Source organism: Lactuca sativa, chromosome 6, assembly GCF_002870075.4.
Source record: "Lactuca sativa cultivar Salinas chromosome 6, Lsat_Salinas_v11, whole genome shotgun sequence".
NCBI classification, from domain to species: domain Eukaryota; kingdom Viridiplantae; phylum Streptophyta; class Magnoliopsida; order Asterales; family Asteraceae; genus Lactuca; species Lactuca sativa.
In genome coordinates, this window is record NC_056628.2 from 94253502 (window position 1) to 94325590 (window position 72089).

The following is a 72089-nucleotide window of genomic DNA, read 5'->3' on the forward strand; positions in this document are numbered from 1 at the left end:
TAGCTCCTGGGACTAAGTCGATTCTGAACTCGACTTGTCGTTGCGGAGGTAATCCGGGTAGTTCTTCTGGGAAAATGTCGGGGAAGTCGCTCACTACTGGGAGGTTCTTTAGTTCTTTCGTTTCTAGGTTCGTGTCGACGACGTGAGCAAGGAATGCGTGGTATTCCTTACGCAGGTATTTCTGTGCTTGAATACTTGATATGATGCGAAGACTTGCACCGGGTTTGTCGCCATAGACTATAAGAGTTTCGTTAGACGGGAGGTTTAGACGGACTGCTTTCTCGAAGCACATGATGTCGGCACGATGGAGGCTTAACCAGTCCATGCCAATGATGACGTCGAAACTTTTTATTGAGACTGGCATGAGGTCGATTGGAAATGAATGGTTGTCTAGGGTTAGGGTACAACCTAAGTATATGCTACTCGTGTTTTCAGTTTTTCCATTAGCCATTTCTACTGTAAATAGTTCTTTGAGTGCGTGCGGTGGTTGATTAAGCATGCGAGCAAATTTATGGTTTACGAAGCTTCGCTCCGCTCCACTATCGAATAGAATGCATGCATAGGAGTTATCGAGGAGGAACGTACCGGTTACTACTGTCGGGTCAGCAACTGCTTCCCCGTGGCCTATAGCCAGTACCCTCCCTGCTCCTCCAGCATTCCTCGCTTTGGGGCAGTCCCTCTTAAAGTGGCCTGCTTCGCCACATCCATAGCAGGTTGGGCTCGCGCCAGAGCCAGGGACTTGGTTGATAGGTTGTGCCGGGAACTTACAGAATCGGACGGTGTGTCCTTTCCTGTTGCAGTTAGAGCACTGCAATTCACGGCAGGGGCCGTTGTGGTGGTAGTTGCATTTGGTGCACTTGGGCGAACTTCCAGCATACCGACTAACCGGGGCAGTAGTAGCAGTAGGGGTCACTGCGGCATGAATTGCCACCAGTTGCTGCTTTTTGGCAGCCTGCTGCTTCTTCCTTTCATCCCAGAATTTCCGCTTAGTATCGGCGGGTTTGGAGGGTTCCGGGATGGCTAGGGTGGTTGTGGTTGCAGAGGTTTTGACTCCATGGTCAATGAGTCGTTGTGCCAATCGTTTGGCACTGTCGAAGGTAGCGGGGTTTGACGCTAGCACATTCCCCTGATACGGAGGCACTAGTCCCCATATGTACCTCTCGATCTTCTTCCCCTCGGTGGGAACCATATTGGGGCAGAGGGCCACCAGCTCGCTGAATCGGGCAGTATAAGCGACCACATTGGTGCCCTTCATTGACAGGTTCCAGAGTTCCTGTTCCAGTTTCTGGATCTCGCCCCTCGGGCAGTATTCCTCAGTCATGAGGTCCTTCATTGTTTCCCAGCCCATGTCGTTGGCTACGACGAGAGTTAGTGCTTTGACGTGGCCGTTCCACCACGTTAGGGCTTTACCCTCAAAGGTGCATGCGGCATATTTCACCTTGCACGCAGCAGGGCATGAACAGATTTCGAAGACTGATTCAGTCTTCTCGAACCACTGCGAGAGAGCAATGACTCCGCCGGTGCCATAGAAAGGCTTCGGCTTGCAGTTTGTAAAATCCTTGTAAGAGCACTCCCTTGAGCGCACAGGGATTTCGACCGGAATAGATTCCACAGGGGTTCCACCTCTGCTGGCATCAGAAGAGTGATACTGAGCCATGGCAGTTGCCACTGCTGCAGCTACGACAACATTCAGGGCTACAGTATCGATGACCGGAGGCGGAGGAGGTGGTGGAGGTGCAGGATTATTCCTATTCCTGGGAGACTTGCGAGGAGGCATCCTTCAGCTGAAAGTTTAAAAAGATAAGAAAGATGGTAAGAATCAATTTGTAAGCAACGCGAGAGTGACACATGGACTAACTAAACATAGTCCAACAGTTGAAAGGGTGCTTGAAACCACAACAAGCATTATTAGCGGGAAAGCACAAGTGTATAGATTTTTCCCCAGATAGATAGATCTTAAAAAAATTTACTGGTATTACTGATGTAATAAGTTCAGGGAAAATCGACCTAACAGTAGGTCATACATCATACCATAAAGAAAAGTTTGACAGCCCTTAGATTTCAAATTTGAGTACGGAAGTTAGAAACATTTTACACACTAGCGCTACTTGGAGCACAGATGTTAAAGGCTATACTTTAATTAAAAGACGGAGCTGTACTAGACATCAACCAACGGCGATGGGAAAATCCCGGGCGAGTACTGCGGTCGGATACTTGACGAAACACCTCTTGAATGGGTCGATCCTGAGTCCTCTGACAAGCTCGAAGTTCCAATATTTCAGCTCGTGAGGCAGCCAACTGCTACAGCAGGGTTTTATTTGTCCTCCGGGTCCGTTCCATGTCTTCTTCAAGACGGCGGATACTGACTGTGTTGACACCTGAGTCGGCATCAATCTCTATGACCCGGTCGACGGCTGCTCTACCTTGCTCGACAATACGAGCTATTCTGCGGATAATGACACGCAGAGCTCGGTCAGTAGAGCCACCATCGCTGACGTTGTAAAAGGTTCGGTCCCCAAAGTATGGTAAGGGTTGACCCTGATCATCACTCCAGCGGTTCAGGTTGTTTGCCCACATGGGTGTAGGACCTGGAAACGCTGGTCGAGGGTTGTTGTTCGGGGCTTGACCTACAATCGGTAGGTTGTTGACTTCAGGCTCGGAGTCAGACCCATCTGAAAAAGCCTTCTGCGAGGTGATCATTCAAAGGGATTGGATGATCAACTTCGGGCTCTTCATCGATCCACCCGGCATTGCCTTCATTGGGAAAGTACGGGTCGCCATGATGGATATCTAGCCATCAAGATCTACGCGAGAATAGAGGTATAAGAATATAGTATACGTGTAACTAGTAGCGCAAAATACTCCTATAGTATTTTAAGTTTAAGTTCTATTGATCTTCTTGTGGTATTGTTGGTAAGTTCTTAGACTTGCTAACCTATCACAACCATTCTAAGGCATGTGCTAATCACTCCTAGGATCAGCATAGTTGATCAGGCTATGCCATTCCCAGGACTGACCATACATCCCCGAGCTCACTTGTGATATTTAACAATCGTAATACTTTCGTTCTTGTCATTGTGACACTTATTTTAGTATGAATGCAGACTAGTATACTTAGTTAAATATTTTATTATTTAAAGTATAGACTCTTGGTCAGAGTTTAATCCCTAATGGGTTTATAGTTTAGTATATCTTTTATGGGTTGATATACTCAATTCACTATAAACAATGCTCTGATACCAATCTGTCACACCCCAAAACCAAGAACGGCGGAAACGTTCTGGGGCGGAGGACGTCATGTAAGGTAATCACAACACAGTAAATGTAAATAGGCAAACAACATCATCCATTGCATTAAATATATAAATTTAATACATGCGTGTTCTGTACAGTTTTAGACACCAAAAATATAACGTAAATCAAAATAATAAAATGATGAGTCTTGAGTACGCTCCATCATCTCAAAAGCTGGCATCGGTACCTGTCTACTGATGACCTGAGAATACAAGTTATTTTGAAAGAGTTTATCAGCATTAAGCTGGTGAGTTCATAAGTATTTTAGTGTCAATGATCATTGTCAAAAACGTTTGAACTTGTCCCAATGTATAAGTTTGTAAAAATGTAAATAAATGTTTAAAAGTATTTGCAAAAGTTTGAATCTCTCAGAAAATCCTATATTTTCTATAAAAGTAACCTTCTACCAAGGCTTAACTGTTTTGCTAACTCGTCTGTTGTAAAAGTGTGTGATTACCCAAGTATAATTATCATTTGAGAAAAATATAGTGTGTACATTAATGCTTAAGTGAGATTATCACCAAAATATGTAATGGGTAAATCATTGTAGTACTGTAGTTTTGTATAATAAGAACTACTGTTGTACTAATTACTACTACCTTAAACCGGATTTATATTAAGGTATAATGTGATAATTGCACCATACTATCGACTGATAACAACGACATAAAGAGCGGTCGTAATAACGGAATGACGTTTGGCACCCGCAGACCTGCAGGTCCGGCTGTAGCTAGCAGCAAGGTGTAGGATAGTCAATCCAGTATAGATCTATACGCAAACTCAACGCTCTCCCTCCAAGAGAATTCTGGCTACAACTCGGGCCATGACATTTAAGGCATGCTCCGATACAGTGGATCACATTTGTTATCGTATTCTTGCATGTGTGATGAAATGTTTCTTGTTCTAGTATAGTTGTATATGTTCTCGTAGTATAGTTGTATATATTCTCTTCCTAGTATAGACTCATGAATGAACTGACTCATTGATCTAGCAGTTGTAATAGTTTGATTCTGTGTTACCCCGATGGTAACTTGTTAACAGTGCGATTAGTACATATGATTATGGAAGTACTTTCATGTCTATATATGTATATTTGATATATAATTAATATGGAAACGACCTTCGGATGGTCACCCAAAATCCTATCAGACCACATCCAAATCGAGGAAAAGGAAACAAGGTGGATAGCCTTCCTAAGTCCTTTAAACATTATTTATACGTCTATACATATATGGGCATGCAATTTGTAATATAAAAGCATAAATAAGTATTTATAAGGCATTTGAAACATAAGTATTATTTTTAAAGAAAGATTGACTTGATGTCAATCTATAAAACCATTTGAAGGTGTAGATTTGATTAAAACAGTTTAAGTATAAGGAACATTTGCTTAAATCACAGTTGCAGTGTAAATTCGAAAAGTAAATGGGTTTGGAAAACATTTAGAAGTAAAACAGTTTGATAGATAGTTTGAATAGTGATAAAACCACTGATTTCCCTAGTTATTAATCACATGTGATTAGTACAATCACAGGTGATTGAAACAATAACTATAAGTATTTAACTTGCATTCCCCCCCTTTTGAAAGCATATAAAAGCATTTAGAATATTTAACAGGTTGATTAAGGGGTATGAAACTCACTTGATTGATTGAAGAAAGCGAGATGGAAAACCGGGCAGAGTTTCGTCTCAGGAAACGGATTTTTCTCGGGATTCTCGGGAATCTCGGGAGTAAAATCGACCCTCGGGACTTGAGCAAAAAGACCAGAGCTTCGGGTTATAACGGGCACGGAAAACGAGACAAAGTTGTGAGAGAGAGGAGAGAAATGAGCAACATTTTCGGAAAGCCTCGCATCCTATTTATAGGAAGGCTGAACCGCCTCCGAACGCGGGGCGTACGCTCGTACGCAGCGCGTACGCGTACGTCATGCATGACCGAAGCCTCGACTGCCTCGGTTCGGATGGGACGGGTTGCTGGGTACGCGGGTCGGATGGGACGGCGGGTCGGACGGGACAGCGGGTCGGACGGGTCGGAGCTTCGGACGGGTCGGACGGTTTAGAACTCTTCGGATAGTGCGACGTGGACGATCCGAGACCCTCGATCTCAGTACGCGGGGCGTACGAAGGTACGCTGGGCGTACCTCGGTCCAATCCGATGACTCCTCTTCGGATATTACCGGGAATTTATAATTAAATTCTTATTTATTTTAAATAAACTTCAAAAATTCATATCTCTTTCATACGAACTCCGTTTTTGACGTTCTTTATATCCACGCGAAGGTGAGACCATGATCTACAACTTTCGTTTAGATTCCGCTGGCAAATTCCGAAATCATTTTTATTATTTATTTATTAAAATGACGTGATTAAGGAATTTCTTCAAAAAAATTCATAACTTCCTCGTCCGAGGTCAGATTTGGACGTTCTTTTTATGTACGCAAACCTTGATATGATTCCTATTACTTTATTTAATCCGAATAAGATTTTAGGAAGGTTACATTTTGACCTAAATTTGATCGGTTTTACATTACATTGACTCGAAATATCGGGTTGTCACAGGTACACGGTTCTTACACCTAGTAATATAATATCTAATCAACGACTCTTAGTTTATAATATGGTACATCCCATGAACATTGTCACCCACTCAATATGGGATAAAATGCGAGCATAAGTAAGTTTTGTTAGTCATATTTACTTTATATTCTTTTTTCCTTTACATTTACTTATCCCCCGATCGATGTGGGTGATTTTTTTGTAGTGCCTAATATAATAAAGGGGAAAATAACTTAGGAGGGTAACAACATTTTATTCGTGTTCACATATTGGCAACTTTTTTTTGTACATAAGAACGCAACTAACTTGTTTTAAATGTTTAAATTATACCAATATTACCGGCTAACCTCCATTTTAACTGGTAAATCAAATTAACTCATTTAAATGAAAGGGAAAAGAAATTAGGTGGCATAAAAAGATTATATGTGGCATCCAAGTGGCATATTACACGTCACCTTATTATATAAAGGGTGTTTGTCGTTAAAGCCCTAGATCGACAATGGCTTCTTCTTCTGCTTCATCTGCTTCTTCCAAACGCAATGTCGAATTGCAAGCTGACCATCCATGTAAGTGCGACATGCCATCGCGTGTGAAGATTTCAAGAACACCCGACAATCCAGGAAAAAATTTTCGAGTTTATCAAAACTCTCTGGTAAATATGTTTTTTTAACCATCCATAGTTGAATCTTCTTCTTCATCTTCTCTTCAATTTAATTTATTTTTATCCTTTCCTTAAGAGTGCAAGAACTCCAAGATGTGATTTCTGGGAATGGTTGGAAGAGGATGAATACGAAGTAGAGAAGAACAATGATTTGGGAAAAATTTACAACCTAACATTCAAGCTTGGAAATTTGGAAAACGAAATAAGTATATGCAGAAAGAAGAGAAGAACTTGTTAGATTAGTGTCTAAGTCCATAACTATTTTGGTATGTACTTGACCCGATGGTGCATGGTCCTTTTGGGTTGCCTTCACCAAAGCAACTTGATAGGATGAATTATGGAGAGAAAGGATTAAATATGATTTATTAATATATTATGGGAATAATATATTAAAGGAGAAATAATATTGTTTAATTAATATTAGTCAATAATTAATTGGTAATTAGTTTTATGACTAAAAGAGATTAATTAAACTTAAGGGACTGGAATTGAATTATAAGATAATTGCAATTTGGGCTGTGGATTGCCTTATATTGAGGAGTGGACGAATTCTATGGGTAAACCCATAAGAAATCGTCCAAGGCCTTAATTAAAGGAGTCCATGGGTTGCTTCGGGCTTAAGCATCCAAATTAGGGTTTCCTTGTTAGATAACCCTAATAGCCTCCTATATATATGACCCTTGTGACCCAAAAACGTGGAAAAGCATCCTTCAAGGGTTAGAACATGTTTTTGGCAGCCTCCATCCTCTCTCCTTCTCATCCTCTTGCTCTTGGTGTTTGTGAACCATTAGAGGAGTGATATTTGTGACTCTAAGCTTTCTAAAGTCAATACAAAAAGGATTTGGGATTGTTTTTGCTACATAACAATCAAGGTAATATCTTAAACCTATTCTCATGTTAATATGATTACTTGAATGCTAGAATTAGGGTTTATAGTCTTGGATAACTTGCATGTACAATAGAGAAACCTAGATCCAAGCATTAGGGTTTGTATGAGCACATAGGATGTTCTTATGACCAAAACCCATCAGTGGTATCAGAGCCTAGATTGGTTTCTATTGTATTGATGCCTTGTATGTTGAAAAAATTTGATTTTTGAGGTTCTGCATGATGGAATCGGTGAGTCACACTGTGGACTTGGCGAGTTGCCCCCTACTCGGCGAGTCCATGGGGGTACTCGGCGAGTTCGAGCGTCAGATGGAGCTATTTTCGGGATTTCTTGCTATTTATCTTTGAGATACTTGCCTTTATCATATTAGATCAATATAAATCCGATTTTATGATATATATGAGTATATTCTTGATCTAATTGAAGATATTTATTAATTAATAAAATATTTATTTCCTTATATGATAATTGATTAATTATTTTGATTAAATTGGTAAATTGTTTTGCAAGAAATGTTAATTAAGATTATTTGTTATTTGATCCTAGTGTTATGAAATGTTTCATATTTTCCCCTTTAGGTTTTATAGTTTAAATTTGAACTCAAAAGTTTTGTTGTTTTGTAATTTAAATAGTTGAAACCCTAATGTTTTGAAAAATGTTTCAAAACTTGCCCTCAAGTTTTGGAATTTAAATTTTGATTAATAGTTTAATTTTGATGTATATTTAAATTCTAAACCCTAATGTTTTGAAATGTTTCAAAACTTACCCTCAAGTTTTGGAATTTAAAAGTTGATTAAAAGTTTAATTAGGAATGTTAAATTCTAAAACCCTAGTATTGTTTTGAAAAAGGTTCAAATCACACCCTTATGGTTTTATTAATTAATTAAGGTGTATAATTAAAAGAGGTTTAATAAATCCATAAAAGTTTAGGTTTACAATTTAATTGAATTAAAAGTATAATTGTTAAATTTGACCACCTAGTATTTTAAAAGTTGTAAAATACACCCTATACTATAAATAACATTAAAAGTCTAACATTATATATATGTATGAGTAAAAGTCAGTCTTACCGTTAGTAGGCCTCATTCACGAAGCTAGTCTATAAGGGGTGTTTAAGGAAATTGTCTATAAAATGGCGATTGAATGGGTATCCACTCTTACCCACCGCACTCTTGACTAGTGGAGGGTCGTTAGCCGAACGGGTAGGATAGGACGAAACCTTCCATTATAAGTATAATGAAGTACAAAAGTAACTAAATGTTTTACAAATTCCCAATCTTAGTTACTTAGGCAAAGTGAATTGATGCAATTCCATGAAATTACACTTTGTGCCCTTGCGAAGATGTTAGTGGAGCGTGTGTGGTTTACCGACACACTAAATGGTTCTAAGCAAAGGTAGCAAAGGGTGACTCAATGTTTGTCATAGTTCGGTGGAGCGTGTGTGGTTTACCGGCACATCGAATAGGTGACTGTAACATGTGAGGGCACCATGTAAGTTTGCATGTTTATTCACACCCGCTTTGTGATCCTCGACATCCCAGTCACAAACTAGAGGGGCATATCGAGATTTAAACATGCCATTGAAATGTTCAATGAATCTCAAAGGATCTAGGAGTTTTCATAGATTTAAAACTTAAATTTCTTTTTCGTTTTTCATGGTGGAAATTAGTGAATCGTCATTCACTTACCTTCAAATGTTCTGCAATTTGGGTTACGGCATCCCTCCCCCGAGTTGTAGAATATTGTGTTGGGTCCTAGCCTTAGTATCTCATTTGGGTGATTTACTAAGGACTCAATCAATCAACTAACTTGAATTTGTTTCTCCCGTTTTGTAGATGTCAAAGTTCGACAACTATGGTCTTCCCAAATCCCGTGGAACAAGCATTCCACATGAAAATGGTATTCCACGATTCGATCGAGGAACAAGAAATCATGCTTCACTTCCTCCACATCCTCCAATTGTTCTCCCTAACCCACAAGATCGAAGAATTGAAAGGTTCAGTATCACTAAAGCCCTATTGGAAATGGAACATGAAGATGGTAAATCTGTGTGTGTCCACGTTCTAGGAATGAAATCACACATCGATAGGTTGATTATGTTGGGTGTGTCATTCCCCGATGAGTTGGATGTGAACCGGGTTCTGCAGTCACTCCCTGAATCATATAATGAGTTCAAAAGAAAGTATTATATGATGGATCATGACGATAACCTCATTGACCTAACTTACATGCTCATTGGTGCTGAATCAGAAATGATTTGGCAAAGCAATGGAGCGTATTTCTTGGGAAAGTCAACCGACCATGCTTCCGATGATGTTCTAGGAGAATCGACCTGTGTTTGCTGCCAAGAGAAAGGGCGTTGGATAGAAGTCTGCCCTAAGAGCCTGAAGATTCCAGAAGATGGGAGAGTCAAACAGTATGGCTATGCTTCAGGTAAAATCCACTATCTAACTCCATTAAGTTCCTATTCGTTGATTCTTAATACATGATGTGATAAGATTGCATTTGAATGTTTTGCAGGATCGGTGAAAAGAAAGGAAGCTTGATGAAAGAGCAAGATGAATCTAATCACAAAGAAATGGATCTCGATCGCATGGACTTGAAGATTAGATTTTGAGCTTAGATAGTTATGATAGAGTTGTTAGAAATTTTCTTTTTGAAATACATAGTTTTCAATGGATTTTGCATTGTAAGGACAAATGTTTTCCGCTGCTTTTATGAATAAAATAAATTTTGTTTTGACTTATTTATTTATTTGTCTATTCCTTGCAATAAAATCGTTATGAAAAATTGATGTTTGCATATTTCTACAACGAGTGGATATGATTCTTGTTTATGATGTTTATGGAGAAGTCGAGAATTTACCAAATAGGGAGAGCTTCTCATCGCCCAAGTTTCAATTGGACAGAAACTTGGAATCATGCAACTTGGTTGCATGATGAATGAGAAATTTCATATTCGGAAATTAGACTAATTCATTGACAAAGTGTCAAGTGAAGGACTAGGAGATCAGGTACACAAAGTTATGTTTTGATCAAAGTCCACCATAAGATTAACAAAGATATTCGTCATGATTTACTAAAGGTTTAGTAAATATGATTATACTTATAAGATTAAGTGTAATACTGAATTTATTGAAAAGGTTTAAATCAATAGCAGAACGAATAAGAAGAATCAAGTAGGCAGAAAGATAAAAGTTTCTCCATTCTAAGAAGAAGGGAGAGTACCTTTTATGCTTTATGATAAGTCTTAATGATTAAGAACCATATCTCAGTTGATCCTCTAAGTGAATCTTAGTATAATTGTATGTCTAAGAAGAGGAATCAAGAATTGAAGAAATGGTTAAATCAAGAAGTCAATCATACTTCGTTCCAAAACAAGTCTTAGAGTTAAGATTGTGACATTGAGAGAATAAGTATTAAGAAGGTTTATCACATTCATCAAATATGGAAAGTTGTGATGTCTTGGATAAGACAAAGACCAACTAGGACCAATTTATGAAGTGTTTTGATAAAAGCTACACTAACTCTTGAATATTTGCTTGTCAAGAAATGGTGATTAACAAGAGAATCTTATATGTCAAGGAGTCAGTGGGAGTCTTAATGGTCTTGAAAGGTTTCAAGAACAAATTAAATAAACCTTATCGGTCATCACTAGCACACGAGTTGAGGTTTACAACCTATCGTGTTGACACTATTTTGTTTCTGTGCCATTCCAATTGAATTAATCATGCATGTGAGTCCTACGAGCTCTCATTTGAATGCATAAAAGGCAAGCACCTTGATCAATGAAAGTACATTGATAGGAAAGGGTGAGCTGCTTAACTGCTTGGAAGACATGGTGGGCAGCGGTGCTACCATAAGGCAAGAAATCAAGATTAAGAAAGTTCGGTCCATATGAGCTTGATTTTGTCGTAAACTTTGGTTTTGACAAATTCACATGGATAGGAACACATACACCATTAAAATCTAAGTTTCATAAGATTCCCTCCTTCATGAAAATGACTGTGAGGAAATGCTTTCACTAAGAAAGATTTTAAGAAGATAGTGATTGTGAAAATTGTATTCTCGAATTCGATTATGGTTACGGTATCCCTTTCCAAAATTTGAATTGTGAGGTTTGGCAATTAGTCCGAATTGTTTAGACACACATATGAGCCATCTAAGGCAAAGGTGTATAAGTTTAAGAAGCCTTGATAAAAGATTATCAAAGCATTAAGTATTAGAAACATGAACTTAAGAGATTCAATAAGTATTGTTTTTCTGAAAGTTAAGCTGTTTCTGAATACATGTCAAAGCTAGTGGGAGCATAAGTGTTATGTTTATAATAATCATCATGATAGTGGGAGCATAAATGTTATGATTGTATGATTATTATGGAAAGTATTGCAAGTTAGCAATATTAATTATAGAAAAACAAGAGTTACACCTTGCAAAGTCGTAAAAGTTGTAAAGTTGTTTTGCTATAATTAAGGGAGAGAATATTATGCTTCATTTCAAATCTAAAGGCTTAGGTTGTGGAATGTTAATATTTTAGTCAAAGGTACATAATGTGTTCTTAAAATTCAATTATGATTACGTCATTCCTCTTCCCAATTCGAATTTTGAGAACATAGCAAATAAAATACTATGGCAAAAGATTGATAAAGTATCAAATCTTTATGTAAGACATTATGCATCGTGTCCCATACGCTTCGGGTATAGGATCGATTGCAAATGCTATAATATTTGACCATTCTAAAATTTTCCAAATGTCTAGCGCATTTAGAGGGAAAAAGGACAAGAATCGGTTTTGACTAAGATAATTAAACAACTATCAAAGGACAATCCAAAGTTCGCCGAGGATTGGTCACTTGTGAGTAGTTGGAAGTATAGTATTGGATGGACCATATCGACATTATTATGAATAGAAAAGATTCTATTAAGAATGAGTTGTCATATGGTAAATATGGAAACGTTTCCATATTGGGAATTGAATATTGAAAACCTATGACTAGATTAGAAACTTTTATGCAAAAGGATGTTCAAAGGAATATTATTTGAGTGAGAGACATCATATCTAAGGAATTGTATTGTAACAATCTCCGATAGAGGATTTTGTAATATCATTGGCAATAGTCATTGTGACTTTGGTGCAGTGACATTACAAAAGGATCATTGCATAAAATGCTAGAATCTAGCATATTCTATAAGTAACAAGAATTTGAGATTCTTTCACTTATGGAAAAGGATTTGGAGTTGTAAAATGAGTATGATTGGAAATGTGTTCAATGTGATCTAAAGTAAGAACCATAGGTAAACATTGTATGCATGCTGAGAGCATGGGACAAGTGTAATAATTCAAGTAAGAAGTTGATTACCCGAAATGACAAAATAATGAGTAATCGATATGGTGATAAATAAAAGGTGTTTTATTTATGCTCAAAGGTTTGAGGCCATATGAGATTAGTATTATCCTTGTGTTTCACTTTGCATGTTTTGACTTCCTGAATAATTTAATTGGTTTAGAACAGTCAAATTATTCGAACGGGCCACAGTCGTTCATATGTTGGAAGTAAGTATGAGTAAAGACTGTCGTGAATTGGTGTGTGGATTGTCTAAAGAGTATTAGACATAAGCAAATGTTTGCTGTAACGTTCATGAGTGCTTATGAATATGATTTGAGCATTGGATTAAACCCACGCTCACTTGGATCACTCCATGGATTTTATCGCGAGTGATTGGTGAGACGATAACATCTTATATTCTTGAAACCGAGATGTGTGAGTTGTATCTTGCAAATCGGTTGCACATTGATAATATGTAAACGCACCAGTAACTTGGTGTCATAAAACATATTGTTGTGTGTGATTCAGTGAGTAAGTGCAAGCAAGCATTGTATCAAACTTTATCCGTTCCTTTTATCCAAAGTAGGATAAAAGCGATATCTTTGGGCCCCTCGATGATTTAGTGATGACAAACGTAAATGCTCGGCCGGGCTAGGGCTAATTTGATTTGTTCAATTAGTCAGTCTTCATAAATCGGAAGTCGAGAAATAGTACAAAGAGAATGATTTGAAATCATGTCTCATATGACATCTAGAATGTAGGAATATATGATCCCTTATCTAAAGGACACGCGTATCCGATAGGATCAGAGTTGACAAGCGGCTTTGGAAAGCTACGATTGCAGATCAGGATCTGAAGTCATACACATAATAGTTATTAGACTTCTCCAAGTAGGAGACTGTTAGATTAGTGTCTAAGTCCATAACTATTTTGGTATGTACTTGACCAGATGGTGCATGGTCCTTTTGGGTTGCCTTCACCAAAGCAACTTGATAGGATGAACTATGGAGAGAAAGGATTAAATATGATTTATTAATATATTATGGGAATAATATATTAAAGGAGAAATAATATTGTTTAATTAATATTAGTCAATAATTAATTGGTAATTAGTTTTATGACTAAAAGAGATTAATTAAACTTAAGGGACTGGAATTGAATTATAAGATAATTGCAATTTGGGTTGTGGATTGCCTTATATTGAGGAGTGGACGAATTCTATGGGTAAACCCATAAGAAATCGTCCGAGGCCTTAATTAAAGGAGTCCATGGGTTGCTTCGGGCTTAAGCATCCAAATTAGGGTTTCCTTGTTAGATAACCCCAATAGCCTCCTATATATATATATATATATATATATATATATATATATATATATATATATATATATATATATATATGACCCTTATGACCCAAAAATGTGGAAAAACATCCTTCAAGGGTTAGAACACGTTTTCGGCAGCCTCCATCCTCTCTCCTTCTCATCCTCTTGCTCTTGGTGTTTGTGAACCATTAGAGGAGTGACATTTGTGACTCTAAGCTTTCTAAAGTCAATACAAAAAGGGTTTGGGATTGTTTTTGCTACATAACAATCAAGGTAATATCTTAAACCTATTCTCATGTTAATATGATTACTTGAATGCTAGAATTAGGGTTTATAGTCTTGGATAACTTGCATGTACAATAGAGAAACCTAGATCCAAGCATTAGGGTTTGTATGAGGACATAGGATGTTCTTATGACCAAAACCCATCAGAACTCTGATTTGGTTTTCAAACAAGAACTGGATAAAGTGAAGTCGAAGTTGTTTACTCAAAAAGTTGCATTGTTTTTGTTATTTTTCTTGTATGTTAAAGATGTATTTTTTTTAAAGTTTGATGTGTTCTTTGTATCATGTTTGATGTATTCTGACTAAATCATGTACTTCATTAAGTTTTGTATGCAATGAAAGTTATGAGTAAAGTTTGATGTTTAATACTTCATGTATTATGATCAAATTGTATACGTATCATAACTAAAGTTTGATGTTTAATACTTGATGTAACATGTAAATGAACTTGGGGAAAAGATGTTAAAGACATGGAACACAATTGGCATTATAAACAGGGATCACAAATGACATTACCATTAAAGACAGTAAACATGTAATCTATACAAACATCTAAATAAACATGTACTTAAATTAGATGTTAAAGTACCTTACAATACAAAAGATTCCCAAACATACAGGACCCAAGATGTTAAAGTACCAAAATATTCCAAAAGATGTGCCAAGTTTGTCCTAATGTTCCAAAAGCTATTACAAGACCCAAGATTCCAAAACATGCATACCAAAAGTTGTGCAAACATAAAAACAAGACATTAAATTCAAGGGATCCCTAAAATCAAATCTCCAGTGGGTGTTCATTACTGCTTCCCTCCTTCCTCCTTATGTTCTTCCGCAGCATAATCTTTGTAATTCTTTTTGAACTTTTTCTTGTCCTCTCCCTAACTTGAATTTCTATATTGTCTTGAATATCATGTTCCAAATTATCTTGTGTGACATCTCCAATTTCACGGCCAAAAAAGACCGATTTGTTTATGCTTTGTTTTAAAATCAGAGTAATCTTTTATAGAAAACAGTGGTGGAATTTGTTCCCAAAACAAAATATGATAAGAATTAATCAAAGCATTTCTTTGAAGAAATGTATTTTCATTAAATAACAAAATCTCGGGATGTCATGTTCCGATACATACCAAAAGTATAAACAGTATAAAATAGACCTTACAACAGTTATTTATAACTACTGATCTATAATCCAAAATCTCTCGTCAAGTTCACCAACTTATACTTTTGTGCCATTACCTGTAATGCAAAGAAAAATGAGTGGGTCAGGCTTGGGAGCCTGGTGAGCATATAGGGTTTTCATCCCACAATGTTACATCATATATTTATATAAATAGAACATTCAAACTTGTATAATTTCACCATATAAAAACAACTCTTATCCTACCCCATTGATCCCTACAACAACACGATCTAACTCTCGTATCTAAAATTTTCCTCTTTACCTGATCCCTACTCACGGATCTAAAACTAATATCTTCACCTGATCCATATTCCTGGATCTAAAACTAACCTTTTGGTCTGATCCATACTCCCGGATCTAAAACTGTGCCCAATCCATACTCCCGGACTAGGGACAATTTACTATACCTAAATCCTGATCTGATCCATACTCCTGGATCTAATAACAAATTTATCTTGTTTATTGACAGTATCAATCTCGAGATCCCTCTCACAATACATGTCAATGGGTTTTTAGAGTACACCGGTGAACACATCTTTCACAAACACCTACAAGTTGCGAGTCTGCTAGTGTTCCACTGACTGTCTAGAATAGTCTGTGGTTGTCATCCCTACTCTGCTGAATGACGGGGGTAGATATAAAATACGTAGACAGTTTAACTCGTTTAAAAACTATATAAAACATCCATTCCACACTCATCTCAAATAAACAACAATATATAAACACATAGCACGTATTTCATAGTAAATACTTCATATTTATGTGTTAGAAGAAAGTGACTACACACTCACACAAAACATATACTTAATACATTCAAACAATACTTGTATTAAAATCGTGTTATGAAAGGGACTATACACTCACTTGATCAGAAGATGATCGGACAGCACTACGGCTTGTAAAAGTAGTATTCTTCGGTAGATCTGGAAGATCTTCACACACCGGGCTTCTCGCAGGCAGAGCTTCGGCTCGGAAACTCTTTTCTTCTAGGGATCTTCGGGCTTCGGGACTTGCTTCGGGTCTCGGGATGATATCGGGGCTTCGGGGGGTTAAAATAGGGCTAAGAGAGAATATCGGGAGTGGGATAGTAATAGATGAGCAACCAAACTCGGTTGACCCTCGATCTCTATTTATAAGGTGAGTTTCTAATATTCACCTCGTGAGTTTCTAATATTCACCTCGTGAGCTCGATACGTCATTGCATTCGTCATGGCCACTTGCCCTAGAAGAAGTCCATCATCTGTTCACCTCATGAGTCACTAATGCTCACCTCGTGAACTATATATGTTCACCTCGTGAGTTCTGACAGTTTTGGGGTTTCGCGCCCCGAACTTCAGAAATTCATAACTTTCGCACACGAACTCCGTTTTCGACGTTCTTTATATCCATGCGTAGATAAAAACAAGATCTACAAAATTCATTTAGACTTCATCGGCGAATTTTGACTTTAATTTTAATATATTATTAATATATTATTTTTAGTAGGTCGGGACAGGAAAACTCCATTCGAAATTCATAACTCCTTCATCTGAACTTCGTTTTCGTCTGTCTTTTTATCGTTGGACTACTATTGATGAGATCTTCAATTCTCATTTAGATAGTTTTGGCTAAATATCACTCGACCTCAATCTCGAGTTTCGGGCTGCATACTGCTAATGCTGAAACTTCGAAAAATCATAATTTCCTCATACAAAGTCAGATTTAGACGTTATTTTTATGCGCGCTCTCAGTTTAACGTATTCTATGACTTTCATTTAGATCGCTAAGGCCAAATATCACTCTAACGTAAATTCACTATTTACGTCGTGTTTTGTCGTGTCGGTTCTGTCGCGAAACTTCGACAGGTCATAATTTCTTCGTTATAACTCAGATTTCGGCGTTCTTTATATGTACGGAATCCTTGTAACATATACTATAACTTAGTTAAGATTACCCATTCTAAATGATCTTCCATCAAAAATTCATTTTTGATGCCTATCGTTTCTAAATTGAATAGCCCAGATCTACGGGCGTTACATCTTGAACTTCAATTTCATGTTCCACTTCATCTTGAATCTCATCTTCAATGTCATGTTGAACTAAAGGAGCATAAACTTCAATGTCATCTTGAATCTCCTCCTCAATGTCATCTTGAACTAAAGGAACATCAGCTTCCACATCAAGTACCACATCAACTTCAATGTTAGCATCCACTTCAATGTTAGCATCCACTTCATGTACCACATCAACTTTAGGAACTTCAATGTTCGCTTCCACTTCAATGTTAGCTTCCACATCACTTTCACTTTCAAAGTCACTATCACTTTCACTTTCAAACATAACATGTTCCACTTCCAATTCAGCTTTAAGGTCTACTTTACCTGTAAGAGGGAAAAAATTCAAACATGGCACACAAGTGTAATATATTAGATAAGTTAGTACCATACCTTGTTTCTTATGTTTCTTTTTTTAGAACCTGAAGTAGATGGTACATCATTTGGTCTTTGAGGACATGTTGATCTGTTATGTCCTCTTTCCCTACAAATGGTATATCTCATGATCATTCCCCTTTTGAGACTGTATGCCTTGTTCCCTTAGTTTCTCTCTCAACCTGATCCTTTTTCCTTTTCATTGATGGTCTTCCAGGTAACCTTCTTTTTTTAGGGGGCAATGGTTTGGTGTAATCCACTTCAGTCCACATAGCACTACAGTTGAGTAGCCTAATGTTATACCTAAAATGTAACACCCTGTTTATTTATTAAATAAATAAACAAATTAATGAATGAATAATAGCCCTAGAATAAATAACTATATATCAAATGATGGTCTCGTAGAGCTAATTGTCACACTTTAAGAGATTGGGGTTAAAAGTGTAAAATCCAGACTTAATTTGTAAGTATTATGGAAGGCAGGGACTAAATTGCAACTTTTGAGACTTCATTCGAAGGGATTTTAGAGGCTTAGGGGCTGTATTGTAAATTAGGGGTTTTATTTTGTAAGGAATTATGGAAGGGGGGGCTAAAATGTAAGTTTTGGATTTCATTTGAAAGAGATTTGAAGGGCAAGGACTAATTCTGTCATTATGGTTTAAAGTTTTAAGGGAGCCAGTATATATGGTGTTAGCAACCAGCAAACCCTAACCCTAAGCGCCCTAATCCTCCAGCCGCCACCTTCTTTGCGTAGCCACCACTCCCATCGACTCTTCTTGTTCTGATCAACCAAAGACCGTCGAGACCACTGCTGCCGGTGACGTCGTGAGTGGCTTGGAGGGCCACCGAGACCGGAGATAGAGATGCGAACAATGAAGGGTGGGCTGCCAAGACCATAGTAACACCGGAGCTTGCTTTCTTCTCCATTTCTTCTCCGGTGGTGTCTATCGGGTGTCGGATGGTCGGGGTTGCCTCTCCGTGTTTCCTCTTCTTCTTCCGCCAAGTCCGACGACCTGCTGCTTCCGTGGACCGGTCAGACTGTCGTGTTCTCCTATGCATTCTAGCCATCACGACACCGTCGCTGCTAGCCACTACTGCTGTCACTCCCGTTGACGTGCTTCGGGATCTCAGGCGACGATTGAGTGTGTGTGATACCTTGCTGTCACCGGAAAAAGGGCTCGTGAGGACCTCCTTTCGTTAGGTGTTGATGTATGCCGCCGTATTGTTCTCTACCACCATCAACCACTGTGTGTGGGGCGGCTGTGGGATACATTTTGGGTGTGTGCGTGTTTGTTCCGATAGAGTGAAGGGTGGAGTATTCGTTGGCCAGAAAACCCAAGAAAAGCCACTGCCACCACCGTAAGGTGGTGGCTGTCACCATCTACTGCCGCTGGCCACCACAAGGTGGTTGTGTATGTGTGTGTGTGTGTTTATTTGTTTAGTGTGTGTTAATTTGATATTTAGCATTGTAAAGTTGTAATAGTGGCTAGAATAATGAAAAGAAATTGAAAACCACCACCTTAAGGTGGTGGCTGCCGCCACCGGCCGCCGTGTCGGGTGGCGGTATGCTTAGTTGTGTTGGGATTGCTAGTTTGGGATGTTTGGTCTAGGGAATAAAACCCTAATGGGCCTTGAAACCCTAATGGGCCCAATAAGGCTTAATGGACATAAAAGCCCAAACATGTGATCAATGGGCTTAAGGAAACCCTAATGGGTCTAATGGACCCTAATTGACCCAAAGAGACCTTAATAGGCTCAATAAAGCCCTAAATGACCTAAAAGCCAAACAAATTAATAAATGTGCTAGTATTTGGGTTGGAAACCCTAATTAGGGTTTGGAAAACCCTAATGCCATCAAAACCCTAATTTTGGGGAATTTAATCGGAACGCACGGGAATTATTAATAACGTGGAATAATAATTAATAATCATTGGCAGAAATTAATCTAAGCAATATTGGACTTAATGGATTAAGTCCTTAGTGGATTAAGTCCTTAATGGGTTAAGTAGGAAACTTAACCCTAATCATCATTGTACGTAAAACCCTAATTTCACTTGGATTTATTATTGGGCCTTGATGATTGGATTATTAATGAGCCATCCAAGATCAAGCAATTGGACTAGAATAATTTAATGGGCCTAGGGTAAGGCCCATGTAAGGGGCTTGGGCCCAATTTGGAAAATTGGGCCATATATGGGCCATAGTTTGGGCCTTCATGATTATGAGGTATTGGGCCATTAGAATACCAAATGTTGGACTGGACTTTTTGGTTGGGCCTCAGAATACGACCATGTATAGGCTTGGGCCCAATTTGGAAAATTGGGCCATATGTTGGGCCTTGATTCCTAGTTGGACTTTGGGCCTATGGATTGGTCCTTGGGCTTGAATAAAGCCAACCTTGGGGTAATGTAGTAATTATCCAAGTATGAATGTATGGATATGTGTTGTGACCCCATTATTAATTGGGTGTTATTTTGGTGTTGGCAGTTCAGGAATCTGTCATCCAGCAGCTAGGGTTGAAGTCTGCTGGACTTCAGCAGTGTGGGATTGTGTCTACGGGACTTCAACAGTGTGAGGTGAGTTACCTTCCAGTAGCGGTGGGTCTAAGGCTACAATGTCGTCCCACCAGTAGGAGTCGTATGTTAGGTGATTGTCTTTGTGATATTCACCTAGGATTACTATTACCTGATATGTTTATATGCTTGCATGATATGTGTTTATGTGGTAGTAGTAGGGGTGAAATAATCCCCGGTAGTCGGGTGAAATAGACCGACGGTTACGTCAAGCACCCCAGAATGGCTTGACCTGGGTACGTCAAACACCCCAGAATGGTTTGACCTGGGTAAGTCAGACACCCCAGAATTGTCTGACAGTACATTATGTTATGTTATGTGTTTATGTGGTAGTAGTAGGGGTGAAATACTCCCTGGTAGTCGGGTGAAATAGACCGACGGTTACGTCAAGCACCCCAGAATGGCTTGACCTGGGTATGTCAAACACCCCAGAATGGTTTGACCTAGGTAAGTCAGGCGCCCCATAATTGCCTAACAGTATATTATATGGTATGTGGTATGATGGGGGAACTCACTAAGCTTCGTGCTTACGGTTTTCAGTTTTGGTTTCAGGTACTTTGTTTTCAAGGAAAGGAGTCGGCTCAATCGCAGCGCATCAACTATGTTTTCCGCACATGAGATCTTTGGGATTATACTCTGATATTGTTTTATATTGACATGTTTTGGATTATTTCCACCTTGGCTTTGACATGAGATATTAATATGAATGTTTTTATACTGTTGGTTTTATATAATAACTTAATTAAAACGAAATTGTTGGCCTGTATTTTTGGGATGTTACATAAAACAACTTGCATACATTGAAGTAGTAAACCATTCTGACACATAGTCCTCAGGGTCCCTATTGAGGCTTGAAATGGTAGCATATCCATGCACACAAGGATACCCTGCTAAGTGCCATGCCCTGCATCCACATTGCCTGGTATGAAGGTCTACATCATACCCATCATTCCCCACCCTCACCTCAAATTGCATATACCCAGAAGTTACCACTTGCCAAAACCTATCCATAATCATATACAAATTAGAAGATATTAAAAATGTCAAACATATAAGCTATAAGAATTTACCTTTGTTGTTCATTGAGCTTGTTCAACTTCAACCTTATGGAAGGACGTATGTTTAAATCCCAAGATTGACCTTGGCCTTGTATATACACAACCTTTCCATTACATAAATTTGGATTTCTTCTAACATGATAATAAGTGGTTTCTTCCTAGCAGCTTCAATCACTAAGTTAAAACTTTCAGAAACACCATTTTCATATGCATCACAACTCCTATCAACCTGAAAAAAAATGCTTTACACCATGTTTTAGGGTCCCTTTCCATCAAATGTTCATAAGCTAGTGGTTCCAGCTTCTTGATTTCATTCATATGGTACTCAAACTTTTGTGGAATTGTAGATCAAACAGCTCTCCAAAACAGCTTCTTAAATATTTTCCCCTTAAATCTTTTTTGGAAATTAGCACAGATGTGTCTAGACATTGCCTATGCTCTACAGGTGGAACCCTTTCCTTCACAGCTTCAATTAATCCCTATAATCAATACATACAAAGCATAAGCTAAAACATATTAAGTATGGAAAATAAAAATAATTGAAGTGTGAACATTACTTTGTGTTGGTCTGATATTATGGTTAGTCCATGCCCAACTCCTATTCCAATGTCATAAATTAGAAGATCAAGAAACCACTTCCATGTTTCTTTATTTTCTACTGCAACCACAGCCCTTGCTACGGGATATATGTGGTTGTTTGCATCCCTCCCAATGGTTGCAAGCAACTGACCTTTGCATATGCCCTTTCAGAAACAACCATCTACTCCAATGATCCTCCTACAACCCTCTATCCATCCATCCTTCAAACCCTTTAAACACACATAAAACTTTGAGAAGTATGTTTCTCCATCAGGCATCACATCCACCTCCATCTTAACTGTTGATCCAGGATTTGTCCTTTTTAGCTCCTCTCCATAGCTCCATGTTTTGGCATAATGCTCTATTAAAGTACCTTCTATCTGCTGAAATGCATATTTCCTAGCATTTATGCATTATCCAACACTTGTTATCAGGTTAAACCTTTTACTGACCTTAGCTTTCAATTTCCTAATGCTCATCTTTGGTTTCCATAATATCTCATTCATGAAATGAGTTCCAATCCATTTGTAGCTTACAATAGACCCAAATTTGAATACTCTTGCACAATTATGCCTATCAATTAAGGACTTAATCTAAAAAGACCTCTCATTCTTCATCCAGGTTGCCCACAACCTAAAGGGACAACTCTTATTCTTCTTGTTCTTCTTATGTTTACAACATTTTGCCAACAGCTTTTGATTATCTTTTTTTTTAAACCATAAATCGTACCCATTCTTGACAGCATAGTTGGTTAGACATAGCTTCAATTCAAGAGGGTTCGAAAACTTCATACCTAAAACTGGGACCATTTTATCCCATTCTTGCTTCTCATCAAAGACAGGGAACACAACCTCATCATCTTCATCACTGACTTCATCATCATCAGCATCAATTACTTCTTCTTGATTACTATTAACAATGGGTTTACCACACAACTTGTTCAAAAATTCATCACCATCTGTTTTGTCAAACGTATGCACCTCTTCGCCAGGTTCATGCTTACATTCCACTATATCTGAAATTTGTGACTCTATATCATCATCTTCTATCACCTCATCATCTGTTAACATCTCCTTATCGGCCCAGTCAAGAATATGTTCGTTTTGGTGGTCAATGTACACATTCATCCTTAGCTCGTTCTTATCCATGTAACCATCTTCAATAAACTCAAAATAATCAGCATCATTGTCGATTCTTCTGATACCCTCTGCCAATCTTTCATGAGTACTACAATAGTACAAGTTGTCATAGCTTTGTCTTGTCAGCTTTAAAACCCACAACACAAATTCTCTATAGTCCATGCCACCAAAATCCACATCACGAACTGACATTCTCACAGGGTCTAAGTACACTAACGGATTTGGTGCAAACATGTCGTTGTAGTGAAAATATATAGTGAGAAACCTATCGTTAGTTGATTCCATTGTAGTGTATACGGTCGTCGATTTCAAGTCTCAACTTCAGTTCCTACTGCTTCGATCGAGTGAATTCTGAGAAAAATTAAGTAACCGGGAACGATTTGGGGAAGGATTTGGGAGTATTTATCAAGAACCCTAATTAAATTAGGTCGATTCACCTGATTAAATGAAGTCGAATACGGACGTCATAACGTCATATGCCACGTAATTTCTTTTCCCTTTCATTTAAATGAGTGAATTTGATTTACCGGTTAAAATAGAGGTTAGCCGGTAATATTGATATAATTTAAACAATTAAAACAAGTTAGTTGTCTTCTTATGTACAAAAAAAATAATAATAAGTTGTCAATATGTGAACACGGATAAGAGGTAGTTACCCTCTTAAGTATTGAAAGTACAAACCAATAATGCAAGTAAGTCTTTTAAATTCTCAACTTCAAAAAATAGTTAGATATAATATATTGTACCCTTTACTTTTTTATTAGACATTTTATATATTAATATTTAGACATTTTATATATTAATATTTAGATGATTAATGATTAATCTACATTTGTTGTATAGAAGTTTGAAAACCTTGGTAACATTCGTTACAAATGTATGTATTAACGTGTATATGAATACCTTCATAAACCAAGTTCACATAAACGTTTTGTAAATAAAAATATATTATATTTTTTCTTTAGAACAGCTAACACAAACATACCTTTTAAATCCTACTTACGAACTATCCATTTTTGTTCATCACAAGATTTGAGCCCTGGACCCCTTACGAAGATATAGATTTCCAAACACTTTAATACCACTATCCAAATGGCCTTTCGTAATAGATTTATTCATTATTTGTGGGTAGATATATTGTATAATATTCCATAGAAACATCATGATTTACAAAATGAGGGATGTATAAAATTAGCCCAAATATTGGTTGTGGTGGGTACACGGTGGATAACGGTTCCAAAAACTTTAAGAACTGAAACCGGAATCGTATTTGATCGGTTCCAGCATTTAGGAACCGAAACCGAAACCACTTATCCGAAATTGCCAGTTCCGATGCTCACCCTACTTGCACTAGCCTTCAAACCATGTACTTGTAGACTTTTCGACTCTCATGGTCTTCCTCGAACAGGGACATACCACTCTGTTACTTGTGGTTCACAAACTTTCGACAATATCAAGAGTAATTGTCGCAAGTTTCAATGGGAGTAGCCTAAAACGGGGTGGAGTTCAAGCAATGAGGATGGAGAAACCGGGATCACCCTGGAGAAACATAGGTGTAGAATACATAATTTCACAAAAGAAAAGTAATGGATGATAAAATAAGATTACTTGATGTTTTCTGATTCAGATTATTTATTATTCGAACTCTACCACAGGATGATTTTGTGTTCGCATCGAGTTCAGATTTTATGGTTTCACGGGTTTGGATTTATGGTATGTTGAAGACGAAGATTATTTTAGCGATGTGACGTGGCACTTATTTTTGATCCTTGGATCAAATTTTTGGCATCGTTGGACCATGTTTTTGGACTCACATTATTTTTATCTGGACTACATTTTATGGATGTTTCACATGTTTAGCAGGTTATTTTTTTAAGGATTTCGGTGTATTATGATTCGAGAACTCGAGATGTTTTTCAGACTTTTGAAGACGAAGTGTTTCTTTATTGGATCTTCTACTTGCTCATGGTGACCTCCTTCTTCGGGTGATTATGACTAGTTTGAAGATTTGGATCTTATTTTTTCTGCTTCATTGGTTGTGCTTTGAAGCCGAAGATCTTCATTTCAGAGATTCATGGCCAGTTTCAGACTTCACAGACACTTCAGAGTTTCGGAGATATTTCAGCACTTGATTTCATTTTATTACCACACTTGCTGGTTGGATTTTTGTATTATATCCTTGTATCACTTATTGTATCTCTCATCATTTGTAAGCATTTAGGGAGAGAATGTTGGGGCATGTAAATGCTCCACAAATAATGAGTGATAGTTAGGTTATATTTCCTTTTATTGTATTTATGGTGTAAATACTCTCCCTCCTATATAAAGGGAGGGTTGATCATTTTTAAAAAAAAGCTAGCTCATTTCTTTTTCATGTAGGAGTTATACTTTTCAAAATGTAATTCTAGAGAGAGAAAGTTGGTGGGTTCTCCCCACCTAGGGAGAGTTTCTCTCCCACCATGTTCTTCATGTAATACATTATTATTCTCTCTTGTTCTTAGTTTTTTTATGAACTCATATTATGTTCTTCGTGTTCATACTTACAAAAACACGACTAATCTCAAGATATCTTTCTTCCGCATTCACCGTTCGTTATAAAAATGGGTCACAGTTATGTTTGGTTTGAAGTTTACAAAAAATTTGTCTTTATAATTACTAGCTAATTTGATCCGTGGATGGCAAATTTGTTTTAGACAAAAAGGATTATATGATCTGTTTAATGCACGAAAAATTAAATATAAATATAGATTTTATTTATATAAAAAAAAGTTATTATTTCACAAAAATCAATAAAATCGTTTTGCAATGACACAACCCGACCACGGAGGCACCTATATGTTATTCATATCTCAACCATTATAAAATAACTTATATGAAATAACTCAAATTGTGTTTTTATGAATATAAAATGAATTCAAATTCTTTTGTTTAGGTTTAGTAACAGGTTTTACCAGGTAAAGACAAACCGACCTTAGCTCAGTTGGTAGAGCGGAGGACTGTAGTAGGCAATAAGCCAATGGCCATCCTTAGGTCGCTGGTTCGAATCCGGCAGGTCGGACTTTTTTCTCCATTTTTCGTGTAAGTAAAATCTTCCCTGGCCTTTATTGTTAGTTTAATTCAAATCAGCTTTTAGCGATGATACTTTTTGTGTAACATTTGCTCTCTATAACGATCAAATGCCATTCCACTTTCTCTTTGATCCCTGAAAATGAAATGTACGCTTTGCAGATTTCATTTTGATTTCACATAAATCTTCATAGAAATAAGTTGTTGAGAAATATATGAGGCCGTGTACAATTGAAGGCCCAATCCAAACCGATTTGCAACCCGATCCAAAAGCAAAAGGCCTGTACAATTGAAGTGGAGCCTATGGGGGCTATAGGATCTCATTCTAATCTTCCAAGTTTTAAACATCTCCTCAATGTTTTTACCATTCTTTTCTAAGAAAATGTCTCCTACATTAGATGGGTTTTAGGACGTTGATCACACAAACTTACTTGTTTTTGTACCTATGCAGTTGGTTCCCAACAACTTAAGCAATCTTTATAAGGTTGTTAGGTGTGGACAACATCCAAGGGGGTGTTTTTGCGCGTTATGACGGCACTCCATATCATTTTTTTTAGAATCATTGTCAAAAAACCAAATTAACATATTTTTAGAATCATTTAAAATATAAATTATTTTGAAAATGATATATAAAAATAATTAGAAATTGGTTTAGAAGAGCTCAACTGCCCCCAGTCCAAGGTGGTATGTTTGACCAATGACAATATATCATTCCAAGCCCAGTTTGGAATTTAACTCATTACTTCATCCATTTTTATAAGTTAAATAGGCAAAGCCTTGTAAGGAAGGTTTAAGCTTCTTCTTCCTCATATATATGGCACATATCCTACAAGCTTTGTAAGTTGAAAAATGATAGCTGATAGCTATAAGTTGCAAGTTATAGTTTTCAAAATATTATGTATAATTAGATTTTAAATATGTAAAATTAGATAAAAATCAAAAATCTAAAAGCTTTGAAAGTTACTTAAAGTAGCTTTTGGATTAGAAGTTTTTTTAAGATAAAAAAATAAAATCTTTTATTGTCGAACAACTTTTTTTTTTTGAGTTTTTTCTTTAAATGGAAAAACTAAAATTTCTGTCGGGTCTAAACCAAAATAAAATATGGTTGGAAATTCAAAATTGATTTAAAGTCAACATGGGTTTTATTCATTTTTTTATAAGGTCATCTACAATGCCCACCAGGCCACCACTAACCATTATAGTGGTAAGTGTCACATCATTCAACCACTAAAACACCACTCCATATCATTTTTTTAAGTCAAAATACAATAAAAGCAAAAAAAATATCTAACCGTAGCCACACATTTTTGTATACTACTAAAACTCATTCTTTCTTCTAGCATTGAGTTTTTGTTTAAAATAATCAAACCGGGTCTCCAAATTCTTACTAATACATAAAAATATAGCTTTATGTAGACGGAAACAACATTCGAACGATTGACAACCACTCTTGTATGTGTAACATGTGTACGTTCTTCATCATGTATATGTTGCACAACATTGACGAACGTCGAAATAAATTCTTTGTCGTCATCTAAATCAAAATCCGTAAAGAAATCCATAAATATGTTCTTTTTAAGAGTATAAAACAGATGAATGGTTTGGATGTACGTGTTAATGTAAATGTTGTGTTTATATTGGTAAGATTTACCTGTTTAAAAAAAAAAAATTTCAGCCGTTCAACAGCTAGTCAACAGGTTAAAGTAAGAATTGGCATTGATCGGTTGTTGTTGCTCGTTGGATGGAACACTATGGACCACGACCATGCCCAACCACGAAGGTCCCGCCACGTAGACCACGACCCCTCTCGTTGTATGTATTAGAGAAGGCCTAAATACAAAAAGGATGGCACGCTTTTAAAACTTGAAATTTAAACATGCCTAAATACAAAAGGATGGCATGCTTCCAAAACTTAAAATTTAAACGGGCCTAAATACAAAAGGATGGGATGCTTTTAAAACTTGTTGATCGTGGGTCCATATTATTTAATCCCTAACTAGTAAAAAGCACATTTGTCATTGGTGCAGGTTTGAATAAGTTTAACGAAATTTGTGGGTTGATTGAAATTTGTAAATGTGATGATGTTTGTAAATAAGTTTAATCAATAATAATAAGGTTTAAATGCAACAAACTAAAAGGCATATTTTTATTGATTCGTTATTTGCAGAGATTTGTCGCAAATGTTTAAAGGGTCTAAAAAGTACTGTTCGTGCCATTATCTAATGCCAAGATGCTGCCTTATTAAACTATAATATGATAGAGGTTTTAAAATACAAATCCGACCTTAGCTCAGTTGTTAGAGCGGAGGACTGTAGTAGGCAACAAGCCAATGGCCATCCTTAGGTCGCTGGTTCGAATCCGGCAGGTCGGAATTATATTTTAAATATAAATTTTGCGCATATAAATATTAGTATAATTTTTCTCTGTACATGTTTTTTTGGGCCAAAAATCACGTTATAAACGAACATCTTACAAGTTATGTGAATTTAATAAAATAAGTTGCATCATATATATAATGAGCTCTAGAATCAATCTATCTTACAAGTTTTCGAATATAAAGACACAAGGAGAATAGTTGGGTCATCATTCTGTCCGATTAGTCCCGTTGGGTTTCATATTGAAATAATAGTAATATCTTTGCCTAAACAGTTTGGGGATTTCAAGAACACAATACCCAAGTCATTTTCTTCTTAAAACATACAAATACATGAACCTTCACAAACTAAAAATGTAGAAACAAATGCTAGAAACTCATCTTGTCAAAATTGTAACTCCTATCACTAACACTTAACATTTGTGAATCACCATTTCATGCAATCTTTTTCTACTGTTTTCCTGACAAAAGAGCCAACTTAAGTTGTCTTTCCTGACACAATTTCACCGGATTTTTATAAATAGTAATCTGAACCAACTTCCCATCCGATAAAACCACACGCGCAATACTAAAATCATCACCTTTTTCAACACCAAACTGCCACTCTCTTACTGTTATCTCAAACCAATCTTTCCTCACACTTGAAGTCGACTTAACTTCAATATATTCCTTCTTCTTATTATCCTCCCCTACAACAAGAATATCATAAGGCAACCCAGATTCATTAACCTCATTCACCCATCTCACATTTTTCTCACCAAATTTCCCACTAAAATATTTATAAGCCACATCTTCACCTGTCCTCCCCGTTATCACCTGCTGTGGGGTCCCCTGGCCCACTGGGCCCAAACTTAACTGTTCTCTCACAATCCCATGTGATGATGATGATGACTCGTTATTCTTTCTGTAATCCAACTCGGAATCCAATTTGTCTTTTTCCTCCAAGATCATTGGAGCTGTGTTTAAGGTTTCATTCTCTTCGATGATCCAGTCATCATCTTGTTCGATTACTTCACTTTTGTTACACGGTTTTGTCTTCACCGCGTGTTCGAACCCTGGTGCGGTTTTCCAATTGACAGGTGGCCAGCTCGAGTTAGTTCCAGACTTCTTGGAGGCGGAAGCAGGCTTTGGAGGGTGGTCTAATGGCAAACCGGAGGTGGTTGGAATTTCGTTTTCCGGCGATGACATGGCGGCGATACACCATGGTGGTTCTTGACTTGGGAGGTTTGATAGCTTTTGGCTGTTGGAAATGAAGGATTCCATTTGGTCCTGGGTGGAACCGGATTCCGCCATTGTTGTGATCATCTGAAGGAAGTTTGCTAAGTGGAGTTGGGGATTCCGGGGGATTAGGAAACGGGTAAGCTCGAGAAACAGGGAGTGGGAATCGGAATCGCGGGTTGTGTATAGGATGTTGTCTTGTAGGAGACAACTGCAGTCGTGGCGTTTGTTGGATTCGATTTTGAATCTTTTTATGATGTTTTTGTAGAACAGATTTTCCACCACAATGATTTGGAGTTTTTGGTTCTTGAATCGAGAATATTCGTTTGGATGATTGGTGTAAACGTAACGCTGTGCATATGGGAGGGCCCATGTTATCAATGAAGCTTTGAAACTACTGTCTGTTGGGCCATAGAATATTGCTTCACGTGTCACAACCTGTAAAACCCAAGTGTGTGTAAGAGAGAGAGAGAGAGAGAGATTCCAGTGTGTGTATGAGAGAGAAAGAGAGAAAGATGTACCTCAGAAAGCAAAGGGATTCCGAGCTTCCGAAGTAAGACAGAAATCTTATCCTGAAGGATTTGTTTTTCTTCAGGATTAAGGTCCCCAAAAGATAGAAAATCGACATTGTTCAAGTTCTTGAATTCTTTTTTCAGATGTTCATCATCACACCAACATAAAAGACCAAAGTATTCATGTAAAGAAACCCATTTATCTTGTACAGTTGGAAGTATTGTCGTTTTCTTTTTGTGTATGCTCTTCTTCAAGTAGCCAATATCTTCAGAACTCAGAATCCCAGATTCCATTCCGTCGTTCCACTGTTTAAAAACTTGGAAAACCTAACAACACATGGAACAAAAAAAAAATGTTACAGGATTAAATGGATAAAATTAAAAAGATTCCAATTTGTGACCCTAACTGTTTTAGCTGCTTGTGATGGCAAAACTGTGGATGATAATTGTAGCAAAGATTGAAGGTAGCCAAGGAGAGGAGGATTTTCAGCTACTCCAAATTCAGTAACAAAGAAATAATGAAGACCAGGGTAAACATTGCATAACATCTTGCTGAGAGGACTATTAGTCAAATTTTGGTCAACTTTAGGATCGGCTGACTTTAATTGTTCCAATGACCCGGTGGAATCATGCCAAAATACTTCATGGGGAGATAAGAATACACCGGATACAACTTCATTTGTGGAAGTATGTGAGTGAGGAACAAATATGAAAGCTTGAGAATTCAAACTGTCCATAATCTTCTGCCTTGAGATGCTCATCTCATTCCATATGTATGTGTAAAGCTTGGTCATCTGAGATATGCTGTCAAAGAATAGAATAAAAAATAACAAAATTATATATAACAAAAAGAAGAGAATTAATTATATACATTGGTGAAGGATTAAAACCGAAATACCTGGCCTTGAAACGTTTCTTAGATGTTCTCCAAACTTGAAGAACTGATAAAGCATCATCAAGAGTGACTGTAGTCTTCAACCCAATATCACTTAACAACTTCACATTTTTAACCTATTTCATGACAACAAACATCACAAGTATTATTATTATTAGTAGTAGTAGTAGTAGTACTTACATTTATTATCACAACATTTATTTAACATTGTATATTATACCTTTGGAATAGCATATGGTGCAAAATCACCAAGAATTGCAGAAACCGTGTCACAATTATGAAACAAATCTTTGGAAAAGTGAAGTTGATCATCCATACTAGAAGCCAACCATTGGACACTATGAAGGGTTCTTAAAATGGAAGATTTAAAGGGCTTGTTATGTCCATTTATGCTGCAAAAACCCGTAAGTTTATCCCTAAAATAATCATCCCATAGTGTATCAAGTACCTCCAAAAGGTGCTTACCCTTGTTCTTATCACCACTTGACAACAAACCTGTTAGCTCTTGAGATTCCCAATCTACCACAATGGACCCTGAAGATATACAATCATCATCCAACATCATGTTCTTGAGAATAGTATGTGGTATATCTGCAATTTGCTTTTCAATTTTCACTATTTGCACAAAATCAGTCACCCCCAACTCCTGCAAGAATTTTCTCCATTTTGATTTTGCTCCATTTAAGGATTTGGAAATCGGGTGATACAGATAGTTGTTATCAATCTCAAACCATTGCATATCAGTGCCATGAATCAACTTCCTCGTATCAATTGGGTTCCCGAAATGTTTACCGAAATGAATTGGCACGTCGAAAAGTCTTTTATACCCCTGGTTTGTGGAGATAAAAGCAGTGTCACGCACCTGTGAGAGTAGATTCTCTCTTTCTGGAATACAGTCAGGGCAAGATGATTCAAAATGGAACATGATAAAAGAAAGATATTCAGTCATCAATTCTTTACTTTCTGAAACAACTTTTTCATCTGAAATAGCTGGCAAGATGTGCACTTTTAAAACTTCATGTGCAGATAACTTCTGAACACCCACTTTGTAAAGCATCTGAGTTATGTTTTCAACATGGGTATTGTTAAGAAGGGCAGAATTGACAATTCGAAGTTTGGGGTGCAAGTTCTTAAAAGCTTCAAGACCATGTTTACTATCAACTCTATCAGTATTCAACCATATTGCACCTTCTTGAATTGATGAATATTTGCCATCAGAGAGAAGAATAAATGGTAACTGAACAAGGGTATTTATGACATCATCACTATGGTCAGAAACAGAAACATTGACCAACATCAAATACAAAACATTTAGCCAAGAACATAGCCAATTGATTCCCTTTGATTTTAATGAATGTTTCTGACATAATGATGTCATGATCTGAAGAAGAATCTTGGGCCCACATTCTTCAATCCCTAAAGCACATGCTAAAGAATCTGATAAAACCGTATCTTTATTCAAGTACCCAACACCAAGATGCTCTTTTATTAAACTATTGGGTAATAACTCACGAACTTCATCAGTCCAATTTCTTAGCACTTTACATGGTGGGACCCACTTCTTGTTGTCCCCTTCTAGAAGGAAACAGTTGGAAGTAAGCAACTTGGAAATAATCATACGTGGGAGGCAAGAAAAGAACCCGTGGACCTCCCCTCCTAAAGGGACAAAACTCATAAAGACCGAAATACCCTTTGCGGGATTATCCTTAAAACTCGGGAGACTACAGAACGACCTCTCGGCACTCACAAACAAATTTGGAAATTCCGATAATAACCATTGATTCCATGGACTATCTCCATCTACTTCCTCTCTTGATGAAGGGAGAATAAAATCAGCTTGGATTATAAATTTCAATCCATAACTTCTTAAAGGAAGAAAAGCAAAAACAGGTTGGTGATCCAGTTTTGGAATGTAGTTTCCATTATTCAAATCTTCTTCCAACATAAGAGCCATTGATATTTCAGTTGTTTGAACATCATGGCGAATGTGATTGGATTGAAGTTTACTCGATTTCACAAACCAAGTCATTTTTTGTTCCCCAAAAGAAACGTTTACAATGCCATCTCCAACAACTTCTTTCCTCATGATAACGAGTGAATCGTTTAAAAGATTTCTGAATTTGATACATTTGAGGCGATGAAGGAAGAGTAACAAGGATGGATGGAGATCAGAGAACATGGAAATGAGATTCTCAACTGAAAAGGGTTCATGTTTCTTTGATTTGAAAGGAAGCACAATGCATGTATTCCAGTGTTTTTCATTGTTCATGGAAACCAATTTGCTGAAATGATCAATGTCACAAGGTGGGACAATTGTTGGTAGAACAAAACCGATTTGACCATTGGTTATGTCAAACTTGATATGGAACCCATTGGAATGGATTTCTGGAGCATCCGTAACCTAAAAGTAGATTTTTTTTAAAAAAAATTATTAGTAAAACATAAAACAAAGAGTAAACTACATTTTTGGTCCCTGAGTATAGCCAACTTTTGCAATTGTAGTCATAAAAGGTTTTTCCCTTGAAACTTTGATCCCTATTTGCAGTTTTGAAACGTTTAGGTCCTTATTTTAAAGTATTCTAACGATTTCGGTGCAAGTTCCAACTAAAATGACCATATTACCCTTTAAATACTCTTTTTACAAATTTTTATTATAATTAATAATGGAGTCGGATGAGGGTGGTAGTGGGGCCCATCCCACAATTATAATAATAAACATTTATAAAAAAAATATAAAAAAGGCATTATAGTCATTTTATTGAAAGGGGGAGGCAAATTTGTTAAGAAACAACAATTACAAGTACCAAATTTGCAAAAATAGCTATACTCGGTGACCAAAAATGTAATTTACTCTAAACCGAAATAAAGAATGGAATGCATAAATCAAGTGGTTAAAGAATAGTAAAGTATACCCGGAATACAGATTTGAAGCCAATGCCCTTTTTACCAATATACCCTGCACTAGGCTCCTTCTTTGTTGAATTGCCAACATCACAAAGTGCTTTGATGTTTTCAACAGAAAACCCTTGCTCATTATTCAAGACTATAACACCTTCTTCTTGAAGAATAAAGGTTAAAGTTGGCTCCACATCACATGGGTACACATTGTCATCAGCATTTTGAACCTACAAATGAGACAAAAAAGAGTGTTTTACACAAAAGAACCATAGAATATTAAAGGCCAAGTTTCTTTTTTCCCCATTAAGTCCAATATGGATCAAGTAACTGAATGGGTAATGAAATCTGTCAAGAGAAAGTGTTTGTAGACAGAAAAATTGTTTCTTTTTTGGACTGAATGAACTGTCTGAATCTAAGTAAATGACCATTTTACCCTTCTATATAAACATGAAAATAAAAGTAAATGAAAAAGATGCACTCACGAGTTCGAGTAGAAAATGTGAGTCTTGAGAGTATAACTCTTGAGAAAGACAATGTAATGCTCTACCTAATCGAGCATGTTGTTTCTTCAAAATAGTGTCTTCCTCCTCTATACTTGGATCCAACCCAAATTCTTCTCGCCTAATGGACTCAATAATCTTGGTGGATTCCTTTTCATTATTACTTCTAGATGAATGCTTCTTCACTTTCTTGTGATCCAGTTTTTTGCCAATGACATCATTTACTTGACAATCCTCTGTTTTCACATTACCCTTTGTAGACAACACTCCTTTCCTTTCAACAGGGGTATAACTGGTAGATGCATCCTCTTTTTGATCAAATTCAGATGACTTAATGGCATCAGAAACAGAAAAGATACGATGATCTTCAATCCATTCCATTACACCAAGAGAGAACCCTAATTCATGAAGAATTACACGGTGTTCTGTGTGTCTACATTCACTTAAAATAACTGAAGAAGCATCTTTAACAATGGAACGGAATCCAGAAAGCAATACATCGGTTGCAAAGGAACGGAATTCAATGGGTAAATAAGCCAGACATTCAAGCATAAACTTAGATGCAACGGGTATTTTGTTATTGAGTTGAGTTTTGTCTTTTGATGAATCATGATTCATTATGACCTTAAAGGCTTTTTCAGCATGACACTTTAGAAGAGATAATGGAACATTCTTTTCACCACCATAAAGTGCAAAAAGAGAGAGAAGATTTACTGCTGTTTGAAAAGAGGACCCACGAATGGAAGCTTCTAGAAACGAGTCCACTGTGGATGTATGATCAATACGTATCACATTTCCACTTTTAGTCACCAAACAAAGCAGCTCATTCGCTTTAATCTCCTTTATTAACCACAAAGTAAGAGGGCCAAGAGAAGGGGCGAATAAAACATCCCAATGTGACCATGTATTTAAATCTGTCAACATTGGAGCCCTAATTAACACTTCCATTGCATCTTTAGAAGTAACATGTGTTTGATTGTTCACAGAAGGGCCTAATAAAGCAGCTGAAAAAAGCACACCCTTTGAAACCGGATTACTTTTGTTGCCTTTCCCAACATTTTCAAGGGCTTTTAAAGAACCTTCTTTATCTAATTTGAAAGGTATCAAAGGAAATTGCTTTGTAAGCAACTCCACAACATTCTTTTTGGTTAAATCTTTGTTGTGTAATGAGGCTTGTGCTACTAGCACATTCAATAGCTGATTAGACATGTAAGCCTCTAAAGAAGGCTTACTGTGTTTCCCATCACTCTGAAAGATTTTTTGGAATGAAGGAGGCAATGAAGAAATGTTTCTTTCAAGGAATGTGAGATAATCACCATGTCCTAAAGACTCAAAGTTTTCAACACCAAACTGTTGAGTTAGCCATACCTCACACTTGTAAAGACTTTTAAAAAGGGTTCCATGATTATCTTTAAAAAATTCAGAACCTTTCTTCAAAATGTCTTCAAGGCTGACGTCTGTATAAGGTAAAGAAACAAACAAAAGGTTGAATTGGTGAATCAAAATAATCTTAAAATCATTATGATGTAATTACAGAAACACTCACCACAATGTTTTTTTAAAACTTGCTTACTAGCAGCTTGTTCTGTCTGTATGGTTGCATTCTCAGTATGATCTTCAGCACTTTGTTGATCAAAAGTTTGGCGAGTGTCATACATGCTATCCCACATTCCATCTTTTATAGACTTTACCTGAAAGTTTTATAGAGATTTTTCATTATAAATTGCACGGACTATATTGCAATTTTCATTCCATTCCATGATGGAATGAAAAAACATCACATGGGTAAGGAATGAAAATTAAGAAAATGGAAGGAATCACATTCATATTTAGTTTAGTTGCTAGAAAGATTGTTCTTTTCCAGAGATTTTTTGAAAAGTTAGATGGTTTGCAACAACTTTTGAAGTCAAAATCTGTAACTGTCTATCTGTTTGAGCCATCATTTCATTTAAAAACTTTTTTTATCATCCAAGAAACTAAGAAAATGACATGAATTCTGATGAGCTAATGATGAACTACTAACCGCAACATTAATTAATCCAAGTAAAGGGTAGGACTGGCAAAGTTGTCCAATCAAAACCTCTTTCGATGTCTCTTGCGAACTCGATTTAGTTTTTTTCTTCTTTGGAAGTTTGGAGGGTCCATAGAACTCAAACATCTGAATAAATACCTATCAATCACAACAAGTGAAGATACTTTTAGGCATATAAATAACATAATAGACATTGAAACACTCAGATACATGAGTGCAAACAAAAAAGAAAATAACAAACCTCAGATGCTTCCTTCCCTTTGCATGCATCCTTCCACAAATTGACGAATGCCATAATAGATTCATTACGTAGTGTATTAGCTATATGTCCATAGTCAATTAGGCTCACATTCTTCATCATAACAACATCTCTTTTACGCAATTTGAGGGTACGGAAATCATTGCATGCTATTTCATCAGATTTTCTCTTTTTATTCACACTTGCTACAGCTTCATTAGGTTTCTCTTCCTTTTCGCTTGTGATTCCAAGTCGTGTCTTCTCCTCATTTACAGAGGGATAAGGACAAGTGCTAACTCTATTGGATCTTTTCTTCTTTCGAGATGACTTTTCGCTTTTGCTTTTGCTTTGACTAGTCAAACAAGTTTCATCTTCATTTTCATCGCTTTCAACATCAACGCCTTCATCTTCTGAACTTGATAGAAATCGTATGTGCTTCCCGTTTTCGGAAGAAAATGACTTGAGGCGTTGGGATATGGCACCAAAATTTTCATCAAGTTGTTTTTTCTGTGATGTGAAAAGAGGACGATTTTTCTTCTGTTTACCTGAACTTTCAAGATACTTGCTTAATGTGGCATTTTCCAAAGGCTTTGCTTTCCGAATAAGAGTAATATGCATCCTACAGAAAGAAGGGAATGGGGTAAAGGGAAGGTAAAAAAGCAGAAGGGCAAGAGTGAGAAGGTATATATTGCATGAAAAGCACAAACAAAGTATGATGAATTAGTAGCTACATTCATAGGGCAACTGCTTTTATGAAATAAGAAGTTATCAAAGATAATATGTATACTATCCCTGTATAGATCTGTAATGCTTGCAACTAATATACTAAAGAGGAATTGCAAAACATACCCCAAACTTTGGATACGCACATGAAGCTTTTCCTTGCTATCAACTGATCGCTTGTTGGCTATGAAATCCAAAAACTCATTAACTAAAACCTCTTTGCCTTTATGGATGTCCATATATTCGACAAGAAAAGAAATTATCTCTCTGGAAGATATTTTGAACACTGCTGTTGAATCAGAACTCACACAAAAATAATGATTTATAAGAGGATGCCTGATGAGAGGTCCCAATTCAAGCTCTTCAAATTGCTGAACTCCTTCGTTCTTGCAGATTGCCATCTCCAAATCAAATAAAGTGGTAATCTTCCAGACCTCAACAAAGCAATGGATAAGTGCATTGATCTGAAGGGAAAAACAAGAAAAACACCTCTATCAGCAAGTTAACTTTGACGTCAGAAAGCAATGGGATTGAGATAACAAAAACTGAAAGGTGTCCAGTTTTTGGAAGAGTGGCAGAACTATAATTATCAACATAATAAACCAAGATTTTAGCAATAATAATATCATTTAGATGCATATTTTTACCTTCCCTTCTATCAGCATAAGGCGGTATAGACAGGGTACATGTTGCATCTGAACCCCTAGTGAATCCCATGAATCAGCTTGAAGTATTACAAGGGCAGCCTGTGACACCTTCAACGCCGACACGTTTTCTCCGGCGGCAATGAGCTCACGGCGTGCCTTTACAACGGCTTTATCGATCTTTTCCATAGTTCCATTATGCGGTATCACTCTATTATTTGACAACTGATTATGGGGAGTGAAGCTATGGTTTTGCATATGGAAGCTGGGGTTTTCAATGGAAAAATTATGGTTTTGCATATGAAAGTTAGGGTTTTCAATGGAAAAATTATGGTTTTGCATATGAAAGTTGGGGTTTTCAATGGGTAAATTAAGGTTTTGGGTATGGATGTTGGGGTTTTCTACGGGAAAACTAGGGAACATCGGAAAGTTTGGGGGTTGGAGGTAATAGTTGTTGTTTAGAAGATAATTAGGGTTCATATGCGGATGTGCTTGCTGTTGCGGCGGAGGTTGCCCTCGGCCGCCGCCACGATGGCTGAAGGGCGGTGGCTGTCCGTACATAATGTGACTGCAGTTTGGAGAAAAATCGGCGCGGAGAGATTTTGTTAATCTACTGACCTAAACCCCTTCCTTCCTTTTTATTTTGGGTTATTGCGAATTTGCACCGGAATATATTTAATTATTTTAAGGAAAAAAAATGGAAGTTAGAGGGAAAAAAAATAATAATAAATAAATAAATAAATAAAATTTGGTATTAAAGGAAGTAAGTGGAAGGATACTGATTTTGAGAGAAATAACAAAGTATTTAATTTTTCTTTTATTTCTCTCTGCTGGAAAACACAAAAGGTGAATTTTATTTTTTTCTTTTTTTTCTTCTTATTTTATTTTCTCTTCTTCTTTTTTTTTCTACAACTTGGGAACGAGGTGTAACACCAAAAACACATATCCACGTAATTTTTTAATCTTGTTTCAAATTTTACAAATTGTCATATATATATATATATATATATATATATATATATATATATATATATATATATGAAAAAACAATGTTAATAAAATATATATCAAATATATGTTGATTTTTATATATAACAAATAACATATATATATATATATATATATATATATATATATATATATATATATAATATTATAATTGTTAATAACATAAAAACAGTATAACATTTGTTATAACATTTATAACAAACAAAACTATTAAACATTTATAATTCATACAAAAATATATAAATAAATCAACATGCATTGTTATAGGTTATTGTCATTATTGCCCAACAATGTTTCGTATATTTGTTTAAATGGTCCTTTATGATTTTTTTTTGCATTTAAAGGGTACGAACTTGTTTTTTTAGGTTTTAAAAGGTCATTATGGAAAATTTGAAGGGGTCACCCGGTGACCCCCATCCTAATCATCAGTATGTAAGTACCACCTAATTGCCACGAAGGATTTTGTGAGACAGCTTGCAATTAAGTTCATTAAATTGTCTAATGGCTTCCCACAAAGCTTTGAATTTCCAGCGAATGATATTTAGTTTTGATTGAAGAAAACACTGATTTCGGGATTGATCCAGTAATATTATAAACCACAAGTCAACGGTTGCATTTGTCGGAATTTTGTTTGTGAATTTCAGTGGAATCTCTCCGGAGATTTGTTGTATGAAACGTTAAAGTAAACAAGATCTAAACAAGATCATCACTCTCAAAATCTTTAGGTAATGATCCGTTGATGAAATTTGCAGATAGATCTAGAAATTTCAACGAATCAAACGTAATCAGAATCTTCCCATGAAGATAATTATTCTTCAAAGAAACCATCGTTAAGTTCCTGTAACGTCTGGTTCCTGGTATATATTTAATTTATAGTTAATCATTTTTATATAGCAACTCGACGACTTGGAGGCCCCAAACTCGTCGAGTAGAGATGTTTTGGACCGTACGTTTTGGTAACCAACTCGACGAGTTGGGAGGTCTCAACTCGGCGAGTTGGCTGGGTAAATTGACACCCTAATTCCAAGGTTTTGTACCCTATTTAAACACCTTAACCCCAAGGTGTTGGCCTCATTTCCAACCTCCATTGTCCTAACCCTAAATCTCGAAACCCTAAAGCTACTTTGAGTGATTGTGAGCCATTTTTGGTGTTTTTGGTGTGTGTTGAAGTCATTGGAAGAAGGAAAATACTTGAAGACACAAGAGGGAGCGTATAGATCCATAATCCTTGCCTCATCCACAACACTTTTCTGGTATAAAGCTTGAACATTGCCTTGCAGTTGTCTAGATTTTCTTTTATGGTCATTTTGTTTGGTTTTGTCAAAATATCTTGGTCCTTGGGAGTTGGACATCCTAAATGGGTTAACACTTCAGATTTATGGTCTTGAGGGGTTTTCATGGCATAAATGTGCCAACTTTATGGCTATGGGAGTCCCATGCAACCTTTAGACCATCATTTTGGCTTTTTGGAGCTTCTAATGGCCATGCATGTACAGAAAGTTGGAACTTTACGTGATCTTTTTGTCCCTAGAGTCTAATTTGTGACCTCGTGGTCTATCTTGTAGTTTTGGTGATTTTTGGATTAAGGCTTTGGCCTTTTTAGGTTAAGGTTTAAGCTTAATCTCTTTAGGAAAGGTATTAATGGGTAAAGTTGGAAACTTTACCCTTCTAGAGGCATTTTCAGTCTAGATCTGGAGTATAGGGTGTAGATCGGAAGAATAATGGCTTAATACATTAAGAAGGGTTAACAGACTGAAGAACTCGACGAGTTGTATTGAGAAGTCCCGATTCTGTTGAAAAGGAAGAACTCAGCGAGTTGGAGGAAAACTCGACGCGTTCGATCGCGATATCATGATTCTGTGATTCATGGAAACTCAGCAAGTTAAAGGGCAACTCGACGAGTTAAGTCAACTCAGAGCCTTGAATTTGACTTTGACCTTGACCAAATTTAACCCTTAAGGGGTTATGAGTATGAATGGGTACTTAAGGAAATATTTTATGTTTAAGGATTGAGTTGGGTTGATATTCGTAGTCGGGGACTGTTCAGCTACTTTCCAGTATTCGAGGTGAGTTTCCTTACCGTATTTAGTGGGTCTAAGGCACCAAGGCCAGCCCATGTTTACATTATGATGTTATGATGCTAGTTGTCGTTGTGACTCTTGCATGTGTTATGTTTATGTGTTTATCTGGGTCAAAGCTCGATGTCGGGCGGGGCTCGATGGATATTTGTATGCGGTGTATCTTTGTGATTATCGCATGTGTATGTGTTTATTTGATATATGTTATTGTATGATTGGATGGGGCCCATTTTACCAAGCTCAACTCGATGCCGAGCGGGGCCCGATGGCTGACAGGTTCCGAAGTCGGGCGGGGCCTACTATTTATTTACTATATGTTTGGTATGTGGTATTTTGGGGGAACTCACTAAGTTTCGTACTTACCGTTTTTAGTCTATGTTTCAAGTAATTTTGGTTCCAGATGGAAGAGCTTGGGATGACTGATGTAACATTCCGTTTAAAAATAAAATAAAACAAGTAATAAAATAAATAAAGATAATAATAATGATAAATAAAATAAGTAGATAAATAAATAAATAATAAGCCCTAAAGTCTCGAGATATATTTTATATTTTATTTTATTTTAGCCAAAAGTCCGTATTAATTGACCATTTGTAACGACCCGTGTCCAGTATGGTAATTCCTTGGTATTTATTTTGAAGTTTTGCAAGAGGAACTCGGCGAGTTCATAGCCTGACTCGCCGAGTAGGGTCGGGATTTCGAGCACGTGATTAGCTGGCGACTCGGCGAGTCCATATTCTGGACTCGGCGAGTCTGCCCGTCTGGGAGAAATCCTAAATCCCCGGGTTGCCCACTATTTAAGCCACCTTATAGCCCCCAATCCCGCCTCCTTCACCCTCTAAAGCTGTGAGGAAAACCCTAATTCGTTCTTGAGCGATTCTAAGTGATTTTGTGTGCTAATTGTGAAGGCTTGAAGAAGGAGAAGAAGAAAGGAGCAAGGAGAAGGATTGTAGAGCAGAGATTCAAGGGAAAGCAACAGCTCTTTGAGGTATTCTTCAGATTTCCTTCCCTTTTATGCTTTGAAACCCTTTCTAGATCTTGTTTATGCCTTTCTAAAGCCTTATGTTGATATGGAAGCTCTCTTATGCCGAGATAACCTTAGATCTGTTCATTTAGGAGTTGTAGAGCCCAGATCTATTGCCTTTATGGAGCTATTTTGCACATTAACCCTAGATCTACCCCTTTTAAGCATCTTTTAGCATTTATTCCCTTGTTCATGCGTTTGTACACGTAAAGTTGGAAACTTTACGTGGTAAATCAGCTTATTGGACTCAGATCTATCATTTATATGTATTGGATTCGATCAGAATCGAGTGTAGAATAGTTGCATGGCGGTGACTCGGCGAGTCTAGTCGCGAGTCCCCGATTTCTTCCTTTCGAGCGGTATCGAGTGGAACCAGTGAGTAAGGGAGTGGACTCAGCGAGTTTGAAGGTAGACTCAGTAATCGGGGGACTCGGCGAGTTGTTCATACAACTCGGCGAGTCCAAGGCAATCTTCTTAAGCTCAAGAACAACTCGTCGAGTTGTTCATAGGACTCGGCGAGTCGGATGAAGATTGCCTGAGTTCTTGGATCGGGAGAGTACTCATCGAGTCGATGCCATACTCGACGAGTAGCAGCGAGTGGAGTCGAGGAGTGAGAATAGGGACTCGGCGAGTTGGCGGCCCAACTCGGCGAGTCAGGTCAACTATGGGTTGACTTTGACCGAGAGTTGACTTTGTCTGAGAGTTGACTTTGACCAAGGGTAAAAGAGTCATTTTACCCAGTGCAGTGTTTAGTATTTGATTGAGTGTGTTTATGGACTTGTAGCCGGGGAGATACCGGAGCAGCAGCAGCTAGCTTCCAGAGCCATACACTCAGCAGCCAGTTCACGAGGTGAGTTTCCCTTCAGTAGGAACGGGTCTACGGCCGCAATGCCGGCCCGTGTAATTATCAGTAGTTCTGGTCTTTAGTCTGATGCAGTAGCTAGAGTGCTTGATGTCTTTGTGATTCAAGCATATTCGTGTATGTGCTCCGGACTTCGGTCTGATGCAGTATGCAGTATGTGTGATTATAATAGTTGTTATGTGTTATGCTATGTCATGATCAGTCAGTTCCGGACTTCGGTCCGATGCAGTTAGTTCCGGACTTCGGTCCGATGCAGTCAGTTCCGGATTTCAGTCCGATGCAGTCAGTTCCGGACTTCGGCCCGATGTAGTTAGTTCCGGACTCTGGTCCGATGCAGGGGACAAGGTCCCAGTCAGTTCCGGACTTCGGTCCGATGCAGCTACTTCCAGACCTCGGTCTGATGCAGTGGGCAAGGCCCAGTATGTGATTTATATGTATTGTATGGTATGTGGTAGTTTGGGGGAGATCACTAAGCTTCGTGCTTACAGTTTCAGTTTTGGGTTTCAGGTACTTCCGCTTGTAGAGGGAAGAGTTCGGGATGATGGCATCGCACACACCACAGCTTCAGCTTTTATCCTGGGAGTTGATTTGGTTCTTGATTTTTATATGACATGGATATGATACAGTTTTCCGCACAGTGTTTTTATTATTATTTTGAGATACATCATGTATGGTTTATGATATGACACTCAGATTATGGTTTTCGGTTATGTTGAAAAACGAAATTTTTGGGTCGTATTTTTGGGTCGTTTCAAGTTGGTATCAGAGCCCTGGTTTGAGGGATTCGGATACACTTCCGGGTGTATCTGAACTCAAACTAAGGGGGAAATAAAAAGATTTTTAAAAGAAAAATGTTTCTAAAAGAATTTTGAAAGCACTTAGAAAGAAAGAAAATTTTTAAAACGAGATAAGGGTGTGGTGCATGCGATCAGCCGAGCTCAAGTAAGTACTCCCAAATTACCAATACAAGTTTTATTATTATGATTAATTGTTCCAGCTTCAGTAGAACAGCATGCTAGTATAGGACTATGGATCTAGGAGGATGCCTTATGTGCCTGCTTTATGTGTTACAGCTTTATGAGTATTGCATGCTAGTATTGAGCAGATAGCAGTAGGATAGCCTGTTTAGGTTATGCCTGATAGTGTGATCTTAGCATTGTATGCTAGTACAGTTTCTCGTTTTGAGAATAGTTTTGCCTTAATATGTTTCCTTTATCCGAATGCTGCTTGCTTCGTGCTTTGTGGGAGTCCTGAGTGATGGAAGTTAGCCATTAGGTGAACACGTCACACCACATGTGATCAGGGTTGAATAATCCCAGAGTGCTGGAACTGGCCCTATTGCGCAGCTCTTGTTTGAGTCCAACCGTTATAGGGACGGGTCCTTTACTTGAAGGATTATCTAACCTTCGTCACATGTGATGGTGTTCAGGTGGTGGTTAATTAGCATTATAAGGAGACTCTCAGCAGCTGAGGACTAGTTGAGTTGAGTATGAGATTTCCCTAAGGGCAAGCCTAGGATGAGAGTAGCAGAGAACAGTAGTAGTAAAAGTGACTTGGTGGAGCCAAAGCAGTTCTTGAAGAAAGTACGGATAAATGTGGAAGGTAGTATGGGCCCGTACTACTGAAAGCAGAGGATCCGTACTCGAATCAAGAAAGGCTGAGACAAGACCAGGAAGCTAGTTGTAGTATCAATGATCCCTTGAGATATTTCCGTTTTCTGATGTAGTTGTGATGTGTTTCAGAATGGTGGTTTTGCGTTCGAGACCAGCAGCCGGCAGCGGAGGTGCCGGGGAGGGATCAGGTTCAGGCTCGGGGGATGAGCGCATGGATGAGCGGACCCGAGAGTTTCTTTCTTCGGAGATTATGCGTATCATTATAGAGCAGACTCCTGTGATCTTCGGTTCGATTAAGGAGGGGATTCTAGAGCTGATGGATGAGAGATTGGGCACCTTCCGTGCCGAGGTGGCGGCCATGATGGGGTCGCGCACCCTTACATTCAGGGAGTTCAGGGCATGTGGAGCTCCGGACTATCATGGGGCGCGGGACCCCATAGCGAGTACCAGATGGTTGGCGGATGTGGCCAACGCTTTCCGCACTAGCAGGTGTCCCGAGGGGGACAAGGTCAGATTGGCATCCTGTCTTCTGAAGGACAGGGCACGGGACTGGTGGGAGGAGGTCGGATATTCCATTGGAGATAACGCAACATTGGACGCCATGACTTGGGCTGATTTCTCTACCAGGTTCAGGGCGGAGTTCGCACCGGTTATTGAGGTGCAGCAGTTGGCTAGGGAGTTTCAGGACCTCACCCAGACTACAGAGACAGTGGCGGAGATCACCGCCAAGTTCAGGGAGAGGGCTCTTCTCGTTCCTCAGTACGTGGCTGATGAGGAAATGAAGAAGGCCCGTTATCATGAGATGTTGCGGAGTGATATCCGCCAGTTTGTGAGCCGGTCCAGCTGTAAAACGCTGGAAGATATGATTGCTAGGGCTCGGGAGAGGGAGATTGATCTCGAGATGGAGAAGAAGAGGAAACCGGAGGCGGTTTCGGGTTCAGGCGGTTCGGGCAAAAAGCCCAAGGTTTCAGATCACAGATCTAGGAGTCAGCAGAGCCACTGTCGATGTGGCAAGTGTGGGAGATTGCACGAGGGAGCGTGCAAGGCAGGGAGTTCCGGCTGCTACAAGTGCGGTCGGATTGGGCATTTGAGTAGGGATTGTACGGCCCCTGCTACTGCCGTCGCAGCATCAGATCTGATTTGCTTTCAGTGCAATCAGAGGGGACATAAAAAGTCCCAGTGTTCGAGTTTAGCTGCAGCAGGGAAGGTGGCTGCACCTGCCCCTGCTACCTTGAGGATTACAGATGGCCGGCAGGGCCGAGCTGATGCGCCAGTGGCAAAGAGTAGGGCGTTTCAGATGACAGCAGAGGAGGCGCGAGCGACTCCTGATGTGGTGACGGGTATGTATCTTCCCTTTATCTCTTTATTATTATTGATTGAATATTGCTTATGATTGTATGTTTTATTCAGGGTCGTTCTCTGTGAACGACATTTCTGCTTTGGTATTATTCGATTCGGGGGCTACCCGATCATTCGTATCACTTGCGCTTAGCAAGAGATTTAGTAGGGCTCCAGGGGAGCTGGATGGTCCATTAGAGGTTGAGATAGCAGATGATAGGACCGTGAGGGTCGACAGGGTGCATAGAGGGTGCTCTCTTCAGTTATTTGACGAGCAGTTTTCAGTGGATCTGGTACCTATTCCTCTGCGAGGGAATAAGGTTATTGTGGGCATGGATTGGCTAAGCCCCAATGGGGCGGTGATCGATTGTGAGCTTCAGCTAGTGAGGATCCGCAGTCCCAGTGGGGGAGAGTTGGTGATTCAGGGCGAGAAGCCACAGCGGGGACCGACCTTTTGTTCCGCCGCAAGGGCGAGGCGCTATGTTCAGCAGGGTTGCGCCGACTTTGTAGCTTACGTCTTGGATGCCCGGGAGAAGGGCAAGATGACAGTTGATGATGTTCCTATTGTTCGAGACTACCCGGACGTGTTTCCCGAGGATTTGCCGGGGATACCTCCTGAGAGACAGGTCGAGTTCGGGATCGACCTAATTCCTGGTGCGGCTCCGATAGCCAAAGCACCGTATCGATTAGCTCCCCCTGAGATGCAGGAGTTGTCTACACAGCTGCAGGAGCTGTTAGACAAAGGGTTCATTCGGCCGAGCAGTTCGCCTTGGGGAGCGCCGATCCTGTTTGTGAGGAAGAAGGATGGGTCGCATCGTATGTGTATTGATTATCGGGAGTTGAATAAGGTAACGGTGAAGAACCGTTACCCACTTCCGAGGATAGATGATTTGTTTGATCAGCTTCAGGGAGCGTCTTGGTTCTCCAAGATCGATCTACGCTCCGGTTATCATCAGATGCGGGTTAGAGAAGAAGATGTACAGAAGACTGTTTTCAGGACCAGGTATGGTCATTATGAGTTTGTGGTGATGCCATTTGGGCTCACCAATGCTCCAGCCGCGTTCATGGATCTCATGAACCGCGTGTGTAGGCCGATGCTGGATCGGTCAGTTATAGTGTTCATAGACGATATCTTGGTATATTCCAAGACGCAGGAGCAGCACGAGGAGCACCTGCGGGAGGTGCTGGAGGCTTTGAGGAGGGAGAGACTTTTCGCAAAGTTCTCCAAATGTGAGTTCTGGTTGCGCGAGGTGCAGTTCCTTGGTCACCTCGTCAACCAGAAGGGTATTTTGGTAGATCCGGCCAAGATTGAGGCCGTGATGCAGTGGGAGGCCCCGAAGTCTCCATCTGAGATTCGGAGCTTCCTGGGGTTGGCAGGGTATTATCGGAGATTTATTCAGGATTTCTCCAAGATAGCAGTGCCGCTCACCCGACTGACCAGGAAGTCAGTGGTATTTCGTTGGGGTCCTGAGCAGCAGTCAGCGTTTGAGACCCTCAGGCAGAGATTATGCGAGGCTCCGATCCTTACCTTGCCAGAGGGAGTAGAGGACTTTGTAGTCTATTGTGATGCCTCGATCACAGGTATGGGAGCAGTTTTGATGCAGCGAGGCCATGTGATAGCTTATGCCTCGAGACAGCTGAAGCCTCACGAGGCTAATTATCCTACCCATGATTGGGAGCTGGGGGCAGTTGTGTTTGCCCTCAAGATTTGGAGGCATTACCTTTATGGGGTTCGTTGTACTATTTACACGGATCACAAGAGTTTGAAGTATCTTATGGATCAGCCGAGTCTGAATATGAGGCAGAGGAGGTGGTTGGATGTGCTAAAGGATTACGACTGTGAGATCCTGTACCATCCAGGGAAGGCCAATATGGTGGACGATGCCCTGAGCCGCAAGGTGTCGGCGGCCCCTATCAGGGATCTATGTTTGAGGATGACAGTGATCACTCCGTTGTTGGAGCGGATCAAGGAGGCTCAGGTAGAGGGTCTTAAGGAGGAGAGACAGAAGTGTGAGAGGATCGTGGGCCGAGTAGCCTCGTTTGATTATGATAGTCGTGGTTTGCTGACGCTTCACGGGAGAGTGTGGGTACCGTACTGGGGTGGAGTACGGCAAGTGTTGATGGATGAGGCTCATAAGTCTCGGTTTTCTATCCACCCAGGGGCGACGAAGATGTACCGAGATCTTCGACCTGATTATTGGTGGCCCTGCATGAAGCGGGACGTCGCCTGGTACGTCGAGAGATGCCTGACCTGCCGGAAGGTCAAGGCGGAGCACCAGAGACCTCACGGCAGGATGCAGCCGTTAGACATTCCCGTGTGGAAATGGGAGGACATTACCATGGATTTTGTCACCAAGCTTCCCCGGACCGCACGTGGAGTGGATTCGATATGGGTAGTAGTGAATCGGTTGACGAAGAGTGCCCATTTTATCCCGATCCAGGAGAGTATATCGGCGGAGAAGTTAGCCGATATCTATGTGCGTGAGATTGTGGCACGTCATGGAGTGCCGGTATCGGTGGTGTCAGACCGAGATGTCCGTTTCACATCCAGATTTTGGAAGCGGTTCCACGACGAGATGGGTACTCGTCTCCATTTCAGCACCGCTTTCCACCCTCAGACAGACGGGCAGAGCGAGAGGACGATTCAGACTCTCGAGGACGTGCTAAGGGCGTGTGTCCTAGATTTCGGTGGCAGTTGGGATACGTATCTTCCGTTAGCGGAATTCTCGTATAACAACAGTTATCATGCGAGCATTGATCGACCTCCCTTTGAGATGCTGTATGGGAGGAAGTGTAGGACCCCGATTTGTTGGGGCGAGGTCGGTCAGTGAGTCATTGGGAGCACAGAGGCGGTGCTCAAGACGACCGAGTTGATCCAGCAGGTCCGTAGTAGACTGCAGACTGCTCAGAGTCGGCAGAAAAGTTACGCCGATAGGAGGCGTTCGGACTTAGAGTTCCAGGTGGGGGACATGGTCCTTCTGAAGGTCTCACCTTGGAAGGGTGTCATCAGGTTCCGGAAGAGGGGCAAGTTGGGCCCCAGATTTATTGGTCCTTTCAGGGTTTTGGCCCGGGTGGGTCGGTTTGCTTATCGGTTAGATCTTCCTGAGGAGCTTAGTCAGATCCACAACACTTTCCATGTGTCTCAGTTGAGGAAGTGTCTGGTGGATGAGTCAGCAGTCGTTCCCCTAGAGGATATTCAGGTTGATAGCAGCCTGAATTATATTGAGAGACCGGTCGCAATTCTGGACCGGAAGACCAAGACCTTGAGGAACAAGGAAATTCAGTTAGTAAAGGTGCAGTGGCAGCACCGGAAGGGGTCTGAGTGGACGTGGGAGGCTGAGGAGTAAATGAGGGAGCACTACCCAGAGTTATTTGCAGATTCAGCCGTAGCAGACTTCGAGGACGAAGTCTGAGATAAGTGGGGGAGAATTGTAACGACCCGTGTCCGGTATGGTAATTCCTTGGTATTTATTTTGAAGTTTTGCAAGAGGAACTCGGCGAGTTCATAGCCTGACTCGCCGAGTAGGGTCGGGATTTCGAGCACGTGATTAGCTGGCGACTCGGCGAGTCCATATTCTGGACTCGGCGAGTCTGCCCGTCTGGGAGAAACCCTAAATCCCCGGGTTGCCCACTATTTAAGCCACCTTATAGCCCCCAATCCCGCCTCCTTCACCCTCTAAAGCTGTGAGGAAAACCCTAATTCGTTCTTGAGCGATTCTAAGTGATTTTGTGTGCTAATTGTGAAGGCTTGAAGAAGGAGAAGAAGAAAGGAGCAAGGAGAAGGATTGTAGAGCAGAGATTCAAGGGAAAGCAACAGCTCTTAGAGGTATTCTTCAGATTTCCTTCCCTTTTATGCTTTGAAACCCTTTCTAGATCTTGTTTATGCCTTTCTAAAGCCTTATGTTGATATGGAAGCTCTCTTATGCCGAGATAACCTTAGATCTGTTCATTTAGGAGTTGTAGAGCCCAGATCTATTGCCTTTATGGAGCTATTTTGCACATTAACCCTAGATCTACCCCTTTTAAGCATCTTTTAGCATTTATTCCCTTGTTCATGCGTTTGTACACGTAAAGTTGGAAACTTTACGTGGTAAATCAGCTTATTGGACTCAGATCTATCATTTGTATGTATTGGATTCGATCAGAATCGAGTGTAGAATAGTTGCATGGCGGTGACTCGGCGAGTCGGAAGAACGACTCGGCGAGTCTAGTCGCGAGTCCCCGATTTCTTCCTTTCGAGCGGTATCGAGTGGGACCAGTGAGTAAGGGAGTGGACTCAGCGAGTTTGAAGGTAGACTCAGTAATCGGGGGACTCGGCGAGTTGTTCATACAACTCGGCGAGTCCAAGGCAATCTTCTTAAGCTCAAGAACAACTCGTCGAGTTGTTCATAGGACTCGGCGAGTCGGATGAAGATTGTCTGAGTTCTTGGATCGGGAGAGTACTCGTCGAGTCGATGCCATACTCGACGAGTAGCAGCGAGTTGAGTCGAGGAGTGAGAATAGGGACTCGGCGAGTTGGCGGCCCAACTCGGCGAGTCAGGTCAACTATGGGTTGACTTTGACCGAGAGTTGACTTTGTCTGAGAGTTGACTTTGACCAAGGGTAAAAGAGTCATTTTACCCAGTGCAGTGTTTAGTATTTGATTGAGTGTGTTTATGGACTTGTAGCCGGGGAGATACCGGAGCAGCAGCAGCTAGCTTCCAGAGCCATACACTCAGCAGCCAGTTCACGAGGTGAGTTTCCCTTCAGTAGGAACGGGTCTACGGCCGCAATGCCGGCCCGTGTAATTATCAGTAGTTCTGGTCTTTAGTCTGATGCAGTAGCTAGAGTGCTTGATGTCTTTGTGATTCAAGCATATTCGTGTATGTGCTCCGGACTTTGGTCCGATGCAGTATGCAGTATGTGTGATTATAATAGTTGTTATGTGTTATGCTATGTCATGATCAGTCAGTTCCGGACTTCGGTCCGATGCAGTTAGTTCCGGACTTCGGTCCGATGCAGTCAGTTCCGGATTTCAGTCCGATGCAGTCAGTTCCGGACTTCGGCCCGATGTAGTTAGTTCCGGACTCTGGTCCGATGCAGGGGACAAGGTCCCAGTCAGTTCCGGACTTCGGTCCGATGCAGCTACTTCCAGACCTCGGTCTGATGCAGTGGGCAAGGCCCAGTATGTGATTTATATGTATTGTATGGTATGTGGTAGTTTGGGGGAGCTCACTAAGCTTCGTGCTTACAGTTTCAGTTTTGGGTTTCAGGTACTTCCGCTTGTAGAGGGAAGAGTTCGGGATGATGGCATCGCACACACCACAGCTTCAGCTTTTATCCTGGGAGTTGATTTGGTTCTTGATTTTTATATGACATGGATATGATACAGTTTTCCGCACAGTGTTTTTATTATTATTTTGAGATACATCATGTATGGTTTATGATATGACACTCAGATTATGGTTTTCGGTTATGTTGAAAAACGAAATTTTTGGGTCGTATTTTTGGGTCGTTTCACCATTGTTAGCCATAGGAGTTGAAAGTTACATTTTCTTGATGTTGAGGGTTAAATGGTAACCTATGGACTTGTACTGAATAGCTTTTTCAAAGCGGGGGGGGGGGGGGGGGGGTGGGTCTAAAGGGAAAATTTTGGACTTAAATAAAAAAGGAACCTTGGGGGAGGGATTGGATGTGTCATTTTGGGCATAAGTTTGGAGTTGGAGACGGGAGGGCTTATACCCGTTACTCCTCCTTTCCCCACGTCTGATATATCTTCACTAAACCCTAACCCTAACATCGTTACCTTCAGCGCCACCTTTGTTTCCCCAACCTCCATCCACATCCACATCCACCTCCATTGTTGAGGTCGAAAACCACCAAGCCAAGCGTCATCGCTACTGTACCGCTGACGTCGAAGCTAGAGAACCACCAAGTAGCCGTAGTCATTATTCTGCTGTCGGTAAAGACCGCTACACCTCAGCAAACGTCCATCGCTGCTATTTCTACTGTCGGTGAAGTCGAGGACTGTCGAGAGAAGTTGTCTTGACCGAAGAGGGAGGCTGGGAACGACCGCAAGTTGCGGGTTGTTGCATCTGTTCTCGATAAGGCAACCACAAATCACCCTCCTCCGCTTCTTTTCTGTTAAACAGTGGTATACCTGATGAATACCGTCGTCGCCGCTCGTACGGATTTTCTCCCATTACTTCGGTCGTTGTACCAACCCCCCCCCCCCCCGAAGAGGGTTGTTGGGGATACATTATGCATGTGGTTATGTGGTTCTGCCGGTGGTATGCGAGTTGTTAGCCGTAAAATCAAGTAGAATGACCACCATGGCAGCCAACCATAGTGGTCACCGTCGGTCTGCCGTCATTCTCGTTTTTCTGCCACCATCAGCCACCATATGTAGGTGGTTGTGTGCGTTTATTAGTGTGTGTGTGTGTCACGTGTATGGGTGTGTTGTGTTGTTGTTCATGCATTGGTGTGTTTGCTTGACATAGAACCAAAAGAGAACCCACCACCACCACCGTGAGGTGGTGGCTACCACCTCTTACCGCCGCCAAGCACCATTTTTAGTGGTAGTGTTGGGCCTTTTCTTACTCTTTTGGTTCTAGTGTGTGTGTGCGTGTGTTGTAATACATTATATGTGTGTTGGATTATTGGATATATTACTCAAAGTGTCGTTGTGTGCGGGTGGCTGCCGCCATGGACCGCCGCCGACCACCATTGCCCGAGGTGGCAGTGGGTGGTGCCCAATTTATTAATTAAATATTTATTTAATTAGATAATCATTTACCTTTAGGGGTTGGAAACCCTAATTAGGGTTTAGAAAACCCTAATATTAAGAACCCTAATTTTAGAGTTGGTCGGGACTCGCGTTAAAACTATTAATTTAACCTAAAATAATAACTTAGTAATTCCCTACAATTAACTCAATGCAATATTGGAATTAATGGATTAAGTATTTAATGGGTTTAGTGAGGAGTACTAACCCTAGTTATCATTTTATGTACAAAATACCCTAGAATCGAGGAGCTTTATTTTAAGAAATAATCAGACGCATATTTGGATTGCTAACTGGATTATTATTACAGCCGAAAACAACTAAGTCAAACATTAATCAATCATACCCTTAAGTGATTAAGTCCTTAATGGGTTAAGTGCTCTTACTTAACCCTAATCGTCATTTCATGTGAAACCCTAATCGTCATTTCATATGAAACCCTAATCGCCATTTCATGTGAAACCCTAATCATCATTTCATGTTAAACCCTAATCGTCATTTCATGTGAAGTGGTTATTGTTGCATGTGACTATTACATGTGATCAGGTATTGACTCAAGTATCTTCCTGTAGGTCATTGGAAGTGAGTTGAAGCTAGTAGAGTCCTTCGTTGCTATAGTGGTTTTTGCATGCACATCGAGGTGAGTTTCGCCTCAATGTACTATGGGTCGAAGGCACCAATGTCGGTGTGACACGGACCGTGTTTCAAATGTAGCCCTTTGTTATGATTATATGCAACGACTCGGGTTATGCCTTCATGTTTTCTTCCATGGCATGACCAGTCCCTCTTCTCTTCATGCTCTAATGCTCCAAGCTCCAACCTCGAAGCTCCAAGTTCCAAGATCCATGCTCCAAGCACTCCTCCAAAGTTCCAATGCTCCAAGCTCCATAATTCCTACAAAATCAATCAAAAATAGTGAAACACCATGCATTCCGAATAAAGCATGCAAGTGTCTAAATAATTAACTAAATGCAAGAATTATGAAGTATAATGCAATGAAAAGGTATAAATAGACGTAAAAAATAGGTGCATAAAATGCACTTATCATAGAACGATAGTGGAGGGAAGCGACAACAGTCTTCCGGTGGTGGTACTCTGAAGGCAACAAGGTTGTCGGTGGTGGTGCTATGTTGGTGACAATGGTGCTGGCGGTTGGAGCTGGTGGTTATGGTATTAGAGTTTGTGTGTTCTTACAAATGGTTGGAGTGTTTGAGAAAATCTAAATAATAGATCTCATTGTAAAAATGATTTTTTGTGTGTTTTGATAGTGTTAATGTTAGAATGACAATAATATCATTAATGAAAATGGTTATTAAAAGGTTCCTAAAATTTTTGGTTCTCATTTGATCTTCTCTCTCTCTCTCTCTCTCTTTCTTTCTCTCTCTCTCTCTCTCACTCTCACTCTCTCTCTCTCTCTCTCCTTCTCTCTCTCTCTCTCTATATATATATATATATATATATATACACACACATACACATACACATAATTATTATGACAACCTGCACCATAGCTTTGAAAATACAAGAAAGGGAGACGTGAAGATTAAATCATCTTTTCTACCTTCCTCCACCAAAAGTCATCATCCAGTGATTTCCAAATCCATAAACATACCAAGCGTTTATGATTCTTGACAATCCATTTCACTATTGAATAACATGCCATATTTGACTTGAGATTGCTCAAATCGTCACACTTACCTAACATAATTCAAATACGAAATTCATCAATTAAAATTATAATCATGCACCTCGTGTTACTAGTAACATCATATCATGAATTCAAGCTTCAATTTGATTACTAACAACTCTTTCCAACTTTACTTTAATTAAGCACATAAGCTTAATAACAATGAGAGAGGATACCTTAACTCACTTAGTAGCTTAATTATTGTATCTCCTTGTTCTTATATGAAGGATTTCTTTTCTCCAGCTAAAAATGTAACAATCCATCATTTTTAAATCAATAAGAGTCCAAACCACATTTCAACCCTTGTTGTATTATATTCTCCATTGTTGTCACACCCCCGAACCATACAACAGAAACGTTTGGGGGTTGGGTGACTTCATCTTGTAACATCATCACAGTGTATATAATCGAATCAAAGACACCATCATCATCACACATGAAATATAACAACCATCATAGTTTACATCGGTGAGTTGGTTTACAAATTACATTCCAAATGTCACATGTATGATGATAACAAAAATACGCAAAAATCCAGGTGTTCTTGATTACCAACCTACTTAACGATTCCCTGAGAATACAAGTTATTTTGAAAACGGTCAATATATATAATGTTGGTGAGTTCATAAGCATGTTTGTAAGAAAGGTTTTGTATCATTTGTAAACTCCATAAAATTCGATATTTTCCACAAAAATAGTTTGAGAGTTTTGTTTCAAATCTTGTATTATAGCATGTGTGTTCATATTTTGAAAATATATAAATAGAGAGTTCGGCCTGAAGAATCCTTGAAGCTGTTCGAATATATCATCAATCTGAGGGAGTGGATATTGATTTTTGATGGTGAGTTTGTTTAACTTCCGATATTCGATGCACATTTTGAAGGATCCGTCCTTCTTCTTGACAAACAAGACTGGGGCTCCCCAGGGTGAGAAGCTCAGCCTGATGAATCCTTTGTCTAAGAGTTCACTTAATTGACTTGATAACTCCTGCATTTCGGCGGGGGCTAACCTGTAGGGTGATTTGGCAATTGATGTGGCTCCCGATATTAGTTCAATTCGAAATTCAACCTGTCTTTCTGGGGGTATTCCCGGAAGGTCTTCACGAAATACGTCCGAAAAGTCACATGCCACTGGGATATCTTTGATGTTTATTTCCTCTTTTGCTTTATCCACCACGTGAGCGAGGAAGACATAATTTTTCTTGTGCAAGCATTTTTGTACCTTGATGCACGATATAAGACAAAGATTGGCGCCAGGTTTATCACCATAGATTATTAGAGTTTCGTGGATAGGGAGGTGATGGCAAACGGCCATCTCGTGGCACATAATATCAGCATGGTGGGGGCTTAACCAACCCATGTCGATTATCACATCAAAACTCCTAATATTAACTGGCATCAAATTTATTTGAAACGAGTGGTTGTTTTATGTTAGCATGCATCCTACGTAAACGTCTTTGGTTGTTTCAGTTTTCCCATTGGCCATCTCCACTGTGAAGGCTTCGCTTAGCTTTTGGGGTTGTTGGTTTAATAAGTGTTTGAATTTGTTACTCACGAAACTCCGCTCAGACCCACTATCAAATAGAATGCATGCGTAAGTGTTGTTGAGGGGAAACATACCAGTAACAATTGTCAGGTCTTGAACTGCCTCTCCTTGACCCAATGTTAGGACCCTGCCTGATCCTCCTACTCCTTGGTTGTTGGCTTTGGGGCAATTTTGCCTAAAATGGCCAGTTCCTCCACATCCATAACAAATATAACTGGCCCCGACGTTACTGTTGGTGTTGTTGTTGTTGTTGTTGTTGTTGGTGGTGGTGGTTTTGTTGGGGTTGAGATCTGCAGTGCCAGGCGATGTGCCCCTTGTGGTTGCAGTTGGTACACTGTATTTCTCTGCACTCGCTATTATGGTGGTAGTTGCATTTGTTACATTTTGGTAGGCTTCCCGAGTATGGCCTGGTAGTAGTTTGTGTAGATGAGGTTGGAGCAGCTGGGGCTGGCGCAACTTGATTAGTAGCAGCGTGGACTGCTACAGTTTGCTGCTTTTTAGAGGATCCTTGGTTCTGTCGCCCCTTTCATTTATTGTCCCCATTCTTCTTGTTATTCCCTTCCTTCTTGGCCTCAGTCTCCGCAGTTTTGGTACCTTTCTTGTTGTCATGATCATAAAGCTTCTGAGCTAGCTGCTTTGCACTGTCAAAAGTCTTAGGGTTTGCTGCAATCACATTTCCATGAACTGGAGGCGTTAACCCCCAAATGAATCGTTCGATCTTCTTTCCCTCTGAAGTGATCATACCCGGGCACAACAGTGCTAACTCACTGAATCTGGAAATGTAAGCCTCGATGTCCGAGTTTTGCACTGTAAGGTTCCATAACTCGTGCTATAGTTTTTGTACTTCCCCACGGGGACAATATTCTGCCATTGACATCTCTTTTAGTTCTCCCCAAGGCATAGCGTTTGCGACTGGCAAAGTCATGGCCTTTACACGACCATTCCACCAGGATGGGGCTTGGTCAAAAAATGTACAGGTTGCAAACTTCACCTTGCTTTCCTCCGAACATTCGCAGATTTCAAAGACAGATTCGGTCTTTTCAATCCAACGCTTCAAGGCTATCACGCCACCAATTCCATTGAATGTTCAAGGTTTTGCATTTGAGAAATCTTTGTAGGTGCAGACTTTTGTAGGCCCTTGGTTCATTCCTTGGTTTGGGCTTCCAGTTCCTTGACCATTACTGCCACCGTTGTTTCCATTATGAATATGAGCCAATGTTGCGATGACCGCAACTGATACTGTTGCCTGGAATGCAGCAGAGTCTACCTCCGACGGAGGCGGCAGTGGTGGTGTCGTGTTGTTTCTGCGTATCGGTCTTTGAGGCATCTTCTATCATGGAACAGGAAGATGGTGAGTACATCGCAATTTGTGGTTTCGAGTTCCTTTGGCATATAGCGGTTTCGGTGGTTCAGTTATACATATAAGTGAATTCATACGATATCATGAAATAAGGAAAATAGAACACATAGCAGATAACAACATCGCAAATAAAACACAAGATTGTTTTCACTAATAATGTAATATCCGTAGTACAATGCATGAAAATTCGCCTAAGGAAGGTGTACAGTTCATAGAAAATAGAAAATCGGCCAGCATAACGACTCTATGACTAGTGTAGTAACTTAATCATAGAGTCGGTCCTACATATAATAGTACATGAAAAGAGAGAGGGTCCTATCAATATGGGCGGTGAAGAGAGAGCAAATCCTACCCGCCGTGTATGTCTTCTGGTGGTGCTGATGATGAGGTGGATGCACCCTGAAGTTTGGCCAAATGACGCTTAGTGGCACGTAGTCGGGCCTCCAACACTGCCTCTCTCTCATGGTAGTCCCTAACCACCTCATGAGTCAGTCTCTCTGCTCGCTCAACTGCAACCCTCATCGCAACCATCTGCCCGGCGGTCGCCTGTGTATGCTTACCTATATCACACGTCCTCCTAACCATCACTGGTAGGGCTCCGTCTGCAGGTCCGCCGTGACTAAGGTCGTAATAGTCCTGGTTCATGCCAATTGGGGGACGCACCCCCTGTTGTCGACTCCTTATCCAGATCTCATGTGCCCATGAGGGCATAGGGCCGTTGGGACCCATCCTATACGAGGGCACCCTAGCTATGTATGGTGGTTTGATGACTTCAGACTCCGCTTCTAAGTCATTTGCGTCATCCCTGTCAGACTCCTCCTCCTCGTAGTCCACCACTAATTTTGTTGGTCCCTCTTCGGGTTCCTCATCTGGTTCCTCTTCTGGTTCCGGCTCTAGCCATCCTCCGTTCCCCTGGTTGGGGAAGTAAGGATCTCCGGGGAGATGAAATCCGACCATAGAGTCTGCACAGAACTACATGAATGCAGAAAAATGGATAGCATGCAAGAATACACCTATAGTATTTTAATTGTTTATGTTTGAGTTTTTTAAAACTTTTTGGATACGAAGTTGGTAAGTTTCTAGATTCATTGCCCACCATGATCACTCTCAAACACATGTTGGTCGTATTTTGAATAAATATAGTTGATCAGACTATATTTATCCCCAATACGACTACATAACTATCCGGGTTTAACCACGATGTTCAATTCCTCCAAAACCTTTTATTGTTTCTTATCGTGACAGTACCCTAAAATGCACACATAGGTATGTATTTTATTTTTGTTCAGAGTATTTTAGTCCCAATGTATTTATAGTTTCATATCTTGTATGATTAGATATGTCAGTTCACTATAAACATTGCTATGATACCAATCTGTCAAACCCCCGAACCAGACGGCGGAAACATCCGGGGGTTGGGTGACTTCATCTTGTAATATCATCACAGTGTATATAATCGAATCAAAGACACCATCATCATCACACATGAAATATAACAACCATCATAGTTTACATCGGTGAGTTGGTTTACAAATTACATTCCAAATGTCACATGTATGATGATAACAAAAATACGCAAAAATCCACGTGTTCTTGATGACCAACCTGCTTAACGATTCCCTGAGAATACAAGTTATTTTGAAAACGGTCAACATATATAATGTTGGTGAGTTCATAAGCATGTTTGTAAGAAAGTTTTTGTATCATTTGTAAACTCCAGAAAATCCGATATTTTCCACAAAAAATTGTTTGAGAGTTTTGTTTCAAATATTGTATTAAAGCATGTGTGTTCATATTTTGAAAATGTATGAAGAGAGAGTTCTATAAATCTCTATATTTTTTGTTGTAAGTAAAATGTAAGGTATTGTGTCTGTGTGACAACCCAAAATTTTCTATCCTGTACAGTCAAGCACTTCATTGAAAGTCAAACTTACTCCTGCTAACTTTTAGCACAGTTAAGAGTCCGTTTGAGCATTCTGATCTTTCATACATCAAAGGATGGGGTGTATAAGTTTGTCAGTTGAACTTAGAACCTGTCAAACAAGCCTTAAGCCCTCAAGAGAGGAGTTTACGGCCGTAAACCCCTTGGTGTGTGTGTGTGTGTGTGTATATATATATATATATATATATATATATATATATATATATAGCCTTAGTCATTTTTCTTCATTTCTACCACTTCTAGCTAGAGAAATCCGATTTCTCTCCCAAGGATATTCAAGTTTCTCTTCAAATCTTCACATATGTAAGCCATCTCTTCCATCCTTGTGTTGATTACTTATTTTCATGTCTTATTCTATGAATGAACATACATGTATTAAAACTCTACTATTAATGCAATGGATGATGTTGTTGCTTGTTTACTACTTTACATTGTTATGGTACTTTACATGACGTCCTCCACCCCAGAACGTTTCCACCGTTCTTGGTTTTGGGGATACCAATCTGTCACACCCCAAAACCAAGAATGGCGGAAACGTTCTGGGGCGGAGGACGTCATGTAAAGTACCATAACAATGTAAAGTAGTAAACAAGCAACAACATCATCCATTGCCTTAATAGTAGAGTTTTAATACATGTGTGTACTTTGTAATGTAATAGACACCAAAAATGAATGATCAAAATAAAAGACGAGTCTTGTCTGTGCTCCGTCTTCTCAAAACCTGTCACCGGTACCTGTCTACTGATTAACTGAGAATACAAGTTATTTTGAAAGCGTAGATCAACATTTAAGCTGGTGAGTTCATAAGTATTTTAGTGTCTTTGATTTGGCAAAACTGTAAAGAAAAGACTTGTAAATGTTTGATGAAAAAGTTCGTATAATTATGAAAACCCTAGAAAATCCCAAATTTCCTACTAGTATAAAACGTAGTCTTCTACCAAGACACGACAATTTTGAAGGTTTGCTTCTCTGTATGAATGAAGGTTTTTCCCATGTACAACTATTGTTATCAAATATAGTCTACCTCATCGTTTATGTGAATGTGTCACAAGATAAAAGTAATAGGGAAAATTATATAATCATTGAAATCGTATCCTTTTGTCTAGGATAAACACGACGTGGTAACTCGCCGAACAATACAAATGAGGACATTCGTCGATGTGTAGTTTCCCACTGTAGCTAACAGTCGGGTGTAGAATGGTCAGTCACGTATAGTATGTAGTAGTATCTCTTCATATAGTATGTATTAGTATCTCTTCATGTAGTATGTAATAGTATCTCTTCATATAGCATGTAGTATATTTGTATAGACTCATGAATGAACTGACTCTTGTATGTTCCTTTTGTACTAGGAATAGCAAGTAGTACTTCCTAAACTATACCTATTATAGTTTACTAGTAATGTAGTTTGAAATGTCCAAGTACGTTTATACACCTTTGCTACACAAAAGTGTTGGAACTGAAGTCACAACTTTCCTATCAATACACACACACACACACACACACATATATATATATATATATATATATATATATATATATATATATATATATACTTACTACATAAGTGTATACATATGGTTTTTAACAATACATAAGTTGAAAAGAGGTTTTGTAATACATTTAAAGGGTTTGAAACAATAAATAATAATGACTTGATGTCGATTTAAAAGTAGTTTGTTTGATAAATAATATGTGATTGATATAATAACTATGATATTCAACTTGTATCCTCCCCCCCCCCCCCATAAAAGCATTTAAAAGCATGTAAAAGCATTTAAAAGGTTTGTTAAGGGGGTATGAACTCACCTGTAGTGAGTGGTTTGGATGAACGGATGGTATAGGATGCTAAGTGTCAAGTGAAGACTTGAGCACACACAAAGATCTTATTTAACATATATTGACACATATATGTATCCAATTAGTCAATTAACAACTAATTGATCAAATGTACTTTAATCCGAAATTTGCACACTTACTTAAACAAAAACCACGTACACTAGAGGAATCATTCACTATAGAAATGGCAAACGGGAAAACGGAAAGTACTAACTGCATATACGTAGGTTGTACTCTAACTCTAGATGGTCATTCTTTCCCAATCGACCTCATGCTGGTCCCAATTAAAAGTTTCGACGTCATAATCAGTATGGATTGGTTAAGTCATCTTCGCGCCAACATCATGTGCTTTGAGAAAGCAGTTCGTCTTAACCTCCCTAACAACGAAACTCTAGTTATCTACGGCGACAAACCTAGTACGAACCTTCGTATCATTTCGTGTATTCAAGCTCAAAAGTGCTTGCGAAAGGAAAATCATGCATTCCTATCACACATTGTCGATACGAATCAAGAAGTGAAGGAAATTCAGAACATTCCAGAAGTACGCGACTTTCCCGACATCTTTCCAGAAGAACTACCGGGATTACCACCGCTACGTCAAGTCGAGTTCAGAATCGACTTAGTGTCAGGGGCTACTCCAGTAGCCAAATCTCCATATCGACTGGCACCAGCATAGATGCAGGAAATTTCCGGTTAGCTTAACGAACTTCTCAAGAAGGGATTCATTAGGCCAAGCTTCTCACCATGGGGAGCACCGGTCTTGTTCGTCAAGAAGAAAGACAGATCGTTTCGTATGTGCATCGACTACAGGGAACTCAATAAGCTTACTGTCAAGAATCGTTACCCTCTACCCTGCATCGACGACTTATTTGATCAACTTCAAGGAGCAAACTACTTCTCGAAGATAGATCTAAGATTCGGGTATCACCAGTTACGAGTGCTAGAGGAAGATGTCCCCAAGACAGCTTTCCGAACTCGTTATGGACACTACGAGTTTGTAGTGATGTCGTTCGGGTTAACCAACGCACTAGTTGTATTCATGGACCTGATGAATAGGGTGTGCCGTCCTTACTTGAATCAATTCGTTATCGTCTTCATCGATGACATACTTATCTACTCCCGAAGTAAGGAGGAGAATAGTAAACACCACGAAATTTTTTAGAAACATTACAATCGGAGAAGCTCTATGCAAAGTTCTCCAAGTGCGAGTTTTAGATTTGAATAGTCGAATTCTTGGGCCACGTCGTTAGCGAAAAGGGAATACACGTGGACCCTTCCAAAATTAAGGCTATTGAGAACTGGTCAGCACCGAAGACACCTACAGAAATTCGTCAATTTCTAGGTCTCGTTGGCTACTATCGCAGGTTCATACAAAACTTCTCTAGTATCGCGAAACCACTTACCACACTGACCCAGAATGGCATAGCCTTTGACTGGGAAGAGAAACAAGAGAAGGCATTCCAAACGCTGAAACGATCCTTATGCACTGCACCAATACGATCCCTCCCAAAAGGAATAGAAGACTTAGTGGTCTATTGCGATGCATCCAACCAAGGGCTCGGATGTGTTCTGATGCAACGAGGTAAGGTCATTGCCTATGCCTCAAGACAGTTGAAGACACACGATGTTAACTACACCACTCACGATCTTGAGCTAGGAGCAGTAATGTTTGCTCTAAAGATTTGGAGACACTACCTATACGGTACGAAAAGCACTATCTTTACAGACCTCAAAAGCCTGCAACACATCTTTGATCAGAAGGAGTTCAACATGAGACAACGATGGTGGGTCGAGCTACTCAATGGCTACGAATGCGAAATTTATTATCATCCTGGCAAGGCCAACGTAGTAGCTGACGCCCTAAGTCGGAAAGAATACTTTGGTCGTAGAGTCAAATCATTGACTATGACTATCCATTCACACTTGTCCGCACAAATTAAGGAGGCTCAGCTCGACGCTTTAAAACCTGAAAATGTGGCAGGTGAATCCCTGAGAGGGATGGATAAGAACTTGGAAGTCAAGGGTGTCGGTGCCTTATATCTCATGGACCGAATCTGGACACCAAAGCACAGTGGCTTCAGAGACGTGGTCATGACCGTGGCGCACAACACTCAGTATTCCGTTCACCCAGGTTCAGATATGATGTATCTGGATCTTAAAAAGTTATACTGGTGGCTTAACATGAAAGCAGAGATTGCTACCTTCGTGAGTAAATGCATTACTTGCGCAAAGGTTAAAGTCGAATACCAGAAACCATCAGGTTTACTTCAGCAACCGGAGATACGAGAATGGAAATGGGAGCGGATTACTATGGACTTCATAACCAAGTTGCCCAAGACAACAGGTGGACTTGATACCATTTGGGTCATCGTCAACAGATTGACCAAATTCGTGCATTTCCTACCAATCAAAGAGACTGACAAGATGGAGAAGCTAACAAGAACATACATTAGGGAGATTGTATGATTGTATGGTGTTCCCATATCCATTATCTCCGATAGAGATAGTAGATTCACTTCAAGGTTCTGGAAATCGCTACAAAGTTCCCTATGAATGAGGCTGGACATGAGTACAGCCTACCATCCACAGACCGACGGACAAAGTGAGAGGACTATCCAAACCTTGGAATATATGCTGAGAGCCTGTGTGATCAACTTTGGGAAGGCATGGGATAATCATTTACCCCTTTTTGAATTTTCCTACAACAACAGATACTACACGAGCATAAAAGCTGCTCCATTTGAAGCCCACTATGGCCGAAGTGCATATCCCCTCTGTGCTGGGCTGAAGTGGGTGACACCCAATAAGCTAGAGGACGAGTTCCTGACAGCACTCTCACAGGTCCAGAAATCATACAGGAAACGACAGAGAAGATCGTTCAGATTCCTGAACGATTGAAAGCCTCTAGAGACCATCAGAAAAGCTACGCAGACAAGCGAAGGAAACCCTTGGAATTCCAGGTGGGAGACCGAGTCCTTTTGAAAGTCTCACCCTGGAAGGGCTTGATACGCTTCGGAAAGCGTGGAAAGCTAAATCCAAGATACATAGGGCCTTTCGAGATTCTTGCTAGGATCGGCCCTGTAGCTTACAAACTCAATCTACCGCGTGAACTCAGTAACGTACATTCTACTCCACGTCTCAAACTTGAAAAAGTGTCTGTCCGATGAGACTCTTGTAATCCCACTCTACGAGACCGAGATCAACAAGAGCCTCAACTTCGTGGAAGAACCGTAGTGATCATGGACCGGGAGGTCAAGCAAATGAAACAAGTCGCATCCCGATAGTGAAGGTTCGCTGGAACGCCAAGCGAGGACCTGAATTCACTTAGGAGCGCGAGGATCAATCGAAGCGGAAGTATCTTAATCTCTTTACTTGATTATTCATACCTACATCCTCGCCTAATCTCTAATTTCGGGACGAAATTCCCTCTAACGGGGGGATGATGTGACAACCCGAAATTTTCTATCATGTACAGTCAAGCACTTCATTGAAAGTCAAACTTACTCCTGCTAACTTTTAGCACAATTTAGATTCCGTTTGAGCATTCTGATCTTTCATACATCAAAGGATGGAGTGTATAAGTGTGTCAGTTGAACTTAGAACCTGTCAAAAAAGCCTTAAGCCCTCAAGAGAAGAGTTTACGGCCAAGACCTTGGAGTTTACGGCCGTAAACTCAAGGTGGCTGTAAACCCCTTGGTGTATATATATATATATATATATATATATATATATATATATATATATATATATATATATATATATATATATATATATATATATAGCCTTAGTCATTTTTCTTCATTTCTACCACTTCTAGCTAAAGAAATCTGATTTCTCTCCCAAGGATCTTCAAGTTTCTCTTCAAATCTTCACATATGTAAGTCATCTCTTTCATCCTTGTGTTGATTACTTATTTTCATGTCATATTCTATGAAAGAACACACATGTATTAAAACTCTACTATTAATGCAATGGATGATGTTGTTGCTTGTTTACTACTTTACATTGTTATGATACTTTACATGACGTCTACCGCCCCAGAAAGTTTCCGCCGTTCTTAGTTTTGGGGTGTGACAGATTGGTATCAGAGCTAAAAGCGTAGTAAATCCAATCATACTAGTTATTATATCAATCACATGTGATTAATAACTAGTACACCTAAAACCAAGAACGGCGGAAACGTTCTGGGGCGGAGGACGTCATGTAAAGTATCATAACAATGTAAGTAGTAAACAAGCAACAACATCCTCCATTGCATTAATAGTAGAGTTTTAATACATGTGTGTTCTTTGTAATGTAATAGACACCAAAAATGAATGATCAAAATAAAAGACGAGTTTTGTCTGTGCTCCGTCTTCTCAAAACCTGTCACCGGTACCTGTCTACTGATGACCTGAGAATACAAGTTATTTTGAAAGCGTAGATCAACATTTAAGCTGGTGAGTTCATAAGTATTTTAGTGTCTTTATTTGATTAATTAGTTGTTAATTGACTAATTGGATACATATATGTGTCAATATATGTTAAATAGGATCCGTGTGTGTGCTCAAGTCTTCACTTGACACTTAGCATCCTATACCATCCGTTCATCCAAACCACTCACTACAAGTGAGTTCATACCCCCTTAACAAACCTTTTAAATGCTTTTATGGGGGGGGGGGGGATACAAGTTGAATATCATAGTTATTATATCAATCACATGTGATAAATAACTATCAAACATATGGATTTGTTATACTTTCAAACTGTTTTATCAAACAAACTACTTTTAAATCGACATCAAGTCATTATTATTTATTGTTTCAAACCCTTTAAATGTATTACAAAACCTCTTTTCAACTTATGTATAGTTAAAAACCATATCTATACACTTATGTAGTAAGTATATATATATATATATATATATATATATATATATATATATATATATATATATATATATATATATATAGGAAAGTTGTGACTTCATTTTCAACACTTTTGTGTAGCAAAGGTGTATAAACATACTTGGACATTTCAAACTACATTACTAGTAAACTATAATAGGTATAGTTTAGGAGATACTACTTGCTATTCCTAGTACAAAGGGAACATACAAGAGTCAGTTCATTCATGAGTCTATAAAAATATACTACATGCTATATGAAGAGATACTATTACATACTATATGAAGAGATACTAATACATACTATATGAAGAGATACTAGTACATACTATTCGGGAATGACCATTCTACACCCGACTGTTAGCTACAGTGGGAAACTACACATCGACGGATGTCCTCGGTTGTACTGTTCGGCGAGTTACCACGCCGTGTTTATCCTAGACAAAAGGATACGATTTCAATGATTATATAATTTTCCCTATTACTTTTATCTTGTGACACATTCATATAAACGATGAGGTAGACTATATTTAATAATAATAGTTGTACATGGGAAAAACCTTCATTCATACAGAGAAGCAAACCCTCAAAATTGTCGGGCCTTGGTAGAAGACTACTTTTTATACTAGTAGGAAATATGGGATTTTCTAGGGTTTTCATACTTATATGAACTTTTTCATCAAACATTCACAAGTCTTTTCTTTACAATTTTGCCAAATCAAAGACACTAAAATACTTATGAACTCACCAGCTTAAATGTTGATCTACGCTTTCAAAATAACATGTATTCTCAGGTGATCAGTACACTGGTACCGGTGACAGGTTTTGAAAAGACGGAGCACAGACAAGACTCGTCTTTTATTTTGATCATTCATTTTTGGTGTCTATTACATTACAAAGAACACACATGTATTAAAACTCTACTATTAATGTAATGAATGATGTTGTTGCTTGTTTACTACTTTACATTGTTATGATACTTTTCATGACGTCTTCCGCCCCAGAACGTTTCCGCCGTTCTTGGTTTTGGGGTGTGACAGTCTGATTCCCAGAACATCCGATATTTTCTATCTGTAAAGGAGTTGTAGTCTTTAAACCATAAGACCCGAGTGTTATAGAAATGAATAGCTCGTACCTATATCAAAAGTATTGTATATGTATTCCGTAAATTTATCATGTTGTTAAACTCTATGTGAGTCGTTATAACCATGCTTGATATGACTGAGCTACCTGTCATGACGTTTTTCATGTGTCAACTTGTTTAAGGTAAGACATTTGTCACCATAGACTAGCCTAGTCTAGCTGCAACGAACAACTCAGGTGCGGGGCTGTCAACCCCGTATAGATCTATACACAAAATCTCACTCTCCCTCCAGGAGACTCTGGTTATAACTACATGACTTAAGGTTGTACAATAGGTAGGTTCGAATGAAAGAATGTCTCACAAGAACCTTAACTAAATTTACGCGAACAGTGTATCACATTGTTTATCGTTTTAAAATAATGTTTCGAGTATGCATTTGATTACAAAACATTGGTGATGAAAATACCATTTGTTTTTATCAAAGTGTCAGGTATTGTTTGTTATTGGCCCGATTAACATAAAATGTGTCATGAGGCCCAATAAGAAAATCAATGGGCTTATAAGGCCCAAATAACATGTAATGAGAACACAAGGCCCAATAAGCATGTAAATAGGTATTTAATGCCGAATAAATATGAAATGAATATACGATACCCATCAAATGTGTAAATGAGTCAATAAGGCCCAATAACCATGTAATAAGTATACAAGGCCCAATTAAAGTGAAAATGATGTAATTAGCCCGTTTGTTATTATAATGCTTGTTTTGGCTCAATTACTACCAAAGTGACATAAAAGGCCCACTAAAACCAAAATCTACAACAAAGGTCCATTTTCGTTTCAAATGACATTTTTAGCCCATTAAAAACCGAAAGTTTGTAAATGAGGCCCATTTTGATAGAAATGACATTTTAAGCTCATTAAGGCCAAAAAATTTCATTTCAACCCCATGGAACCATGAATTTCCATATAAGGCCCCTTTTTATGAAAAATGACAATTTTAGCCCATTAAAATCGTGAAGGCCCAAAATAAGCCCAATTTGTCAAAAATAACACTTTTGACCCCTACAAAACCGTGAATGTCTTAAAAACCCATTTTTATCCAAAAATGACTATTTTGGTCCTTTCAAAACCGTGAGTTGTCACAATAAAACTCACTTTTTGTTTATTTGTCGAAAATGGCCCCTTTTTGCATTATTTCTTTCTTTTTCTAGTAACTTTTGCATGTTTAATCTTTTCAACATGATACAAAGTTGTTTCTAAGAGTTCAAATATCACCAATGTTTGTAAGGTATTTCGAATTTTGTGAGTGTTTAGCAAGCTTTCATGACATATTCACAATATATAACATGAAATACATACATACATGCATAAATACTTAGATCTAACACAAAACAACTTGTATTCTCCCCCAAAACATAGTAAAACCGAAAACAAGGGGGTATGAAGCTCACCTTGGGCTTGATCGGTTTTTGAAGAGTAAAGAGATGGAGATTTTCGGCCTAGCTTGTTCTTTGGAAGAGATTTTTTCAAAACTATGATAATGCTAGGAAGCATAACATGAAAATGGTGTTTTTAAGGAAATGATCTTAGTGAAAAATGGAAACAAAACATCTTGAGAGTGCTAGTAGCTTACCTATTTAGTGGAAACTTGAAAGAACCTACTTGATACACACTTAATTCTCGAAACCTTTGAAGGGAGGGATGAAGAATTTCCTTGTGTGCTTGAGATATATGAAAGGAGTGTTGGTTTGTTTGATGTGACAACCGTTAATTTCCGGTCAAGTCAAAGTCAACTAAAGTCAACAAGTCAAACCAGTCAACTCAATTAACCCTTGTGTACTAGGGTTTACGCTATGTTATTTCCGTACAACTCGTTATTCTAATAAGAAATCATAAATTGAAAATTTTGTATATCTAGGTTTCATTAACCTAAAACTGTGGTAAATATCGAACCAAACCGATAAAACAATGTTGCATAATCATTGGGAGTGTGTAAGATCCTTAAACATGGCTTAGTGGGGCTTACGGACCTTGCGTTGCGAAGCCGAACACTCATAAATTTCACACACGAAACCTCTCTCAATCGTTTTCACTCTATCTCTCTTTATCGAGAATCTCTCCCAAATCTCTCCAAGAATGAGGAATCTCTCCCAAATCTCTCTTTGTATGAGAAATCTCTCCAAGAATGAGGAATCTCTCTCCATATGAGAAATCTCTCCAAGTATGTGAAATCTCTCGCAAATCTCTCCACGTATGTCAAATCTCTCCCAAATCTCTCTTTGTATGAGAAATCTCTCCAAGAATTTGAAATCTCTCTCAAAAGTTCCTTAAACTTTTTATAGTCTTTCGGGCCATCTCGACTCTTAACTAGGTCAAAAACCGCTTAAAACGGGGTAAAAACGGATAAAATAGACTTAAGGAGCCGAACCCTCTTAGGAAGCGAACTTGTCAGAAGCGAACCCCCATCGGACCGAAGCTCAGCAGACCGAACCCGAACCTTCCTTTTCGGACCGAGCCTCGCATGATGAACCGAACCTCGCACAAGGAACCGAAGGTACCTTCCGTCCATTTCGCCTCCTACCCTTTCGCTCCATTTTGCCTTCGGCCCAGTAGTAGAAGGGACCGAACCTCGGCCTAGGACCGAGAGGCCTCGCAGGGAGCTCTTTTTCACCCGGTTTTCGACTAGTTTTGCGTTTTAGGCCCATTTTTCATTGTTTTAACGCGAGATTTTCACCCAAAACTTTATTTTAACATATAAGGCCCCATATCTATTAATTAATCACGTTTTTGGGGATAAGCCTTATCCAAGAAGGGTGGGTGAAGTACAAGAGATGGAGTGTTGACTTTTCCTTAATTTATGACACAAGCAACCACCATACCCACTCCATAACTAACCCATACTCCTCCCCACCACCCCTAGTCACTTCCTTGTACCCTTCCATCAATCATCAGCCATTTCCCACATTCTTAGAGATGGAACATCCATCCTCTCTCCTCACACTTCATTCGTTCTCTCATTTTCCACCAAAAGATCAAACACTTTTCTCTCAAACTTTTTCTCTCTATTTTGAGACTCCAAGGCTGATAATCAAGCTTTATTATACTATTGGTAAGTATAATTCACCCTCCTTATGGTTATTACACTCCCTTTTACTCAAATCATTGATTCCTTACACAAACATCATCACATTCATGTTAGATCTTCGAATCTTCAAGTGATCCTTCAAGTGTTCTGGAGTTGGACACTTCTCTTCTTCAACACTCATCTACTGATACCACTAAAGGAGAGTTCATAACCCTATATTTTCATGTTTTTCTTAAGTTTTAAGGGGGGGAATACAAGTTAAAACACCAATAACACAACTAAACTCATTTAACAGCCTTCATCAGAAAAGTTCAACTCTACTCACGGACTGTTTTGGGAAACTTAAATATTTTATTTTTCAAAACTGTTTTAGGTGAAAGTATTTCCAGTTCTTAGCTTTAAAATGACTACTTTCACATCTCCACACGATTTTTCTACGATTTATGGTGATTTTTATAAAACTGTCTATCATTTCAAACATCAATCCGGACCAGCCTGTGATTATGGACTTTTTCACACAAGTTGGAGGTCATTAAAATTCATAATAAAAATTATGAACAAACTAGACTCATTTCCCAAACTCTCAGAATTTATGGATTTCGATTTGGACATTTTATGATTTTTCTATAAATTTTCTAAGAACAGTAAGTTAAAATGTTAACAACAGAAAAATGCTATCAATTTCATTTCACCTTGTAACATGTTGAGCAAGGTGTATATCTTTATGTGAAAATATGTCCTTACAAATAGATGACATTTTGTCTTAGTATATAGTCATACATCAGAATACAAATGGATTTTTACCTACAAAAGTGTGGTAATTAATTAGTTGTTATAATGCATGTTGCTTCACTTTAGAAAAAGGTATATATATACATATCGGTAAACAAAAGGGTTTTTACCCTCACAAATACAGTAGTTAAACATAGTGAACAAAGTTTTAACTATTACATTTAAACGTTTTTGATAAACTATAATAGGTATGGTTTATGTTTCCATTAACACAACAAACACATTTCGGAAAGTTTTATTCCCACAGAAAAAGGTTCTACACTCACACACACTACACGTAAACTTGTTAACTCAGGTTGTTAGACATTCTCTCCTCGTACGTCCTCGTACGGGATCCAAATTCCTGTAAGTTATAACCAAAATCTCTTGTAGAGAGAGCGTGATAATTGTGTATAGATCTATATTGGGGTTGACATCCCACACCTCGCTGCTAGCTACAGCCGGACCGGCAGGTCTGCGGGTGACAAGAGTCATAGGATCAGGGCGTCTGAAAGACGTTGTGCAGGTTACCTCTAGTCATAGTATGGTTATAGCGACTCACATAGGGAGCTAGCAACACATAAAGTTTATGGGACTTTTTATAAATCAAAAGGGGTTTTATGTCGATTTAAAATCACTTTTTATATCAATAAGTACGGATATTACTGTACACTTTCGATCTTGGTATTTAAAACTACATATCATTCGTTACGGGACTTTCCTTCAAATATAAAAGGGTTTTATGCCGATTTAAAACCAATTTTATATCTTTAAGTATGGCAAATACTTGTTATCTCTCGGTCCTGGGATTTAGGACCACATAACTTTTATA

General features: G+C 39.0%; 1 protein-coding gene and 2 non-coding genes across 3 annotated transcripts; 2 read left to right on the forward strand and 1 right to left on the reverse strand.

Annotated features, from left to right (window-relative positions):
* Window positions 1-26235: 26235 nt before the first annotated feature.
* Window positions 26236-26328, forward strand: TRNAY-GUA (transfer RNA tyrosine (anticodon GUA)). The gene is made up of 2 exons: window positions 26236-26272; window positions 26293-26328. It is a non-coding gene; the product is annotated as a tRNA-Tyr (tRNA).
* A 2286-nt stretch (window positions 26329-28614) lies between these two features.
* On the forward strand, window positions 28615-28707 carry TRNAY-GUA (transfer RNA tyrosine (anticodon GUA)). The gene is made up of 2 exons: window positions 28615-28651; window positions 28672-28707. It is a non-coding gene; the product is annotated as a tRNA-Tyr (tRNA).
* Window positions 28708-28953: 246 nt separating this feature from the next.
* Window positions 28954-39048, reverse strand: LOC111895917 (protein NO VEIN). Its single transcript, XM_023891968.3, has 12 exons — window positions 38374-39048; window positions 37853-38190; window positions 37007-37622; window positions 36757-36903; window positions 36280-36424; window positions 34716-36190; window positions 34248-34460; window positions 31556-33736; window positions 31339-31451; window positions 30848-31244; window positions 30450-30767; window positions 28954-30366 (listed from the first exon to the last, which is right to left on the reverse strand). Exons 1-12 carry the CDS (start codon window positions 38929-38931, stop codon window positions 29161-29163), a joined length of 7707 nt encoding a protein of 2568 aa, XP_023747736.3. The 5' UTR covers window positions 38932-39048; the 3' UTR covers window positions 28954-29160.
* Between the last annotated feature and the right edge of the window lie 33041 nt (window positions 39049-72089).

Bases quoted from the DNA above. Each gene is read 5' to 3' on its own strand.
- LOC111895917 (XM_023891968.3), bottom strand. From the start codon at position 38,931: ATGTACGGACAGCCACCGCCCTTCAGCCATCGTGGCGGCGGCCGAGGG. The intron at 38,191-38,373 runs GTAAAAATATGC...TTTTCCCTTCAG, and splicing joins TTATGCTGATAGAAGGGAAG to ATCAATGCACTTATCCATTG. The intron at 30,367-30,449 runs GTACATCTTTCT...TGGGTTTTACAG, and splicing joins GAATCCCTTTGCTTTCTGAG to GTTGTGACACGTGAAGCAAT.